This window comes from Cnephaeus nilssonii, assembly GCF_951640355.1.
Source record: "Cnephaeus nilssonii genome assembly, chromosome: 5".
In the NCBI taxonomy this organism is placed as follows: domain Eukaryota; kingdom Metazoa; phylum Chordata; class Mammalia; order Chiroptera; family Vespertilionidae; genus Cnephaeus; species Cnephaeus nilssonii.
Window position 1 is genome coordinate 36,326,948 of NC_137076.1, and position 64,008 is coordinate 36,390,955.

General features: G+C 39.3%; 2 protein-coding genes and 1 pseudogene across 3 annotated transcripts; all 3 read right to left on the bottom strand.

Moving 5' to 3' along the window:
* Positions 1 to 20,768: 20,768 nt before the first annotated feature.
* LOC307099020 (poly(rC)-binding protein 2-like) lies at positions 20,769 to 27,685 on the bottom strand (annotated as a pseudogene). The gene is made up of 3 exons: positions 27,675 to 27,685; positions 23,303 to 23,713; positions 20,769 to 20,988 (listed from the first exon to the last, which is right to left on the bottom strand). The product of its transcript is annotated as a poly(rC)-binding protein 2-like (transcript).
* A 5,351-nt stretch (positions 27,686 to 33,036) lies between these two features.
* LOC307100107 (disintegrin and metalloproteinase domain-containing protein 25-like) lies at positions 33,037 to 35,187 on the bottom strand (the record flags this gene model as incomplete). Its single annotated transcript, XM_079772425.1, has 1 exon — positions 33,037 to 35,187. The coding sequence occupies one exon, from the start codon at positions 35,185 to 35,187 to the stop codon at positions 33,037 to 33,039; it is 2,151 nt and encodes a 716-aa protein (XP_079628551.1).
* A 17,659-nt stretch (positions 35,188 to 52,846) lies between these two features.
* LOC307099135 (disintegrin and metalloproteinase domain-containing protein 25-like) lies at positions 52,847 to 54,964 on the bottom strand (the record flags this gene model as incomplete). The annotated part of the gene is made up of 1 exon (XM_079770325.1): positions 52,847 to 54,964. One exon carries the CDS (start codon positions 54,962 to 54,964, stop codon positions 52,847 to 52,849), a length of 2,118 nt encoding a protein of 705 aa, XP_079626451.1.
* Positions 54,965 to 64,008: the final 9,044 nt, after the last annotated feature.

Sequence of the window (64,008 nt, forward strand, 5' to 3'; positions counted from 1 at the left end):
GCTAAAACCATTAAAAAGGCCCAACTTCTTATTATTGATGAATGCACCATGGCATCCAGTCATGCTATAAATGCCATAGACAGATTACTAAGAGAAATTATGAATTTGAATGTTGCATTTGGTGGGAAAGTTCTCCTTCTTGGGGGAGATTTTCGACAATGTCTCAGTATTGTGCCGCATGCTATGCGATCAGCCATAGTACAAACAAGTTTAAAGTACTGTGATGTTTGGGGATGTTTCAGAAAGTTGTCTCTTACAACAAATATGAGATCAGAGGATTCTGCTTATAGTGAATGGTTAGTAAAACTTGGAGATGGCAAACTTGATAGCAGTTTTCATTTAGGAATGGATATTATTGAAATTCCCCATGAAATGATTTGTAATGGATCTATTATTGAAGCCACCTTTGGAAATAGTATATCTATAGATAATAAAAATATATCTAAACGTGTGATTCTTTGTCCAAAAAATGAGCACGTTCAAAAATTAAATGAAGAAATTTTGGATATACTTGATGGAGATTTTCACACATATTTGAGTGATGATTCCATTGACTCAACAGATGATGCTGAAAAGGAAAATTTTCCCATTGAATTTCCTAATAGTATTACTCCTTCAGGAATGCCGTGCCATAAATTAAAATTGAAAGTGGGTGCAATCATCATGCTATTGAGAAATCTTAATAGTAAATGGGGTCTTTGTAATGGTACCAGATTTATTATCAAAAGATTATGACCTAACATTATTGAAGCTGAAGTATTAACAGGATCTGCAGAGGGAGAGGTTGTTCTGATTCCAAGAATTGATTTGTCCCCATCTGACACTGGCCTCCCATTTAAATTGATTCGACGACAGTTTCCTGTGATGCCAGCATTTGCGATGACTATTAATAAATCACAAGGACAAACTCTAGACAGAGTAGGAATATTGCTACCTGAACCCGTTTTCGCACATGGTCAGTTATATGTTGCTTTCTCTCGAGTTCGAAGAGCATGTGACGTTAAAGTTGTAAATACTTTATCTCAAGGGAAATTAGTCAAGCACTCTGAAAGTGTTTTCACTCTTAATGTGGTATACAGGGAGATATTAGAATAAGTTTAATCACTTTATCAGTCATTATTTGCATCAATGTTGTTTTTATATTATGAGTTTGTTATTGTTATATCATTTTGTTATTATTTATTAATAAAATTATGTATTATTTTTATATACACTGTACTCATTTCCTTTTATCTCTCACACTTTTATTATAGAGAGAGGGCAAATAGCAATATTAAAATATTTCCTCTAATTAATTCCCTTTTAATGTGCACGAATTTCGTGCACCGGGCCACTAGTAAATATATAAAAAAAATGACTTATTGAAAAGGTGAACATATGTCATGTTTGGGAAGGAGTCCCTATTTATAATGAATAACTTGATATAAATATTAATATACTAGAGGCCCAGAGCACATGACATTGTGTGCAGTTAGGGTCCCTAGGCCTAGCCTGGCCTCCATTGCATTGTCTCTGCCGCCCTGCGATGCTACCTGAAGATCCCCACCCCAGGATGCTCCGCGATGCTCACAGCCCCTCGACTGCTCTGAGAGGCTTCCCCAACCCCTTGACTGCTCTGTGAAGCTTGCTGCTGCCCCGTGAAGCTTGCCGCTGTATGATCTGCAAAACTCCCCCCACCCCGCCACTGTTCCATGAGGCTCCTGACCCCGCAACTGCTCTGTTTAACTCCCCTGCCCCAGGACTCCTTCGCGAAATTTGCTGCTATCTGGATGACTGCTCTGCTAAGTTCATGGCCACCCTGTGAAGCAGCCCGCCACTGCCGCTCACCATGAGGGGGTGCTGGCGGAGAGAGGGTACTGAGAGGTGCTCCATGCACTTCATGGTGACTGGTCACCCATTCAGTCGTGACACCACCAAGCTCTTTTTATATATTAGGGTAGATTTTCTTTTCAATTTTTTATTTTTAAAAATATGTATTTTTAATTTTTCAATTACAGTTGACATACAATATTATATATTGTTGTTAGGAATACTCCTAGTGAGTAGACCTTATATAACTTACAAGTAATTATCCCAATGAATCTCAGACCTATCTAATAAAATACATGCATAGTTGTTAGAATATTATTAACTGTAATCCCTCTGCTGTACTTCACATTCCCATAAATATTCTGTTACTACCAATTGTACTTATTAATCCCTTCAACATTTTTTACCAAGCCCCTCAATCCTCTTCACACCTGGAAATCATCAAAATATTCTCTGTATCTATGAGTTTTTTTCTTCTCTTCTTATTCCTTAATTTTCTTTTTTTAAAAAAAATTCAATTGTTGATACATATGTATTTATTGCCATTTTAAATTTTATTTTAGTTTTTCAGCTTTATTAAGCTGTAATTGACAAATAAAATGATAAGATCTTTGAAGTGCATGAAACATTCCTTTATTTATTTATTTTAAAATTTTTCTTCATTTTTGAAAGTATTACAGATGTTCCCTTCATTTCCATTGACCTCTCCTCTTCCCCACTTCTGTCCCCTCTCCAGGCCTTCAGTCCACTATTGTCTGTGTCCATGGGTTTTGCATGTATTGCCTGTAAGTTCTTTGGTTGATCTCTTCCCTCATCCCTCTCCCTTCCCTCTGAGGATTCTCAGTCTGTTCCATGCTTCCATGTCTCTGGATATATTTTATTTGTCATTTTATGTTGTTCGTTAGATTTCATATATAAGTGAGGTCATGTGATACTTGTCTTTCTCTGAGTGACTTATTTCACTTAGCATAAGACTCATTAGGTTCCTCCATGTTGTCTTAAAGGATAAGAGATTCTTCTTTTTTATACAGCTGCATAGTATTCGATGGTGTAAATTAGGGGTGTGAAATGTCTGATCTGCAGACTGTCCAAGGCCCACTAAATCATTTGGTCTGGTGCTGCCAAGGCATTAGGGGTGAGTTAATTAAATGCTTGTCCAAATATTGCAGGCTGAGTTTTAATTTTGTATGGTCTTCCCATATGTTATAAATATCCAAATGGCCTCTGGTAGAAAAAAGGTTCCCCAGTCCTGGACATGCACTGCCAGGGTTCTTGTTTCGGCATTAAGAAGAGTTCAGCAATCTGGAGAAAGGCTGTGTGTAACTTAAGTAAGAGTCCAGAGACAAAAGATAATTTTGAAAGGCATTGGGGGTCAGAGGAGCCTAGCTAAAGAAATGAAGTTCTCTTTGTCTCAGGACCCCTTGCTTTTTATTAACACAAATTGTCTAAGGCTAGGTGGAGATATACAGTTCAAAGGGTAGGGTTTTGTACAGAAGCATTGTCAGATTGGGGAATTGCCTGAGGCTGTTCAGGTGTTTGGCCAGTAAGAGGCAATAACATGTAGATTAAGATGCCCTGAGCTATCTGGCAGCAATCAATCAATTCAATGCATCATCTTCAGGTTTGGGGAAATGCCATTAGCCATTTTCAACAGGCAATAACATATGTGACTCAGCCCTTGTTGAGTCCCCAAGTTCCATCAACCTTTTGATGAAACTCTTGCAATTATGACATGCTGGAATTGGCTTCCGGCAATGCACCACAGTTTTTGTTTTTGTTTTTAAATCCATTCATCTACTGATGGGCATTTGGGCTGTTTTCAGATCTTACCTATTGTAAATTGTAAGTAACACTGCTATGAACATAGGAGTGCATATATTCTTTCTGATTGGTGTTTCAGAGTTCTTAGGATATATTCCTATCAGAGACATCACTGGGTCAAGTGGCAGTTCCATTTTTAACTTTTTGAGGCAACTCCACACTGTTTTCCATAGTGTCTGTACTAATCTGCATTCTTACCAGCAGTGTACTAGGGATCCTTTTTTCTCCACATCCTCATCAGCATTTGTTGTTTGTTGATTTATTGTTGGTAGCCATTCAGGCAGGTGTGAGGTGGTATTTCATTGTTGTTTTAATTTGTATCTCTCTGATGATTATAGTGATTAAGCATTTTTTTTTTGTATGCCTCTTTGCCATTTGTATATCCTCTTTGGAGAAGTGCCTATATAGAATCTCTGCCCATATTTTAACTGGATTGTCTGTCTTTCTTTTTTTTTTAATTTCTTTATTGATTAAGGTGTCACATATTTGTCCACATCCCCCCATTCCCATCCCCCACCCCTCCCCACGGATGCTCCCACCCCCCTGTTGTTCTTAACCATTGGTTAGGCTCGTATGCATGCACACAAGTCCCTTGGTTGATCTCTTCCTCCTACCCCCACCCTCTCCTACCCTCCCTCTGAGGCCCGACAGTCCGATCGATGCCTCCTTGTTTCTGGGTCTGTTCTTGTTCATCATTCTATGTTGTTCATCATTTCCCCTAGATGAGTGAGATCATGTGTTACTAGAAATATACTTATAAGAACCGAATGTGAGACGAGCAATAATAATTATGCTGACAGGCAAATGAATCAGTCTGTAGTAAGTTTATTTCTGGACCAACAGTTCTTTTGAGACCCAATTTCAATGTCCACCAGTTCCTTATGTGTACATGTTGGCACTGACTTTTCAGCTCTGGATGGTGGACAAATGGTGGTAATGCAGGTCTGACTCCCTCTGGTTTGGTCTCGCCCGGACGCAGGGGCGTGGCTTCACCCGGACTCAGTGGTGCGCAGCCTCACCTGGACCTGGGACCCAGCATCACCCAGGCCCTGGGGCACATGGCCTCACCCGGACCCAGGTGTGTGTGGCCTCACCCGGTCCCGGGATCCAGCCTCACCCGGACCCAGGGGCGCGTGGCCTCACCCGGACCCAGGGGTGCGTGGCCTCTCCCGGACCCAGGGGCGCAGCCTCACCCGGACTCGGGATCCAGCTTCACCCAGACCCGGGACCCAGCCTCACCCGGATCCAGGGGCGCACGGCCTCACCCGGACCCGGGATCCATCTTCACCCGGATCCAGGTGTGCACGGCCTCACCCGGACCTGGGATCCATCTTCACCCAGACCCAGGGGCGTGTGGCCTCACCCGGACCCAGGTGTGTGTGGCCTCACCTGGTCCCGGGATCCAGCCTCACCCGGACCCAGGGGCGCGTGGCCTCTCCCGGACCCAGGGGTGCGGCCTCACCCAGACCCGGGTGTCTTTCTTTTGTTGAGCTGAATGAGTACTTTATATATTTTGGAAATTAACCCCTTATCAAATGTATCATTGGCAAATATGTTCTCCCTTTTCACTTTGATGCTAGTTTCTTTTGCTGTGCAGAGCTTTTATTTTGATGTAGTCTCACTTGTTTATTTTTTCCTTTGTTTCTCTTGCCCTAAGCCAGGTTTGGGAGCCTTTTTTTCTGCCAAGGGCTACTTGGATATATATAACCTCATTCGCTTAATATAATTCACTTATAATAAATTTATATTCCTACGAAAAAGCTCCTAGATTTATTGAATTTTGAATCCTGCCAGTGGTTGCCTTGGTAGGGCCAGACCAAATGATTTCACAAGAATATACTAATTGAAATGAAGGATAATTTACAGGGAATCAACAGTAGAATAGAGGATTCTGACAATCAGATCAGTGATTTGGAATATGAGGAAGCAAAAAGCATCCAATCAGAAGAGCAAAAAGAAAAAAAAATTCAGAAAATATGAAGATAGTGTAAGGAGCCTTTGGGACAACTTCAGGCATACCAACATTCTCACCATGGAGCATCAAAATGAGAAGAAATTGAAAACCTATTTAAAGAAATACGAAATGAGAATATTTCCCCCACCAGTGAAAGAAATAGACATACAAGTCCAGGAAGCCCAGAGAGTCCAAAATAAGATGAACCCAAAGAAGCCCACTATATGACATATCATAATTAAAGTGCAAAAGTTTAAAGACAAAGAGAGAATCCTAAAAGCAGCAGCAGAAAAGCAGTTTGTTACCTATAAGGGAGTTCCCATGTGACTGTCAGCTGATTTCTCCAAAGAAACTTTGCAGGTCAAAAAGGAATGGCAAAAAATATTCAAAATGATGAAAAGCAAGGACCCACAACCAAAATTACTCTACCCAGAAAAGCTATCATTTAGAATTTAAGGTCAGATAAAGACCTTCACAGACAAGAAAATGCTAAAGGAGTAATAACCACCAAACCAGTATTACAAGAAATGTTAAGGGATATTTTTAAAGAAGTATAAAGATAAAAAATATGAACTATAAATGGCAATAAGTACATATCTATCAATCATTAAATCTAAAAACCAAAATAAACAAATGTGGAATCTAATGAACAAAATAAACTGATGAATAAAATGGAACCAGAGGCAAAGAAACATGGAACAGACTGATGAATCCTAGAGGAGAGTGTGGAGGGTGAGCAGGAAGAGATTAAGCAAATATAAGTTATTTGTAATATAACTTATATGCATTACTCAGGGACACAGACAATAGGATGGTGAAGGCCTGGGGCAGGATGGGATCCAGGTGGAGGAGGGAAACTGGGCGGGGGGGATATCTGTAATGCTGTCAACAATAAAGATATGAAAAAAAGATTCTTTGTTTTTAACATTTGCCATTTTAATTATTATGTGTCTTGCTGTGGGTCTTTTGGGTGCATCTTTATTGTGACTTTATGTGTTTCCTTGACTTGTGTGACTTTTTTCTTTACCAGGTCAGGGAAGTTTCCTGTCATTATTTTTTCAAAAAGGTTCTCTATTCCTTGCTCAGATTCTCCTCCTTCTGGCACCACCGTTAAGCGGATGTTCTTTTGTTTCATGTCCCAAAGCTCCCTTAAACTCTCCTCCAGCTTCTTAACTTTTTCCCCCCAATATTGCCCTGAATGAGTGTTTTTCCCCCACCTTGTCCTCTAATTCATTGATTTGCTTCTCAGCTTCTTCAGTCTGCTATTGAATCCCTTCAGGTTATTCTTTATTTCAGTTATACCATTCTTAATCTCCACTTGATTCTTATTTATTGTTACAATCTCTTTTTTCATGTTGGTGTACTTCTTATTAAGTTTCTTATAATTTTCATTAAGTTGCTTGTAGTTATCATTAAGTTGTTTGAGCACCCTTATACCCATTACTTTGAATTCTTTATCTGATATATTGCTTGTCCCCATTTTATTTAATTCTTTTTCTGGTGATTCCTCCTTTTCTTTCATTTGGTGGTTGTTTCTTTGTCTCCCTATTTTAATAGTTTGGTAGTCTGGGGCACTGTGTGAGGCAGGCAGGGTCACAGGGGCAGGTTCATGTGTCCAGAAGTGACTGGTTGCACCAAGTCCAGCTGTGGGTCTGATCTTGTGGCACCAGGTTATGTGGGTCAAGTTATGGCAGGTCCAATTACTCTGGGTCAGGCATAGTGTGTCACAGTGACAAGTCTGTGTGTTTGGTGGCATTGGGTCACAGTGATAAGGCCAGGCACACCACTTCAAGGAGATGGGGCCAGTTGTTTAGAGGCACCGGGTTGGGTGTATTGAATTGGGGCAGTAGGTCCCTGTGTTCTGGCAAGCTACGTGTTAAAGTGATGGAGTGGGCCTGGTGCTCTACTTGTGTAGGGAATGTGGTGGTCTAGGAACTTCTGCACTGCTGGGAGGGTAATGGGACAGGCCAAGCGTTACTCCACTGGTGAGGGTGGCAGGCCAGACCAGCTGCTGCCCCACTGGTCAGGGTTGCAGGCCAGGCTGGGTGCTGCTCCACGTGTATAGGCAGCAGGCCAGGATGGGTGCTGTTCTGCTGGTAGAGTGGGGGCAATATGGGGCGGGCACTGCTCACTTGGTCTTTATTGCCATTTTATTGTTCATATTTTTTTTCTTCTTTAACATTTCATGTAATACTGGTTTGGTGGTAATGAACTCTTTTAACTTTTTCTTTTCCTGGAAGCTTTTATATATCCTTCAAATCTAAATGATAGCTCGCTGGGTAGTACTCTTTGATGTATGTCCTTGCTTTTTATAACTCTAAATATTTCTTGCCAATCCATTTGTCACACAAAGTTTTTGTTGATAAATCTTCTGAAATTCTTATGGGAGCTCCCTTGTAGGTAACTAACTGCTTTTCTTTTGCTTCTTTTAAGATTTTCTGTCTTTAACCTCTTGCTATTTAATTATGTAGTGGGCTTCTTTGGATTCATCTTGTTTGGGACTCTCTGCACTTCCTGGATATGTATTCTATTCCCTTCAAGAGGTTAGGGAAGTTTTATCTGCCACATGTGCATGTGGGACCAGCCTGTTTGACCAGCCTGCCTCTCCTACCAGTCTCAGTGGCTTCTTCTTCATATCTTTAGTTAAAGGACTTCTGTTAAGCTAGATTTTATGTGGTTTGGAATGATTGTTGTTCTTTTGTTTAGTTGTATTTATGATGTGGATGTGGGAAAATGAGAGTACAGTTAAACCTTGATATACCTACATGAGAATAAACTCTGTGTTTTGCACTTACAACTGTAAACCTATTTTTGACCACCCCTGTATATTAAAGACAATAAGAAAAAAATAATATAATGGAAGTATTTAAAAATTTTTTTCTTGAGGAATGTGACCAAATGATTTATTATCTATATATATAAAAGCCTAAGCATCTGTTGCAACCAAAACAACTGAACAGACGACCAAATAGGCTGTGTGGGGTGACCAGGACAGCAGGGGGATTAGTGAGGGACTACTACACAACTGAGGAGCAGGTTGCTGGGGCGACCAGGCCGGTAGAGGGGTTAGTGAGGGATGACCAAATAACTGAGCAGCAGGCTGCATGGGGCAACCAGACTAGCAGGGTGGTCAGTGAGGGACGACCACACAAATGAGCAGCAGGCTGTGTGGGTTGACCAGGCTGGCAGGGTAGTTAGTGAGGGATGACCAAACTCCTGAACAGCAGGTTGTGTGGGGTGACCAGGCCGGCAGGGGGGGCAGTGAGGGGCGACCAAATGACTGAACAGCAGGCTGTGTGGGGTGACCAGGCCGGCAGAGAGGGCAGTGAGGGGCAACCAAGCTGGCAGAGGTGGGGCAGTTAGGGATGACCAGGCCAGCAGGGGGGGCAGTTAGGGGCTATCAGGCCAGAAGCAGAGGTGGTTAGGGATGATCAGGCTGGCAGGGAGGGCAGTTAGGGGCAATCAGGCAGGCAGGCAGGTGAGTGGTTAGGAGCCAGCAGTCCAGGATTTTGAGAGGGCTGTCCGAGTGCTGGTTTAGGCCCAATCCCCAGGATCTGGCCTAAACCGGCAGTTGGACATCTTCTGAGGGGTTCCGGATTGGAGAGGGTGCAGGCTGGGCTGAGGGGACCCCTCCTCCCCCCGTGCATGAATTTCATGCACGGGGCCTCTAGTTTAAAATAGAAAGGAAAGCCAATTGTATAAGTAAACAATTAAAACCAAGGCTTCCCATCAAGATGGCAGAGTAGATAAATGTGGTACAGAAACCCCCGATTTTGCAGATCTTGATTTAATAGATTTCAGATTTAATAGACAAAGATTTCTGGTCCATACGTCATATGTGAACATTAATACCCTGTTAATTTTAAATGCTTTAAACTAAAATTTGCTTATAATTAACAGGTTAAGGTTTGTTACTAATTCACTGTTATTTTTAACAATTTTAGTGAATAGGCCATATATTGGGAAAAAAACACTATAATAGTTTTGCCAAAAGAAATGAATATTACATATCTGCAACTATAGTCTACATGTCTAAATCCAGGAGTCACTGTTAGTAAACAGTGGTTGGTGAATAATTAGCACATGATTACACTATATTACATGGGGTAATTGGTTCTATTGGCATGTGGCTGACTTTCTGCAGGAGTTTTAATACATGCCAGCTGATGTTGCAACATGCACTAAGCCATATCCCAGCTGTGTGCATTTGTTAACTTATGGTGACTGATGAATGCATGCATTTATTAGACCTATTCAGTATAAATTTTCAATTAAAATAATACATAAAGAAAACTTTTCTGTGAAATTAAACTTTTCATACATAATTTTAATTACACAAATGTGTCTGTATAAGTAAAAAGAAGTAAACTAATAAAATTGTCTAATTTTTAACATACACATTCAGAATATCTACTTTATTATGTAGTAGAATTTTGGCCTTAGCAGATACCTCCTCAGCCAAATTAGTCATTTATATAGAGGTTTTACTGTATATTCGTTATTATCATTGCTTTATTTATTATTAGTATTAATGTACTTTTGCCTACTTCGGTCTATGTCCATAACTCCTTCTTGTCCTAACTCCTTCCTGTGCTCTGTTGTACATCTAGTTGTGACAAATTGCAAGGGTCAAAGTATCAATTGGCCTTCAAATTTCTAACATGTAGGTTCAGTAGAATTAAGTTGTAAAAAAGAGTTTTCCATGAAAAAGTGTGAACATAGAAAAGAAGACATCCTACCTAATAAAAGAGTAATATGCAAATTAACCATCACTCCACTACACCCACAAGGCAGGCCCACCAACTTCGCCCACCATCGAATCAGAGCAAGTATGCAAATAAACCCAACCAAGATGGCTACAGCCACAGAGAGCAGGAGGGAGGCTTGAGTTTCCCAGGCAACGGAGGAGGCCAAGCTTTCCACTTGCCCTTGCCGGCCTAAGCCTCCACTCAGGGCTACAAAGTTTCAATTATAGAAGGTAAATCCAAACAGAAATGGCGGCAGCCACGGAGCTAGCAGGAGGCTTGGCTCCGCTCCAGGCTACAAAGTTTCAATTGTAGAAGGTAAATAAATTCCATATACCAGGGCCTCCGTTTGGGTTGCCAGGGGTCGTGGCTGGCCTGCAAACCACCACAGGCCCCTTGCTCAGGCCGCCCCATGCCCCAAGGGAACCCCCACCCTGATCTGGGACACCCTTCAGGGCAAACCAGCTGGCCCCCACCCATGCACCAGGCCTCTATCCTATCTAATAAAAGAGTAATATGTGGATTGACCATCACTCCAACACACAATATGGCTGCCCCCATGTGGTCAAAGATCCTGCCCCCATGTGGACACAGATGGCTGGCACAAGATGGCCAGCAGTGGAGGGCAGTTGGGAGGCACCAGGCCTGCACGGGAGGGCAGTTGAGAGGGACCAGGCCTGCAATGGAGGACAGTTGGAGGCGATCAACTCTGCAGGGGAGGGCAGTTAGGGGTGACCAGGCCGGCAGAGGAGGGAAGTTGGGGGCAAACAGGCTGGCAGGGGAGCAGTTAGGCATCAATCAGGCTGGCATGGGAGTGGTTAGGGGGTGATCAGGCTGGCAGGCAGAAGTGGTTAGGGGCGATCAGGAAGGCAGGCAGGCGAGCAGTTGGGAGCAAGCAGTCATGGATTGTTAGAGGGCAGTCGGAGGGGTCCCAGATTGGAGAGGGTGCAGGCTGGGCTGAGGGTCACCCCCCCTCCGTGCACAAATTTCGTGCACCGGGCCTCTAGTTATAAATAACAGGAAAAGTGATTTCAGAGTAAAGATGTCAAGGTACGTTAAATGACAATATAATAAATGAGTACATAAACCAGGAGATGAAAGTTCCTTAATTAGACATTTTTCATTTTTATATTACCTACTATGCAAAGTAGATTTGATCAGTGTGTTTTAGATCTCTCAGTAGAGTTCGCTTTCATGTGCTTTTTCAATTTGTACAGGTGTTCTTGATGTTCTTACTTTTAGTGCTCTCAGTACTTATTGATCTGATGATGATTGTATACATTCATGCTATAAATAAAAACTGGCATGGATATGTAATTATTGAATGCAATTTGACAAATTACTAATATATACCTTTGCCCCAACCACTTTGTCCAAATTTGTGCTCAAGACCATTAATTTATTTTGGCCTGCATTATTCGATTATGTTTCCCAAATGTGTAGTGCAGTGTCTTCACATTATTTGCTTTTTGTTTTGTTTTGTTTTATTTTATTCATGGAAGAAAGTAATAAATCAGTATTGTCAGAAAGGCTTGTACCAGATTTCTCATTTTCACAAGTATTTGCATTTTTGAGGCAAATAGTTTGTATTTTTCATATAAGATATGTATATGTATTTTTGCTTATGATATAAATAAACTTATATGAAGGTTGAAGTTGAGAATTATCTTACAATTCTAAAACTGTGGGGATTCAGATGTTAGTGTCCCATAAGAAAATATTACCCCCCACAAAGCTTTTCTCCATCCTTTTGATTTCATTGGCATTTCTGAAGATATTTTATTTTGTCTTCAGTGCACTCCTATCTCCAATTGCTACCCTTCTAGATTGATTTTGTTACATTTTATGTCATGCTAAAAATGTTCTTCTTAAGAGTATAATCTATACTAATAAAGGGTAATATGCCAATTAGACTGGGTGTCTTCCTGATGACTTTCTGGATGTCCTTCTTGACAAAGTCGGGCCCACGGTGAAGCCACCCAGTGTCCTGGGCCCCTGTGGCCAGCGTGGGCGAAGCCGGCCTGGGTCCCAGGTGCCTGCGGCCAGCCAGAGGGAGGGAAGCTTGGGTTCTGGGTGCCTGTGGCTGGCTGGAGGAGGGAAGCCTGGGTCCCAGGTGTGGGGGCCAAGGCAGAGGCAGTTAGGGGTGATCAGGCTAGCAGGGGAGCAGTTAGTGGCGATCAGGCTGGCAGGGGAGCAGTTAGGGGTGATCAGGCCAGCAGGGGAGCATTTAGGGGCAATAAGGCAGGCAAGCAGAGGGGTTAGGGGTGATCAGGCAGACAGGCGAGCAGTTAGGAGTTAGTGGTCTCGGATTGTGAGAGGGATGTCTGATTGCTGGTTTGTAGGATTGGGCCTAAACCAGCAGTTGGACATCCCCCAAGGTATCCTGGATTGGAGAGGGTGCAGCCTTGCCTGAGAGACCTCCCCACCCCATGCACAATTTTGTGCACTGGGCCTCTAGGAAGATATAAACACATATAAGTAATATCCATATAACCCATGCTACTATTCAAGTACCACCATTGTCTATTGTTGACGGAACATTATGATACATACTACAATATATAAAAGACATTGATAAATTCTTTTTTATATCCCCACAGTTTTGTCAAATTGACCAATCTCTGTACCTTAACTACCACCTCCCTTCTCACTCTTATTGATAGCTTAACACATTGCGGGCAGATTCTCGGTTTTTCATATTACACAGTGTTTTACATAAATGTTAAAGGCATGCCTTAAAATTAAATACCCATTGCAGTTTGAAGTTTTTTATTACATGTTTTTACAAGCTAATATCTTTTTAAAGTATGATACTTTGTAAAATGTTTTCTGTACTCGTTCAATAGAAACTTATCTGGCCACTGGGTAAAGCTAGCAATGAAACTACTGGTATACAATGTGTTAAGTCACATTTTTCCAAAATATGAGTAATTATCAATTAAAGCACAATTTTGTACCTTTCAACCAAGTAAAAGATACTGGAATAGGAAATAATAACTGTCATAGATACCCCTAAAGATGTGAATACTTGTAAAGATTCTTGTCTCTCTCTCTCTCTCTCTCTCTCTCTCTCTCTCTCTCTCTCTCTGTGTGTGTGTGTGTGTGTGTGTGTGTGTGTGTGTGTGTGTTTATATTCATGCATACACAAATCCAACTGCTTCTTTCCTTTACATGAAATTCTTGAGTTACTTACCAGCAGAAAAATTAATGGTTCCATGGTCCTTTCTAGCTATAGCCATATTCATTGATAGTTTGTATTTTCATTTGAGATCACCCCCTTTTTGTCTCTGGATTGATTACATTCTAGTTGTAGTTTCCTAGCAGCAAGACTTTCCCAGTTCTACAGACCATGGCAACTGCTTAAAGTTCCTCCTCATTGTGACTCTACAATCTCCATTAAATTTTACTTCTAACTACTTTTCATAGGAATAAATGTGACATGTCCCCATCCTATATGCGTCCTACAGTATAAACATTTTAGCTTCAATAATGTTGATTACACTGTTGCCTTGGTCTCAGATTATTTTCTCAACAATGAACCATACTGTTGTTCAAGTATGTCAAGTTCCTGAAAAAGGTTTAACCCTATTTAGAATATTTTACAAGGAACCCAGACATCAATAATCATCAGTAACTTTTTCTATAAGGTCAATGAAATAACAGAGACATTTCATATCTGCACATAAATATGTCTCATTTGTGAAGAAAACCACTGTCAGTAGGAAAAGAATATTTAGAAGAAGAGAGAGGTGAGTAAAAAGTAGAGTGGGAATAATTTAATAGGTAAATTGACTAGCTGGCAGTTTAAAATTGCCAATATGGGCAGACATATTCAGTATCCTACTCGTGGGAGAGGGTTGTTGGTAATGTGTGACCACTGGATAACTGTCAGTGTCTTTCTATTTTCCCTCCAGTTTAGTAATTCCATTACAAATTTTCATTTATTGCCTCATGGAATTTTTCACTTTCTCTCTAGCTTTAATCACAACTATTTATAAAGCATCTACTTAAAACTATGACTGTGTTAAATTCTCTGTTGTGTTTTTCTAAGGCTACTATAACAAAACACCACAAGATGAGTGATTTCACAGAGATGATTGCCTGAAAATTCTAGAGAATAGAGTTCCAAAATCAGTGTCCAAATGTCATAATCTCTGAAGATACTAGGGAAGGATTTATTCTAGGCTTATCTTTTGACTCCCAGTTGTTCCTAGCCCTGTGCAGCATGATTCAGTTTGGACATGATTCTTTTCCCCTGCCTTAATTTGCCACTTTAAAAATTGAATTAGCCTTCCCTCCCCAAATTCCAGTTACCTGATCTTAACTAATTATGTCTTTTTGTCTGCTATGGCTTTATTCCCAAATTAGATCACGTTTTGTGGTACTTGGAGTTTACCAAACATTCAAAGAAGAAATAACATCTATCCTTCTCAAACTATTCCAAAAAATTCAAGAGGAAGGAACACTTCTGAGCTCTTGCTATAGGCTAGTACACCCCTAATTCCAAAACCAGATAAAGACACTTCAAAGAAAGAGAATTATAGGCCAACATGCCTATAATGGGCATGCTAAAATCTTTAACAAAATGTTAGCAAATCAGATCCAGCAATACATTAAAAAGATCATACATCATGATCAAGTGGGATGTATTCTGAGAATGTAAGGCTGGCACAAAATTTGCAAATCAATAATTGTGATACAACACATAAACTGATTGCAAGACAAAAATTACATGATTATATCAGTAGATCCAGAAAAAGAATTCAACAAAACCTAACACCGATTTTTGATGAAAAACTCTCAACAAAGTAGGAATAGAGGGATCATACCTCAACATAATAAAAGCCATATATATTACAAACCTACAGGCAACATCATAGTCAATGCGCAGAAACTAAAACCATCTCACCTAAGAACAGGAACAAGATAGAGATGCCCCTTTTCACCACTCTTGTTCAACATAGTACTGGATGATTTGCTATAGCTATCAGACAAGAAGAAGAAATAAAAGGCATCCAAATTGGAAAGGAGGAAGTAAAACTGTCATTTTTTGCAGATGACATGATATTTTACATAGAAATGCCTAAAGAATCTATCAAAAACTTCTAGATTTAATAAATGAATTCAGCAAATTGCAATATACAAAATTAACACTCAGAAATATATGGAATTTTTATGCATCAATAATGAACTCTCAGAAAGAGAAACTGAAAAACAATGCCATTTACCATTGCAATAAAATTTTAAGATACTTAGGAATAAATTTAAGCAAGGAAGTAAAAGACCTGTATTCTGAAAATGACAGGATGTTGAAAATAGACATAGAGGAAGATATAAGCAAGTGAAAGAATATACCATGTTCATAGATTGGTAGAGTCAACATCATTAAAATGTCCATACTACTCAAAGCAATCTATATATCCAATGCATTCTGTAGTATAATACCACCACACAGACCTAGAACAAACTCTTCAAAAATTTATATGGAACCAAAAAAGACCCTGAATAGCCTCAGCACTCGTGAGAAAGAAGAACAAGGTTGGAAGAATCACAATACCAGATATCAAGTTATACTATAAAGCCATTATACTTAAAAAACCTGGTATTGGCACAAGAACAGGCATATAGATAAAGAGAACAGAACAGAGAACCCAGAAATTGACCCAAGCCATTATGCTCAATTAATATTTGACAAAGGAGGCAATAGAATCAAGACAGTCTCTTCAATAAATGGAGTTGGGAAAATTGGACAGGTACATATAAAAAAATGAAACTAGACCACCCACTTACACCATAAATAAGATTAAACTCAAAATGTATAAAAAACTTAAATGTAAGTTATAAAACCATAAAAATCTTAGAAGAAACCATAGGCAGTAATATCTCAGTCATCTCTGGGAGCAATATGTTTGTGGATACATCTCCTAGGGCAAAGGAAACTAAGGAGAAAATAAACAAATGGGACTACATCAAAATAAAATGCTTTTGCCCAGCAAAAGAAACCATCAACAAAATGAAGAGATCCCACTGAATGGCAGAACATATTTGCCAATGATACATCTGATAAGGGGTTAATATGGAAGTCATACAACATAACAAAAGGAAGACACATAATCCAATTAAAAATGGGCAAAGAACCTAAATAGACACTTCTCCAAAGTGGACATACAGATGGCCAAGAGACATATGAAAAAATGCTTAAAGTCACTAATAATCCAAGAGATTCAACTTAAAACAACAATGAGGTATCATCTCACCCTTGTCAGAATGGCTATCATCAACAAATCAACATAGGGCAATTTTGGCATGGATGTGGAGAACAGGGAACCCTACCTAGTACACTGCTGGTCAGAATGGATCCTGGTACAGCCACTGTGAAAAACAGTATGAAGTTTCCTCGAAAAAATAAAATATGGAACTCACATTTGACCCAGTGATCCCACTTCTAGGAATATATCCTAAAAAATCAGAAACACCAGTCAGAAGTGATATATGAACCTGATGTTCATAACTAAGATTTGGAAACAGCCTAAGTGCCCATCAGCAGGTGAGTGGATTAAAAAAAAAACAAAACACCTGTGATATATCTACACAATGGAATACTATGCAGTTGAAAAAAAGAAAGAACTCTTATCATTTGAAACAGTGTGGATGACCCGAAGAGTATTAAGCTAAGGGAAATAAGCCAGTCAGAGAAAGACAAGTATCACATAATCTTACTAATATGTGGAATCTAATGAACAAAATAAACTGATGAACAAAATAGATGCAGAGACAAAGAAGCATGGAACAGACTGACACATTTCAGAGTGAAGGCAGGGGTAGGAAGCAGGTAATGATTAACTGGAGAATTTATATGCATATATGCATAGCTCATGGACACAGACAGTAGTGTGGTGAAGGTTTGGGGTGGAGCAGGAACAGGATGGAGGGGGGCATTGGGAAAAGTGGGGGACATCTATAATACCCTCAACAATAAAAATACATAAATTGAAAAATAAGAAAAAATTGAAAGGGATCCAAAAATGATGGGAATGAAATAAAAGAAAATAAGCTAGAGAAGAAAATATATATTAAGTCCTACTCAAGTGGATGCCCATTTTCAAGATCATGTATCTTTACTCAAAGATCCTGAGAGCAAGCAATCTATATCATGCATCATTTTTTTTTTTTTTGATTTGTAGAGTTTTTGGAGGAAGCTCTTTACTTCCCAAAGTCATCTAGTTATGGAAATATTGTAGTGTATCTCTCATCAAATCTCTAGTAGGATTGGATGTCCAGTTTTATAATCAGAAGCACAATCTTATGAGGAACAGTGACTTGGGGTCCCTTGGCCTGGCTGGCATTCGGGGTTGTTCAGGGCCAATGGGGGCCGGCTGGTGGGGGAGGGACCCAAAGAGGTTGGCTGGCCGAGGAGGGACCATGGTAGGGCTCCAGAGCATGTCTGGTCTGTCTTGCCCAGTCCCAATCTACTGGACCCCAGCAGCAGGCTAACCTATGGGTCCAAGCATCTTCCCCCTGGTGGTCAGTGTGCATCATAGCGACTGGTGGAATGGTTGAATGAATGGTTGGACACTTAGCATATTATGCTTTTATTATATAGGATGTCCTGGAGTTGAAAACATTATTCATTATTAAGAACATCTGAAATAGTAATTTTAGGCTGAGTTCTTCTGAGCTTGACATTTTTCTGGTTTCTCTTTCAATGTATTTATTCGCTGTCATAGTTACATATAATATAGAGTTATATCCATCTTTGTCCCTTTTTTATCCTTATCTGCGGATATTTTTAGGGAGAATACAAGAGAGAGAGTGAAAAACAGAGAGGAACATCGATGTGAGAGAAACACATCGATTGGTTGCCTCCTGCACGAGCCCCAACCTGGTTGTCGGAACTATGTCAGGTCCCCGGATAGTCAAGGCTGGTGGGAGCACAGAGGCCTTGTTAGCAATACACCAGAATGGCCAAAGGCTGCTCTGGGCATGAGCCTAAATGGAATGTTCAAGGACTCTGAGCCTGGGAATCCTAATCAGGCCAAGATACCATGAGCGGGTGCAAGGACACATGGTACACTGTGTCCTTTGTAGTCAATATGATTGATGTGACTATTGCCAAGAAGCCTTCTTTGTCTAAATGGTATAAAAGTAGGTTACTGACCAGTCTAGTCAGCTGAGGATGGAGTGAGAAGAAGTCTTCTAGAGTATGGAGAGAGAGCACCTAGGATGGAGTGTGTGAAGAAGTCTGCTAGAGAGAGCAGCTGGGCAGGAGAGACAGGAGAAGCTGCTGAGCCGGAGAGCTCAGATACCACTACCATGTGAGGCGGTGAGTCTAGGAGGCAGCATGAGGCTGCTCAGTTAATAGCTGTGGGTACAGAGACTGATGCTGTTTATGGGAAAGATATAAGTTCACCAGCCTGTGTCTGGCTGCCTGCCTGTATGGACTTTGCTGTGAGGATTGTTCTGCAATAAAGACTCATTCTTCTATACCCACAACCTCTCATTGCTTCTCCGTCCAAGACCCGGCGTCCCAGGATGTCCAGCCCCAGGCAGAGGGACTCAGACCCCACACCTGTTACTAGAGAGCAGAGGATAAAGGAGGAACTTGGACTAAGTTCCCAACAGTTAGTACAGTGGGCAGGGTTCAAGCAGGAACCAGCCTTGGCTTAGCCGGATTGGAGAATTTAGAAGAATACATGGACTCACAGCCACCCAGAACCAGTCAGAGCACCAGAGCTCGTTCAGGGCTCTGCTAGTGCTCTGACACAGGGCCATGCCTAAGAGGAGCCTGCAATCCAGGTACAAACCGGGACCCTTTGATCTGCAGCCCGACGCTCTATCCACTGAGCCAAACTGGCTAGGGCAGTATGTCCCGTTTAGAAATGAAACCTTATCCCCTGAGTATATAACTATGAACAATACTCTAATTTTCTGAGAGTATATGACAAGATAAGAATGTATCAAAGTGGGATATGTCATGGGAGAAATAAAACCAAGAACTTGAGTCTTTTGTAATAATTTCATTTAGCAAGCATTTATGGCAATTTTTCAAGTGTTGGTTGTGTGTGTTTTTTCCATTACAGATAATAATAGAACTTTAGATCAAGAGGGACTTAGCTGTTTTGAAACTTGGATAGGTTTGAATTTAAAATGTTACCAGCTCTTTTTAAAAATTCAGATCTCTGAAGAATGAGGTAGACCTTGATGTTTCTATTTGATATGATTATTTTGCATACACCTGAAGTATTTTGCCCATAAAATGAGCTGTTTTTTTCTCTTTTGAGAATAGCAAAAATATTCTCCAGGTAGAAAAAATTAAAACGTTAATTATTGTAGCTATAGTTATTTTTATACTTTGGTCTTTTAACTTTTATAATAGTTAAAACTGATTCATAGTTTACCATTGCAGTATTAAAATATTCTGAATTTCACTACATATTTACCATTGCTGGTGAATATTATACTTTCAAATGTTTTCTGTTTTACTTAGCATTCTTTTGTTTCAACTTTAGCATTATTTGTAAGACAGTTCTTATAATAAACTCTCAGCTTTTTTTTTTTTTTAGGATTATTGTTATCTCTCCTTCATTTCTGGGCAGTTTTGCCAGGTAGAGTATTCTTCTTTAGCATTTTTTTCTTTCAGCACTTTTCACATATCATCCCACTCCCTCCTGGCCTGCAAGATTTCTGCTGAGAAATCTGCAAATGACTATGGGAGTTCCCTGGTATGTGATGAATCCCTTATTTTTTGCTTCTTTCAAAATTCTCCCCTTGTTTCTGATTTTTGACAATTCGATTATAATGAGTCTCAAGGTAATCTTTGGGTTGATCTTGTTTTCGGTTGTTCAAAGCTCCTTGAAACTGAATGGTCATATCCCTCCCTAGATTTGGGAAGTTTCAGCCATTATTTCTCTAAATAAACTTTCTACTCTCTTCTCTCTTCTCCTTTTAAGTCTCACATAATATGTACATTTTATTACAAAGGTCCTATATGCTTTCATTTTCTTTCTCTTTTGTTCCACTAACTGCCTAATATTTAATAGCTTGTATATGAAAAGTTCACGGATTCTTTCTTTTTCCAGGTGCATAGACAGGTATGCCTCTCAGTTGTTCCCTGGGGAGCAAGACCCAGGTTATAGGGTTTCTTCCAGATTCACAGTTAAGCTGAGGTCTGCAGCCCATCCTCTGAGAACATGGACAGGCACAATTCCTAAAAGGTCTCTGGAAAGGCAGGACTGCTACTAGACCATGACTAGGATGGTTTGGAGGCAAGTTACAGGGCTGTTTCAAGATCTACAGTCAGAATGAGTTCTATGGCCTAACTTCCAGGGGAACACACAGGTTGATCCCTCTCTGGTCCCTTGGATAATCTTGCTGGTGTCAGGAGCAAGGCCAAGCTGAGCTTTAGCCCTGTCCACAAGGGGGTAGGGCTATTTTTTGGTTTATATCTTGGCCTGACCACCTGCAAAAATGACCAGAGAACTGGATGGCTGGGGGCAGTACAGGATGGCCATGTCCTTCAGGGGGGTGGGGGAACTCCAATAGGATCACGCATATCTGTTTCACAAACTCAGTGATGGATGCGGATTGCTAGCAGTAGTGATGGTCTGTTCAGTTGAGTTGGAGAGCATATCCCCTGCTACCTGGACTTGAGCCCCTGTTCTCTCTGGTATTTTATTTATTTATTTTATATATTTATTTTTAAAAAAATAAATCTTTATTTTCAGATTATTACAATTGTTCTCCCTCCCCCCCCCATAGCTCCCCTCCACCTGGTTCCCACCCCACCCTCTGCCCTTACACCCCCCCACTGTCCTCATCAATAGGTGTACGATTTTTGTTCAGTCTCTTCCTGCACCCCCACACCACTTTCCCCCCAAGAATTGTCATTCCAGTCCCTTTCTATGCCCCTGATTCTATTATATTCACCAGTTTATTCTGTTCATCAGATTTTTTATTCACTTGATTTTTAGATTCACTTGTTGATAGATATGTATTTGTTGTTCATAATTTTTATCTTTACCTTTTTCTTCTTCTTCCTCTTCTTAAAGAATACCTTTCAGCATTTCATATAATACTGGTTTGGTGGTGATGAACTCCTTTAGCTTTTTCTTATCTGTGAAGTTCTTTATCTGCCCTTCAATTCTGAATGATAGCTTTGCTGGGTAGAGTAATCTTGGTTTTAGGTTCTTGCTATCATCACTTGGAATATTTCTTGCCACTCCCATCTGTCCTGCATAGTTTCTGTTGAGAAATCAGCTGACAATCGTATGGGTGCTCCCTTGTAGGTAACTAACTGTTTTTCTCTTGCTGTTTTTAATATTCTCTTTTTGTCTTTTGCTCTTGGCATTTTAATTATGATGTGTCTTGGATTCTTTTTGTTTGGGGTTCTGTGTGCTTCCTGGACTTGTAATTCTATTTCTTTCACCAGGTGGGGGAAGTTTTCTGTCATTATTTCTTTAAATATGTTTTCAGTATCTTGCTCTGTCTCTTCGTCTGGCAACCCCCATAATTCTGATGTTGGTATGCTTGAAGTTGCCCCAGAGGCTCTTTACACTATCTTCATATTTTTGGGTTCATTTTTCTTTTTGCTTTTCCGGTTGGGTGTTTTTTGCTTCTTTGTATTTTAAATCTTTGACTTGATTCTTGCAATCCTCTAGTTTGCTGTTGGACCTCTATATATTATTCTTTATTTCAGTCAGTGTATGCTTATTTCTAGTTGGTCCTTTTTCATATCCTTGAGGGTCTCACTAAATTTATTGTCCTTTTTTCTAGAAAATTCTTGAAAAACCTTATAACTGTGGTTTTGAACTCTATATCCAGTAGTTTGCTTTCCTCCATTTCTTTCATTTGTGACCTGTTTCTTTGTCTCCACATTTTGGCTGCTTCCCTGAGTTGATAGAGTGGCTTTGTGTGCTAGGTGTCCTATAGGGCCCAGTGGCTCAACCTCCCCAGTTACCTGAGGTGGACACTCTTGGTGCACCCCTTCGTGGGCTGTGTGCACAGTATTGTTTTAGTTAAGCCTTGATTGTTGTTGGTATTACTGGGAGGAATTGACCTCCAGACCTATTGGCTGTGAGGATCAGCTGTGTCTATGTTGGGAGAACTTCTGTGTTAGAGACACCCTTATGAGGCAAAACTTGCTTCAGTGGGTCTTTGGTGCTCACTGAGTCTGCCCCCTGAGTGTGTCCCTTATGGAGCTGAGGAGTTGTAATCTGGATGGTCCTACTCTGACCCTTGGGTACATTGGCTCTTGGATCTCCAAGGAGGTGCTAATTTAGCCTCTGCCTGAGGCCACCCAGCAGGAGCTATGGAGAGATCTGCAGATTCCTCTTCCTGTTTGGGTTTTGGAGGTGCCCAGATGAGGCCCATCTGTGAAGCAATGCAAGCTGCTGTGGGACCTTGGGCCTTCTTTTGGATGTTCTGGATCTCACTGACACAGCTGCAGTTTGTTAGGTAAGTTTAGAATTCAAAGGACCAGGCCATTCATATGCAAAAGCCTCTGCACTCAGCTTGGATGGGGCAGAGTCTCAGGGCAGAGCAAACAGTAATGGCTTCCTGTCTGCCCTGCCCTAAGAGGCCCCCTGGGTCTCAGTGTCCCATGGTAATCGCTGCAAGCACCTCTGAGAGAAAGCCCTCCTCAAGTTTCACCCGTTGCCAGACAGTCCAGTTTCTCCCCTTATAAGTCTGGGTCCCCAGAGTCTCGCCTGGAACTGGAGTTCAGAACAATCAGGAGCTTTTGTCTCCCTCCTGCTTGAAAAAGACAGCCACGTACTCAGTTGCCAGCCCTCTCCACATGTGCACCTCCTTACCTCTGCACTTATACAGCTCCTCTGAGTCTCAGTGTGCTTTTCTCTTTCCTTCTAGTTGTAGAATTTCCACTCAGCCAGCCTTCCTGTGGTTCTGGATGATGTCAGTTTTGACTTTTAGTTGTAGTTTTGGAGTGGTTGTGCGAGGTAGCAGTTCAGGTGTTTACCTATGCTGCCATCTTGGTTTCTCTCTCTCTGGTATTTTCTTGATCTCACAACCACCTTTCCCAATGAGAGAGCCACACTGACTAGCAGGGACCACCAGCCTCAGGGTGACTGGGGGTCTACTGGCAGCTGTGCTCTTAGTCATAGAGCTGCTGATGTCCTCTTCCAGTTTGTCAATGATTATAGCAAAGGTTTTGAAGATGGCAGTACTGAATCCAGCCAAAGTGATAATTCTCTCAGGACAATTCCCTTCTGAGATGTTGATAAGTGCATCACTCTTCTTGCACATTTTAACTGATTCTCCTTTCTTTCCCATGATACTGCTAACTTTCTTTCCAAGCGTAAGTAGCCGGATGGTGATAGTAATGTTTAATCCACTTTCAATCACACCGGTGTCTATGTTGTGCAGTATTCTGGGGAACTGGACTTTGGATGGTCAAGTCTTTGGTCACTGGTGGGGGGTGGGGTGGGGGAGATTGAAAGCCCAAAACTGCAGGTGCCAGGCGACTGAGGGAAAAAGGGGAAGGGCAGAATGGGAAAGGCGGGATGCCAAAGGTCAGAACAATAGGGGTGGGCAGGCAGGAGAAGGCACAGGCTGTGGCTGGCTGCTCCAGCTGCTGCCTCTGCTGGTCTGGACCCTTCCTCATATTTTTAGTTCATTTCCACATTGCATACTCAGCTCTTTGATGTCCTTAAAAACATAGCGATTTTTGAAATATAATTTAAATATTTAAAAAATATATTTTGAAATATAATTTGGATTTTCTAGTTTTTATTTTCTTTTTCTACCAGAGAAAACATGCTTGTGAAGATTTATGTGTCCTACAGAGTATTGTATTTTTTTTGAAACAATAGCAACAACAAAAATTTATTAAAAAAAGTACAAAGGAGTTGAGTGGCAAGTGTTATTTTCTGTATTTCCACATTTTGAAGTAATTCTGTCCAAAAGTAAATGATGTCCAGAAGATGTTACAGGGCAGCAATGTAAAAAAAAAAAAATTAAAAGCTTCTGATGTCAGACTCCTTTCTGTGTTCTCCATTATACTAGGCTAATGGTGTACCAATTGAGATCTGCTATAAATGAAATCATACCACTGAGAGAACCATGAGGTATTAGCAAGAAGATGTAGCTATTGCTCCTAGGACTGCAGATCAAAGGGAAGAGATGGGATTGTTGGAACCTGAGCCTTTGGAATAAGACCACTGGATCTAAGACTTTAAGCTGAGAAGGTTAGCCAACCTGGTACTGAAACCTATGGGAGTTGGTGAAGGATTCAAAGATCTGACACTCTAAATCCTTAAAGTAGCATGCGTGGCATTGGAGACAGTATCTCTGAGCTTGACAGTGCTTTTTCATATATGTACATATACGAAATTATAATTATAACATTATCTATAGAGATGGGGCAAAAGTAGGTTTACAGTCATTGGAATGGCAAATAATACAATAATTAATAATAAAAATAAATTCCATTACTAACAACTGTAAACCTACTTTTGCCCACCCCTGTAGTATATCCTACCTAATAAAAGACTAATATGCAAATTGACCCTAACTCCACTACACCCTCCAGCCATGCCCACCAGCCAATCAGAGTGAGTATTCAAATTAACCCAACCAAGATGGCTACAGCCACGGAGAAAATAGGAGGGAGGCTTGGGTTTCCCTGGTAACAAAGGAAGCCAAGCTTTCCGCGAGCCATTGTAGGCCTAAACATCCACTCAAGGCTACAAAGTTTCAATTATAGAAGGTAAACAAATCCAAAAAGAAATGGCGGCAGCCATGGAGCTGGAGAGAGCAGTCCACAATTGCCTACGGCAATGGAAGAAGCCAAGCTTCTGCAGCTCTGGCTGGCCTAGGCCTCAACTCCAGGCTACAAAGTTTCAATTATAGAAGATACATCAATCCCAAGAGAAATGGCTGCCAGCCCCGGAGGGAGCCCCAGGCTTGGCTCCGCTCCAGGATACAAAGTTTCAATTGTAGAAGGTAAATAAATTCCAGATACCAGGGCCTTTGCTTGGGTCACCAGGGGGCGTGGCTGGCCTGCAAACCACCACAGGCCCCTTGCTCAGGCCGCCCCATGCCACAAGGGAACCCCCACCCTGATCCAGGACACCCTTCAGGGCAAACCAGCTGGCCACACCCGTGCACCAGGCCTCTATCCTATCTAATAAAAGAATAATATGCAGATTGACCATCACTCCAACACACAATATGGCTGCTCCCATGTGGTCAAAATCCTGCCCCCATGTGGACACAAGATGGCTAGCAGGGAAGGGCAGTTGGGAGGCATCAGGCCTGAAAAGGAGGGCAGTTGGAGGCAATCAACCCTGCAGGGGAGGACAGTTAGGGGTGACCAGGCTGGCAGAGGAAGGAAGTTGGGGGCAAACAGGCTGGCAGGAGAGCAGTTAGACATCAATCAGGCTGGCATGGGAGTCATTAGGGGGTGATCAGCCTGGGAGGCAGGCGAGCGGTTGGGAGCCAGCAGTCCTCGATTGTGAAAGGGATGTCAGACTGCCCGTTTAGGCCCGATCCCAGTGGGCATGGGATGGGGCCCAAACAGGCAGTCGGACATCCCTTGAGGGGTTCCAGATTGGAGAGGGTTCAGGCTGGGCTGAGGGACACCCCCCGCCCCCGTGCACGAATTTTGTGCACCGGGTCTCTAGTACAGTAATAATGTGCAGACTGAAAGCTACTATCTTTGTAAAGACTAGAGCTGTTAATAAGGCATGACTGAACAAGAATAGATCCAGAGACAAATGGTAGGCTGGGAGGTTAGAGAACAACCAAAGGACTTGTATGCATGCATATTAAGATAACCAATGGACACAGACATTGGGGTGGTAGGGGCTTGCCCAGGGTGGGAATGGCTCTGGGGGTGGAGGGTGAGAGTCAATTGGGGAAAAAGGAGACATATGTAAAACTTTAGACAATAAAAAAAAGGGAAATTAGAAATTACAAGTTTTTAAATGATATTATTAGTATAATGAACTAATGAAAAAATTTAGATTAATATATTGGTTAGGCAGCTGTGATTTGAGGTAAGCATATTTATAAGTCAAATAGTGAGAAAATTTTGAATTTTCATTTTACATTTTGCTTAGTGGTGACATGCTTGATGATAGTTATGTACTAAACCTTTTGTTTCCTTCTAATTTTGCTGATGAAATTTCCATTATATAAGTACATTACTAAGTCACCTGTCTGGTAATCATACTGATTTATGGTAAAATAATGTCTTCTGTTAATATTTTTGAATTTAGTGCAAATAGGATTTATTAATTGCTGGAGTACTATATAATGGTTACTTTCCTCTATTTAAATAAGACAAAGATGATCTTAAAATCACAAGAAAAATTACATTTTATAAAGAACTACTTTCTCAAGTCAATCTTTATTGTACTTCAAAGCATCAGTGCTATTAATTAGGTTCAAATCCTAATAACTGAAAGAGACATTTGCTTTTAATATCCACAAGTTCTCCCCTCTGCACTCTCTACCATAGTTCTAATTATATGTCTAAATTTAGATTTACTTTCACTCTCTAAAAGGACTTTTCTTATTGTTTTTCTATTTTTCCTTAGTTCTTCCATTTATTTTTTAATACCTTTCATTTTAATATTGAAAATGATGTATACATGATGGCATAAAACAAACAAAAATCTCTGCCTACCCTAATGAAACATATTTTTGTATTAAATCACAAATGAAGTTTTTGTTTTATTTGTAACTTACCCAAAATAAGGCAAGAGGTTGGAGCAGTAAAACTTGCCCATGAAACACACAAGGAAGAGGTTTCAGGAGATTTTGTTTTAAAACACTTTCTTTTTCCACAATGTCCAAGACTTTGGGTACAATGTGTTATTTTTTAAAGTTTTCATTAAAGTGCAATGCATACCAAGATTGACATATCACAAAGGTTTACAGATCAAAGGATTTTTATAGCACAATATGCCTAGTTAAGCAATATTGAGATTAAGCAGGAACCCTGGGCATTGTTGATGAGACTGTAAATTGGTGCAGACTCTGTGGAAAAGAGTATGGAGACTGCTAAAAAAATTAAGAGTAGAACTATCGTGGATGCTTTATCTGTGTCTGCTTACTTCTTCTTCTACTTTCATTTAGTGTCCCTGGACTTCTCTCTCTCTCATAATTTTCCTCTCACTTCTTTTCATAAAAAGCAACAACTGCCTCTCTATTTACACTTTTTCATGGAGACCTCCTTATTCCTACTTATTTCTCCTAAAACCTATATGTCCACAATATGAAACCCAGCAGAGGAAGATTTCCAGTCTTAAATTCCCCTGTGACCTACTGACTAGATGTCTGGTCCTAATTTGTTTGATTGCCAAGGACACTTCTGAACCACTAACCTGGTGGTCATCTCATTAAACCACTATGTACTTGTCTTTCTTACTCTGACAGCAACTCCCAAATCAAATCTGCACAAATCTTAAAGAATTTGAAGTCTCATTTATAAATTTCTTCTCTACCATTTTATTTACATTCTGACTGTATTTAGCAAGTATGTGGACAACCTATACAACATTCAGTTTATTTTACCTTTACAACTCATCTTCAATGACAAGCCATCAAGCTAAGGCTATGGGCTGCAGCATTCTCACTTTCAACTATTACAGCTCATACATCTTAAATAGTTTAGATGTAATTCTTAAGTAGTTTAGATGTATTTTCCTCTAGAGACCATTAATTCAAATACTCCTCCACCCAAACTAAACTGATTCTTAAACTGCTAAAACAAAAAGCTTTCCCTACTGAGAAAAATACTAGACTGTGTTTAGGAGGATGCTTAAAAAGAAGAAAAAATCAGAATTGAAATAGGATACCTGAAACCAAAGCCTGAAGGTTGTAGTTATGAACATACATTTGTATCAAACACTGTTATACTTCAATAGTTTGTCCCTTTTCATCCACAAGTTTTGTAATTTTCTGAGTTTCTATGTCTTCATTAATGCACAGAGAAGGGGGCTGAAATTCTATGTTGTTTTTGTTTTCACAAGTTGTTACTGCTGACTTTCAATTATGATAGCTTAAATGGTTAAACCAAGAATTCCCCATTGACCTTGTTTAATACAGGATTTGATATTTGCATTAAACTTTGCTATCACGTTGCAGATAGGAGAAAAGGTCTTGTTTTGAGCTAAACATTATCATCATTATGGTGACAAGAGCACCAGGTTTACTTGGATGCTTTCTGAGTCCTAAAGTGTAGGCACTGTATTTCACAAAATGCCAAGAACACAAAAATATCTCATGCTAACCAGATGAAACCTTAGATAATAAACATCTCCAAATTGTGAATAAATCCCAATATCCTAATTTGGTTTCTATGACTCTATTTACATATGCTTGCTCTATACTTGCTATAAAGTGTTGAATAATGTTGTGATGGAAAGGGAAAGTTAATGAGTACTATTGCACTGTTGAGAATTAACTTAGCCCATATAAATCCTTGACATAATTTATTTCTTGGACATCAATTTGGGATCAGTCAATAAGAGAAAAATAGATGCCAAAAAATGCTGAGCTACATGTTGTCCTCATTACTTTATTGTATTTGATGAATTCAGTGGCAGAAGCCCCTGAAAGAATATGACATTCTTAGTGTAATAACGCCAGTAACAGTAGCTTCAAGTTACAGTCAGACTTTCTATGCACCCTGTATAAATACTTTCATCTTCTCCTTCTCTAAGTGTTTTCAAAATCATCGATATCTGTGTCCTAATTACCACATTTCCTTCAATTTCAGTAATGGCTTAAATAAATTTTTCATCAACTTAACAGCCTATTAAAAATACATAGTAGTGGATCCCAATGAAATAAAATAGAATGCGATATATTAAAGAAAGTGGATCTTCATCAAGATATGAACATTTGGCAGGAAAAGATCTTGGTGTGGTGAGTGTGTGTGTGTGTGTGTGTGTGTGTGTGTGTGTGTGTTCATGCATGCACAAATACAGGGTACTTCTCTGCTCCATAGCTCACCTTCTTGAATGACTTATTATTAGAAGAAAGTTAGTAGATTTCATGATCCTTTCTAACTATGGATCAACCTGCTTATAGTTTCTACCACCTGTCATTATGAACAAGGTTTTGAGACTTCATATGGCAAAGAAAATATAAGTCCCTTCCCCCTTGTCTCTCATTTAATGAGGTTTTAGATTTAGCTAGTTAGCAAAAATACTTTCTGAGTTATACACACCATGCAACTGTCTAAAGTTCCTCAACACTGGGGCTTCACCACCTCCATCTGAGCTTATTTCCAGTTTCTCTTTAATATGTGAATAAATCCAACCAGCTTCCTTACCCTCATCTTATGTGATCCCTACACACAGTTGAAACACTTCAGTTTCAGTACTTTCACTCATATCATCCTCCTGTTTCCAGATTATTTTCTTAACATTGAATCATGTTTTTGAACACTTGAAGATTCAGGTGGAAAATTGCCTCCACTATAAAGCCTTCTCAAAAGAAACTACATATCACTAATCATTTAGAAATCTCTTTTGAATCTATACTAATAAAAGGATAATATGCTAATTAGACCAGATAGACCAGATGTCTTCCAGACATCATTCTGGATGTCCTTCCTGACAAAGTGAGGGCCTGGGCAGCACCTGGGTGCCTGTAGCTGGCCCAGGTATCACCACCCGGGGTCCCGGGTGCTTGTGGCCAGGCAGAGGGAGGGAAGCCTGGGTCCCAGTTGCCTGTGGCCAGCTGGAGGAGGGAAGCCTGGGTCCTGGGTGTGGGGCTGAGGCAGAGGCGGTTAGGGGCGATCAGGCAGGCATGTGAGTGGTTAGGGGCGATCAGGCAGGCAGGCAGAGGGGTTAGGGATGATCAGGCAGGCAGGCAGAGATGGTTAGGGGAAATCAGGCAGGCAGGCGAGTGGTTAGGGATGATCAGGCAGGCAGGCAGGAGAGCGGTTAGGAGGCAGTGGTCCCAGATTGCAAGAGGGATGTCCAGCAGTCAGACATCTGTCAAGGGGTCCCAGATTTTGAGAGGGTGCAGGCCGGTCTGAGGGACCCCAACACCCCTCTGTGCATGAATTTTGTGCACGGGGCCTCTAGTATCAAATAATATCTCAGAGACATTAAATATCTGCATACAAAGCTACTTCATCTGAAAGGGAGAACAGTATTAAATTGTCAGCAAGAAAAGACAAATATAAAATTTAGAGGAAGAGAGAGGTTCATAAAACAGAGTGTGGGAATCAAATTAATTATTAATATGACTAGCTAGCAGATGAAATGCTAATCTGGACATTTAGCAGATTAGCTGGGATAAACCATAGAAATAAATTTAGTTATTTATTGTCCTCCTTGAGAGTTTAGCTGTGGAACATAGGAGATTTTGTCTGGCATTGTCTTCCAGTAACTTGCCAATACACTTCCATTTTAGTAAATACAGGCCCGTACTTTGTCCCTTAAATGGACTTTCTCATTTCCCCTCATTAGATTTTCTCATTTTTCTACTGCTTTGGTTACAAATAGATCATACAGAACAAAATTTGACCATGAGGTTTTGAATTTCTTTGGCTTAATTTAATGGTTCTGGAGTAACATTCATTTATCTACATATTAGATGAGTTGGAGGCATAAATATATGAGACTATCATATGCATTATGAGAAAAATTTGGTCCTACCAAATTTTCTATTCTTTTATTTTCTACTCTTAATTAGAAGAATATACTAAGGATTAATTTAGCTAACTTAATTTTACTATGTGGTTTTCTTTTCATAATTGATTCTTCATTTCATCTTGCTTACAAGTCTTTACCCAGGTATAAAAGATGTATTATTGTTTGGATTTTGTTTCGATGATCAATAAATACTTGAAAACTATTTATTTATTTAAGACTATGTTAGTCATTGATTTGTTGAGTTTCTAAAGTTTGTTGTTTCATGTATTCGGGACAATCAAGAAATTATATATCACATATTTTAGTTTATTAACTTTGGGAAGGAGTAAAACTCTAATACATAGAGGTGAAATCTGGTTTCTTAGATTGTTGCTGATAAATAACTGCATTTGGCTATGAATAAAATGTGAGCAACTGGGGAAGGGGACTACCTAAGTATTTAAAAAGACCACCTTACTGTATTTAAAACACATTTTGATATGATAAACTCAGGAAGTCTATTTGATTAGTTAAGGTGTGTATTGATGGTTTACATAAGGAGTTAAAAATCTTTGGTAATGTTTACAGTAAGAATCAATTATCTATATTCAATTAGTCCAATATATAGGAAAAAAGTAATCTGAAAGAAGTTGAAAAATCATGCAATGTTTATATGGTTTCTTGAGAAAATAATTGAGCTCTGATGTATAGCCTATATTTTCCGATATTTTGGGGGGGGGATTGAGAAAATATTAACCATTAGGTAATTTTTCAGGTTGTACTCAAAGTATGTAGAGACTTCCAGATTAATAATATTTTAGAAGGTATGGGGGCCAGATGGAATAAAATGGCAAGCATTGCAATTCTTAGAGAAAGGCAAAATAGGAAATTGAAAGAGTTAATAAAAAAGAAAAAGAGGAACACTTGTACACTGCTGGTGGGAATGCAGACTGGTGCAGCCCCTAGAGAAAACAGTATGAAATTCCCTGAAAAAATTTTAAAAAAATTGAACTGCCATTTGACCCAAGTATTCCATTTCTAAGAATATATTCTAAGAATCCCAAATTATCAATCAGAAAGATTTACAACAGCTAAGATCTGGAAACAGCCCAAGTGCCCATCAGTAGATGAGTGGATACAAAAGCTGTGGTACATTTACACAATGGAATACTCGGCAGTTTAGGAAAGAATGATCTCTTACTCTTTGAGACAGCCTGGAGGGACCTAGAGAGTATTATGCTAAGTGAAATAAGCCAGTCAGAATAAGTTGTAAGTTCTTATCAAAAGAGGGGCTAAAGTAGGTTTATAGCTATTTGTATGGAAAATAGGACAATAATTAATAAATAAAAAATTAAACTCTGTTTTGTGTACTCAAAACTGTAAGCCTACTTTTGCTCATCCCTGTAATATATATAGTAATGATGTGCAGACTGAAAGTTACTACCCTTGTAAATGCTAGAGCTGTTAATGAGGCATGACTGGAATGAATAGTAATAAAAAGATTTCCCAGGTTTCCAGTCTTCCCCTAGTGGCCAACTATTGAAGAAACTAGCAATGAAGACTGGCAAAGAAGAAATTTAATTTCTATGTTTGCATTCCCTGTGTGACAAAGCAGTGTACAAATGGGAAGGATGCTTAGAATTGAGACAGCAAATTAAAAACACACAAACACACAGTATCCATTAGCTGTACCTTTGCTGAGGAAACACAAAGAAACTAGTTTCCTGGAAAATTAAACAATATTTAAAATAAAGAAAAGTAGTAATATTCTAGGAATTAGGATATTTTGGTAATTTTTTAATGGCCAATATTTTAGGATCCCAAATAATAAAAATTCTTGAGCATTATGTCAATGGCCTGTGACACATTCAGTAACATTTCTACAGCCAGGAGACTAACATTTAGTGCACAAGAAATCGGGTCAGACTGAACTTCTTCTTTGAAATAGTCAATTGTTCCTTTTCTTTCAATAAGCAGTAGGACATTTTGCTGTTTTCCCTTAGATGAAATTGCATCAACTTGCTCTTTTGTAGCTAAAATCTTGGCAATTTGCTCTTTTTATTCATGTGAAGTTGGCACATTCTGCTTTTCACTCTTACATGTTCTGCTGAAAGTCAAAAACCCAAAAAATTAGCAAGCATAATAAAAGAATAAAACGAATCAATGAGAGTAGTAGCAGGTAATGTTTCTTTTGCATAATTTTGATCCTTTTTTTCTGAGGGGGTGGCCCACTATCTATACTACCTCCCCAGCCTTCTTTCAGGCAGAAGGGAGGGTCCCACTCCGGGTTGCAATGGCAGTGCTGTCTGTTGTTGCAGACTCCTTTCAGATTGCACGTCTTAGGTTCACAATCAGTTATCAGATGTGACATATTGACACACTTCCTTTGGATGCAGACATGTTCTGCCCCACACTCTGTCCCATCTTTCACATCACCAATGTCAGGTATGGTCATTCCAAAATGGTAGTCGGTACCCCAGCAGGTGACGTCATTGAAATGAGTCCAATGCACAGTAGAATGATCTCCCAGACGGGGAAGTTCTATTACGTTATCACACTGAATTCTCCCACATAAGGTATCTGAGATATTACATTTTACATATCTAGCCTTCATTAGACCACAGTTCCCAAAACGGTCACCTCGGGTGTTCATTTCTGTGTAGCAACTCTGATTTGCACTCTTGGCCTCTTTGCCAAAAATGTTCCTACACTGCTTTTTACGGTTATTGCATCTCTTTTCATAGCAGTAGCCACCGCCCTTGCATGTCACCCCATTCTGCACATACACATCCTCTGGACAATGGTAGGATGTTCCATTGCACCACTCTGGGAGATCACAGTTACTTTCCTTTTTTCTACAAACTTTTCCTGTTCGAATGATCTGGCAGTCTTTGCAACAAAGTCCAAAAGCACAAGTAGCTCCAACGCTGAGAGTGCAATTGAACTCACAGCAGGAATCTTTCATACACAAATGTAAAGCGCCACAGTCACACTCTTCTCCTTCTTCAACCACACTGTTCCCACACTGTGCAAGTGTGAAGATGTTCTCTGTATTTGATGAAATGTACATACAATTTCGCCTTGCAATGGTGTTCATGAAGCTAGCATAACTGCAGTTGCTGAATGTAGTTGCACTTGATTTTACTGGAAACATTATGCAGTTTGGACGTCCACATGTACAAGGTGGTGCATCATGATACATACCAAAATTATGACCAATATCATGTGCCACAGTATATGCAAAGGAATACAAAGTTTTGCCCATTAAAGTTTCTACTCCACAATTAAATTTATAGTTACATACTGTTCCCACATAGGCCAGGCCAGCAAGAATACCATAATCACGCATTACAAAAAGATGTGCAATATCATGAGGAATGCGCTTATTTAAGCTAGTTTGCTTCCAATTGCAAAATCCGCTTAGACCACCACGTATGGTATCTAATGATGTCGGGTTTTTTTCAGTCCAGACCTCAATTCCCATGAAAACCACATCAACATCCAGTGAACTCAAAAAGTTATCTACGTCATTGCCAATAAGGAATGCTTCATACTGCACAGCTGAAATGTTACTTTTGTGATGAAGATAGAGATTGTGTTCCACCACCACTGCCAGTTCAAGAAGTCGCCTGTGGGTCCACCAGCCTTCATACCCACTCTGCATCAAAGTGAAATTAACATTGTGTTGAAACTTCAGTTGCCGTGCAATTTCTTCATCTGTTACTCCACATCTCATGGGTGGCAACTGTGTCTCCTCTCTGTCCACTTTATATATGAAATGTTCAAATGTGGTAGAAAGTCTCTTGGGCTCTATTTCATAAACAATGTTATTTGTCTGTAATATTCCTTGCAACCCCCCCAAGCAGGTACTGAGGACAACCAGGGATTGTGGGTCTCCCTCCACATAACCATGATAGTAGCAGTCATTCTGGATAAAAGGCTGGTCCTCAAGGAGAGCGCCCTGGTCTGAGTAGGTAAACACTCGGAAGTGTCTAGATAGAAAATGCCTGTTGACCTTCATGTGTATGACCTGATTCTGACCTCCAAAATGCATTCTGTAAGATAGCCAATCTTTAGTCTTCATGCCAAATGCAGTGCCTGTTACCCTCAAGGGAATCACTACTTCTGGGGAACCATGGCGTTGGGCATGCACAACCAAGAACCATCCATATGAGAACAGAATCACCCCCAGCCAGAGTGTCAACAGAATGTTCCTCACATACACCAGGGCCTCACTCAGAGCCATTATGGAGCCACCATACACAGCCATTGGCAAAATAGGACGGGCAGAAAGCATCACTGTTCCCTCTGAGCTGGGTGTTCAGCATGGACTTTGAATCTGTTCTCTGGCAGGCTCATACCATCATAGGTGCACACTGGAAGAGAAAATAAAAAGAACAGTAGAGATAGGGTTGGCGGTTATGAGCAGGCCAACGTGGAAAAGGAAAAGACAAGAGCTAAAATGGATTAGTGTTTGGCTCAAGACTTGACTCAGAATAACTGCATTCATTTGCCCTTAAGAAATTTTAAGGCACCCTGGCCCATGTGGAAGAGTTGATTGACTGTTGTCCCATTCACCAAGAGGTCACTGGTTCGAATCCTGGTCAGGGAACATGCCCAGGTTGTGGATTCGATCTCCAGTACGAGGCATACAGGAGGTAGCTGATCAATGTTTCTCTCTCATAATTGTTTCTATCTCCCTCTCCCTCTTCCTTTTTCTCTCTCTAAAAATCAATAAAAACATATTAAAAAAAGAAATTGTAAGGCAGTGTGAGACTGTCTGTGTACAAAAAAAATGGTGATTAGTCATAGACTGACACCTTTTGAAACTAGATGAATGACACATAGTGATTAATTATACCACTAACTACATGAAAATGTGAGAATATTTTCACAATAAATATATAAAACGAAGGGCCTTAATATAAAGTTGAACAGATGTTCAATCAGAAATGAAAGAGGAGAAATAACAACAGACCCCACCAAAATACAAAGGATTATTAAAAAATAGTATGAACAACTCTATTCTAACAAACTAGACAACCTGGACGAAATGAACACATTCCTAGAAAAATACAACCTTCCAAAACTTACTCAGGAAGATTCCAAAAATCTCAATAGGCTGATAACTATGGAAGAAATTGAAGCAGTCATCAAAAAGCTTCCAGCAAACAAAAGCCCAGGGCCAGATGGCTTCACAGGGGAGTTTTACCAAACATTCAAGGAAGAACTAAAACCTATCATCCTCAGACTATTCCAAAAAATTCAAGAGGAAGTAACACTTCCAAGCTCATTCTATGAAGTCAGCATCTCCCTAATACCAAAACCAGATAAAAGACAACACAATGAAAGAGAATTACAGACCAATATCCCTCATGAACATAGATGCCAAAATCCTCAACTAAATTCTAGCAAATAGGATCCAACAGTACATCAGAAAGATCATACACCATGACCAAGTAGGAATTATCTCGGGGATGCAAGGATGGTACAATATTTGCAAATCAATAAATGTGATACATCACATAAACAAATTGAGAGGTAAAAATCACATAGTCATATCAATTGATGCAGAAAAAGCATTTGACAAAATCCAACACCCTTTCTTGACAAAAACTCTCAGCAAGGTAGGAATAGAAGGATCATACCTAAGAACAGGACCAAGACAGGGATGCCCACTCTCACCACTCCTGTACAACATAGTGCTAGAAGTACTAGCCATTGTGATCAGACAAGAAGAAGAAATAAAAGGCATCCAAATTGAAAAAGGAGTAAAACTATCCTTATTTGCAGATGACATGATACTGTACATAGAAAACCCTAAAGACTCCATAAAAAATTATTAGACTTAATAAATGAATTTGGCATTGTAGCAAGATACAAAATTAACACCAAGAAATCTATGGCATTTCTATACACCAATAATGAACTTACAGAAAGAACGACTAGAAAAAGCAATCTCATTTACCATCGCACCAAAAAAAAAAATAAATAAATACTTAGAAATAAACTTAACTAAGGAGGTAAAAGATCTATATGCAGAAAACTACACAACACTGAAAAAAGCAATAGAGGAAGACACAAACAGATGGAAGAACATACCATGTTCATGGATTGGTAGAATCAACATCATTATAATGTCCATACTACCCAAAGCAATTTATAAATTCAATGCACTTTCCATTAAAATGCCAATGGCATATTTCACAGACCTAGAAAGAACTTTCCAAAAATTCATCTGGAATAACAAAAGACCCCGAATAGCTACAGCAATCCTGGGAAAGAAGAACAAAGTAGATGGGATCTCAATATCAGATATCAAGCTGTATTACAAAGCCACTGTTCTCAAAACTGCCTGGTACTGGCACAAGAACAGACATATAGATCAATGGAATAGAATAGAGAACCCAGAAATCAACCAAAAAAGACAAGAGCTAAATTATGCTCAATTAATATTTGACAAAGGAGGCATGAACATACAATGGAGTCAAGACAGTCTCCTCAATAAATGGTGTTGGGAAAATTGGACAAATAGATGCAAAAAAATGAAACTAGACCACCAACTTACAGCATACACAAAAAAATAAACTCAAAATGGATAAAGGACTTAAATATAAGATGGAAAACCATAAAAATACTAGAGGAATCCACAAGCAGAAAAATCTCTGACATATGCAGAAGCAATTTCTTCACTGATACTGCTCCTAGGGCAATGGAAACTAAAGAGAAAATAAACACATGGGACTACATCAAAATAAAAAGCTTTTGCACAGCAAAGGAGACCATCAATAAAACAACAAGAAAGCCCACTGCATAGGAGAACATATTTGCCAATGATATCAACGATAAGGGTTTAATCTCCAACATTTACAGGGAACTCATGCAGCTTAACAAAAAGAAGATAAACAACCCAATCAAAAAATGGGCAACTGATCTAAATAGACACTTTTCGAAAGAAGATAGAAGGAAGGCCAAGAGATAAATGAAAACCTGCTCAAAGTCACTAATCATCCAAGAGATGCAAATCAAAACAACAATGCGGTACCATCTCACACCTGTCAGAATGGCTATTATCAATAAATCAACAAACGACAAGTACTGGTGCAGATGCGGAGAAAAAGGAACCCTCGTGTACTGCTGGTGTTAATGCAGACTGGTGCAACCACTGTGGAGAACAGCATGGAGTTTCCTCAAAAAACTAAAAATTGAACTCTCGTTTGACCCAGTGATTCCACTTTTAGAAATATATTCCAAGAAACTAGAAACACGAATCAGAAAGGATATATGCACCCCTATGTTCATAGCAGCACAATTTACCATAGCTAAGATTTGGAAACAGCCTTATTGCCCATCAGCAGATGAGTGGATTAAAAAACTGTGGTACATCTAAACAATGGAATACTACGCTGCAGTAAAAAAGAAGGCGTTCTTACCATTTACAACAACATGGATGGAGCTGGAGAGCATTATGCTTAGTGAAATAAGCCAGGCAGAGAAAGATAAATATCACATTATCTCACTCATTTGTGGAATATAATGAACAACATAAACTGATGAACAAAAATAGATCCAGAGACAGAGAAACATTAATCAGAACGTCAAACCTCAGGGAAGGTAGGGGACGGTAGAGGTAAGGGGGAGAGATAAACCAAAAGACTTATATGCATGTATATAAGCCTAATCAATGGACACAGACAAAAGGGGGATGGGGGCATGAATTGGAGGTGGGGGGAGGGTAATGGCAGAATAAGGACACATATGTAATACCTTAGTCAATAAAGAAATTAAAAAAAAAAACCTCTAAAAAAAACTAGACTGATGGTGTGGTAGTAGAATAGAATGAGACACATCAGTACAAACTCATTTGTAGAATAATATAGATTAAGATAGTATATCAATATAGATACAGATATATACATATACAGAAGCACCATGCCTTGGTTTCTAATCCTCCTCTCCACTAAAAGAAATCAGGGTTTCTTGAAGAAATAACTAATTCTAGAGCTGAGACAAGCAATATAGAATGAACCTGGAACATCTTATAATGCCAGATAGTAAGAAAGTGCAAAAACGACAACAAAAATAGGTGATCCTATGTCAAAGAGACACAGCAATTAACTGAAAGAAATTTAAATGGCTAAAGCCAGAAAATTTAAGTGCCAAAGTATAAAATAAATGTCCTTGAGTCCATATTCAGATGAAAAAAATCACTGAAGAAATAAATAAATGGGGAGTAGAGAGCAATCTTTTATGCAGAATAATTCTAAATAATTTATGTAGATATTCTTCCCTCAAAGAGTTAGAGCATATCTCCTCACCCCATAACTGTGTACTTCTCATAGTGACAAAGAATGCACTTAAAGAGGTAGAGTGAAGGGAAGTAGAAACCAGACAAAGACTAACTCAGCCAGGCGATCAAGGTTAAGTCATCACTGATAAGTCATGCTCATAGCATGGGCCCTTGATAATGTTGTGAGGAAAATGACAGTTTAGCATCACCATAACCATGTGGTGGGCCTATGATGCCCCAGGTTTTTTATGTGAATCTGTGTGGAAATCTGAAATAATATCCATCACATCTTTATAGGTCAGTGGTGCCGCCTGATGAAATAAGAGTTAAGTACAGACATGACCTTACCTAGATAACACTTCCTTTGCCATCCACATAAGAGCACTGTCAATTTCCATCCAAACCAATGTCATCAATAGTTGGTTTATTTCTCCAGGACCTCCAAAATGAAGGTAAAGGTGTCACAACTGCAGCCATCTTCATGGTGGATGGCAGTGAGATTGCAGCTTCAACATTGATGGGTATTTTGCTCATGAATAATTTTAAACTTGTTGTAATAAATATGTTATTTACATTATCCCAAGAGAGGAAAACTGAGTTGTGAGCACATTACTGAGATAGAAAACATGAAATTCTCGGTTCATAAACTATTTACAGCTTTGTATTTAGAAGAGTTTTCAAAAAAAGACACAACTGCATTTATTGGAGAAAACTGACCACATGAAGGCAGGCAGAGGCAGTTGGGGGATCAATCAGGCTGGCAGGGGAGAGCAGTTGGGAGCTTGATCAGGCTGGCAGGGGAGGGCAGTTAGGGGCTATTAGGCAGGCAGGCAGGCAGGCAGGCAGAGAGGTTAGGGGCAATCAGGCAGGCAGGCAGGCAGAAAAGTTAGGGGCGATCAGGCAGGCATTCAGGCAGGCAGAGGGGTTAGGGGCAATCAGGCAGGCATGCAGAAAAGTTAGGGGTGATCAGGCAGGCAGGCAGGCAGGCAGAGGGGTTAGGAGCAATCAGGCAGGCAGTCAGGTGAGTGGTTAGGAGCCAGCAGTCCCAGATTGTGAGAAGGGTGTCTGACCGCCAGTTTAGGCTCAATCCCACAGGAATTGGGCCTAACTGGCGGTTGGACATCCCCTGAGGGTCCCTGATTGGAGTGGGTGCAGGCTGGGCTGAGGGACCCTCCCCTCCATGCATGAATTTCGTGCACCGGGCCTCTAGTGTTAATTTAAAACTCACAGATTTTTAGTTGCAAACAAAAATGTCTAAATAAAATATAATTCTCAGTAAAAAAATACTTTAGATAATAATACTATATGAGTATTTTTTAAATTAGTTTTAACAAATGTACCATAATAATGTAAACTGAGATTTTATTTCTAGAAACTCTGTTATCTTTTTCATATTTAGATTATATATAAAAGGTGTCCCCAAAACATGTATACATACTTTAACAACTGATAAGTCACTTAATTTTCACTGCTTTTCAGGTTAACAGATTTGAAATAATGGGTGAAGCCAGACTAAGCTTTGTACAAATAAAATTTATCCACTAAACTTCTTTATGCAAATACATAAAAGATAAAGATTTTGATACAAAACCAGCAATAGTCAGCGAATTGAGGGTCCACAAATACCAAATGAAAGAATTCTTGATGTTTATGATTCTATTGCTTCACTTCATCAGCAGGGCCTGGACCAGAACAGGCATCAATTTGAAAACAGGTGTTGCTAATAAGCATTCATTTCTGTAGATTCTTTTAAATTTTGGAAATGAACTGCATGTTAATAAACACTGACTTTATAACCATTCACGGTGTGTATATATTTGGGGGACACCCTGTTTTATATTTATTGATTTTAGAGAGAGGAATGGAAAGAGGGAGGTAGAGATAGAGGGAAAGGGAAATATTGATGTGATAGAGTAACGTCAATGGGTTGCCTCTCACATGTGCCCCACCTGTGAACCTACTACCTTTTGGTGTACAGGAGGATGCTCCAACCAACTGAGCCACATCAGTCAGGGTATAATAATTCTTTAAATTTTTAAGTTAAAGTTTATTTAAATAAACAAACAAACAGATAAATAAAAATAATTACTTGATTGCTCTAGCATAGAAGTAGGTAGTCAGACTACAATTTTCATTTATACTTTTTGCTCTCATGACAAGTTTAGTTACTGCTCAGAACTGTATAGGTTCAGAAATGACCTTGGATGTTATACTCTCTTTGTATGATTCTTTGTAGTTTTTTTACTCTCCTTATATGATTAAAGTAGTTACAATAATTTTACAATAGTTTTATTTATGCATCTCTGAAAACACAGCTATTATAGTTGGTATAGAGTTTTAGGATTAAAGAGAAATAATGAAAGTTATAAGATTAATGCTGTGAAAACAATACAGATTTATTAATGATGTTATTAAATCATACAGCAATATTACATTATTAAAGGAAATGCATGCATCCCTTTCAGACACTGCTAAAAAGGAAAATAAGAAATCACAATTTTTAAAGTAATATTATTAGTATAATGAAAAGCTTAGATTAATATATTGAGCTGTGCTTTGAAGTAAGCATAATCATAAGTCAAATAGTGAGAAAATTATTGAATTTTCATTTCACATTTTGCTTAGTGGTCACATGTTTGATGATAGTTATTCAAGTACTAAACTTTGTTTCCTTCTAATTTTCCTGATGAAATTCCAATTACATAAGTATGTTATTAAGTCACCTGTGTGGTAATCATACTGATTGATGGTACAAAGAATGTCTTCTATTAATATTATTGAATTTAGAGCAAATAGGATTGCTGGAGTACTATATAATGGTTACTTCCCTCTATTTAAATAAACAAAGATGATCTTAAAATCACGAGAAAAATTACATTTTATAAAGAACTACTTTCTCAAGTCAATCTTTATTTTACTTCAAAACATCAGTGCTATTAGTTAGGTTCAAATCCTAATAACTGAAAGAGGCATTTGCTTTTAACATTGAAAAGTATTCCCCTCTGCATTCTTTACCAGAGTTCCAATTATATGTCTAAATTTAGATTCACTTTCACTCTCTAAAAGGACTTATTGTTTTACTACTTTCTTTTTCAAAAACATATCTTTATTGATTTCAGCAAGGAAGGGAGAGGGAAAGAGATAGAAACATCAATGATGAGAGAGAATCATTGATTGGCTGCCTCCTGCATGTCCCCTACTGGGGATCAAGTCTGCAACTCACACATGTGCCCTTGACTGGAATTGTACCTGGGACCCTTCAGTCCACAGACTGATGCTCTATCATCTGAGCCAAACCATCTAGGGTTGTTTTACTATTTTCTTAGTTCTTCCATTTGTTTCTTAATACCTTTCATTTTCATATTTAAAATTTAAATATGTGTTTTATTTGTAACTAACCAAAAAAAGGCAATAGGTTGAAGCAGTCAAACTTGGCCATAAAACACACAGGGAAGAGGTTTGAGCAGATTCTGTTGTAAAACTCTTTTTATTTTTCCACAATGTCAGTTTTGGGTACATTATGTTATTTTTAAAAAAATTCAATGAAAGTATAAAAATGAAAACATCACAAAGGTTTATAGATCAAAGAATTTTCGTAGCAGAATATGCCTAGTTAAGCAATATTGAGATTAAGCAGGAACTCTCGTGCACTATTGATGAGAATGCAAATTGGTGCAGATTCTGTGGAAAGCAGTATGGAGGCTCCTTAAAATTTTAAGAATAGAGCTACCATGTCTTGGATGCTTTATCTGTTTCTGCTTACTTCTTCTACTTTCACTCATTGTGCCTGGACTTCTATCTCTCTCTCTCTAGAATAATTTTCCTCTCACTTCCTTTCATGAAAAGTAACAACTGCCTCTCTATTTACACTTTTTCATGGAGACCTCCTTATTCCTACTTATTTCTCCTAAAACCTACATGTCAACAATGTGAAATCCAGCAGAAGAAGATTTCCAGTCTTAAATTCCCCTGGTGACATACAGACCTGATGGCTGGCCCCAATTTGCTTTGATTGCCAGGGACACTTCTGAACCACTAGCCTGGTGGCCATCTCATTAAATCCTTGTGTACCTTTCTTTCTTACTCTTGCACCAAACTCCCAAGTCAATCCTACACAGACCTCAAAGAATTTGAAGTCTCATTTATAAATTTCTTCTTTACCATTTTATCTACATTCTGACTGTATTTAGCAAGGATGTGAACAACCCATACAACATTCAGTTTATTTTATCTTTACAACTCATCTTCAATGACAAGCCATAAAACTATGACTATGGCCTGCATTGTATTATCACACTCTTACATCTTAAGTAATTTAGCATGGCTTTTGTTCTTTTTTTAAATATATATATTATTGATTTTTTACAGAGAGGAAGGGAGAGGGATAGAGTGCTAGAAACATCAATCAGCTGCCTCCTGCACACCCCCTACTGGGGACGTGTCCGCAACCAAGGTACATGCCCTTGACGGGAATCGAACCTGGGACCTTTCAGTCCGCAGGCCGACGCTCTATCCACTGAGCCAAACCGGTTTTGGCAACATGGCTTTTGTTCTTAATCTAAAGTTATCCATCGAATTCACAGAGGACTCAAATAACTGTTTTTACCATTTACCAGTACTCCACATTTCTTTCAGTAACACATTAGTTTCCCTTCCATTCTTATGTGCCTTTCTTCTAGAATCTGTTAATTCAAATTTGTCCAACTCCTCAACCCAAACTGAATTGATCCCTTCACTGTAACAACAAACTGCTTACACTACCCTGAAAAATATCAGACTATGTTTATGAGGATGCTTTAAAAGAAGAAATAATCAGAATTAAAATGCGACATGCTCACACCTTGGCCTGAAGGTTGAAATTATGAACAGATATTTATTTCAAACACTGTTATACTTCAATATATTCGATTATCCTTTTTCATCCACAAGTTTTGTAATTTTCTGAGTTTCTAACGTCTTCATTAATGCACAGAGAAGGGGGCTGAAATTCTATGTTGTTTTTGTTTTCACAAGTTGTTACTGCTGACTTTCAATCATGATAGCTTAAATGGTTAAACCAAGAATTCCTCATTGACCTTGTTTAATACAGGATTTTATATTTTCATTAAACTTTGCTATCACATTGCGGATAGGAGAAAAGGTCTTGTTTTGAGCTAAACATTATCATCATCATTAAGGTGACAAGAGCACCAGGTTTAATTGGGTGCTTTCTGAGTCCTAAAGTGTAGGCACTGTATTTCACAAAATTCCAAGAACACAAAAATATCTCATGCTAACCAGATGAAACCTTAGACCCGTGGTCGGCAAACTGCGGTTCACAAACCACAAGTGGCTCTTTGGCCCCTTGAGTGCGGCTCTTCCACAAAATATCACGTGCGGGTGCGCACGTACAGTGCAATTGAAACTTCGTGGCCCATGCACAGAAGTCGGTTTTTGGCTCTCAAAAGAAATTCCAATCATTGTACTGTTGATATTTGACTCTGTTGACTAATGAGTTTGCAGACCACTGCCTTAGACCATAAACTTCTCTAAATTGTGAGTAAAATCCCAATATCTTAATTTGGTCTCTATTTACATATGTTTGCTCTATACTTGCTATAGAGTGCTGTGTAATGTTGTGACGGAAAGGGATTGTTAATGAGTACAAGTTCACTGCTGAGAATTAATTTTGCCCATATAAATCCTTGATATAATCTATTTCTTGGACATCAATTTGGGATCAGGCAATAAGAGAAAAATAGATGCCAAAAAATGTTGAGCTAGAATTTGTATTTGTCCTCATTACATTATTGTATTTGATGACTCTAGTGGCAGAAGCCCCTGAAAGAATACGACATTCTTTTTTTTTATTTAATATATTTTATTGATTTTTTACAGAGAGGAAGAGAGAGGGATAGAGAGTCAGAAACATCGATCAGCTGCCTCTTGCACACCCCCTACTGGGGATGTGCCCGCAACCAAGGTACATGCCCTTGACCAGAATTGAACCTGGGACCCTTGAGTCCGCAGGCCGCCGCTCTATCCACTGAGCCAAACCGGTTTTGGCAAGAATACGACATTCTTATGTAATAACGCCAGTAACAGTAGAGTAGCTTCAAGTTACAGTCAGACTTTCTATGCACCCTGTATAAATACTTTCATCTTTTTCTTCCCACAATGTCTTCAAATTCATGAATATCTGTATCCTAATTATCAAAGCTCCCTCCATCTCAGTCATGGCCTAATCAGTGTTTTCTCAACTGTAACAACCTATTAAAAACACATTTTAGTGGATCTAAAAGAAATAAAATATAAAGGGATACAGTAAAGGAAGGGGGTCCTCAACAAGGTATGAACACATAGGAGGAAAATATCCTGATGTGGTGTGTGTGTGTGTGTGTGTGTGTGTGTGTGTGTGTGCGCGTGTTCATGCATGTACAAACACAGGGTGCTTCTTTGCTTTCTAGCTCACTTTCTTGAATGACTTATTAGAAGAAAATTAGTGGTTATGATAATCCTTTCTAACTAGATACCTACCTGTTTGTAATTTGTAACATCCATCTTTATGAACAAAGATTTTTGAGACTTCATATGTTATAGGGAAATATAAATCCCTTCCCCCTTGTCATTTACCAGTAATGATGTTTTAGATTTAGCTAGTTAGCAAAAAGACTTTCTCCATTATACATACCATACAATTGTCTAAAGTTCCTCAACACTGGGGCTTCATCAACTCCATCCTAGATTATTTCCAATTTCTCTTTAATATGTGAGTAAACCAACTAGCTTCCTTACCTTCATCTTATGTTTTCTCTATACACAATTGAAACACTTCAGTTCTAGTATTTTCACTCATATCATCCTCCTGTTTCCAGATTATTTCCTTAACACTGAGTCATATTATTGAACAGTTGAATATCCAGGGGAAAATTGCCTCCACTATAAAACCTTCTCAAAAGAAACCACATATCACTAATCATCTAGAAATCTCTTTTGAACATAAAATAATACCACAGGCATTAAAAACCTGCATACAAAGATACTTAATCTGAAAGGGAGAATAGTATTAAATTGTCAGCAAGAAAAGAGAAATATAAAATTTAGAAGAAGAGAAAGGTTCGTAAAACAAAGTATGTGGCTATACATTTAATTATTAAATTAACTAGTTAGCAGACAAAAATGCTAATTTGGGCACTCTACATTTAGCAGGTTGGCTGGATAAAACATAGACACAAATTTAGTTATTTAGTGTCCTTGAGAGACACAGGAGATTTTGTCTGGCATTGTCTTCCAGTAACTTGCCATTACCCTTCTATTTTAGTACATACAGGCCTGTACTTTGTCCTTCATTGGACTTTCTTATTTCCCCTCATTGGATTTTCTTATTTTTCCATAGCTTTGGTTATAAACTGATCCTACAAAACAAAATTTGACCATGAGGTTTTGAATTTCTTGGCTTAATTTAATAGTTCTTCAGTAACATTAATTTACCTCATATTAAATGAATATGAGGAATAAAATATGATGCTTTCATATGCATTATGAGAACAATTTGGACCTATCCAATTTTCTATATGCTCTACTCTTAATTAGAAGAATATACTAAGGATTAATTTTGCTAACTTTATTTCACTACATGTTTTTCTTTTCATAGTTGGTTGTTTATTTCATCTTGTTTACAAGTCTTTATTAGTTATTGTATGGATTTTGTCTTGGTGACCAATAAATACTTGAAATCTATTTCTTCCTTTAAGACTTTGTTAGTCATTGATTTTTTGAGTTTCTAAAGTTTGTTATTTCATTTATTTGGGACAATCACAGAAATTGTGTATCACATATATTAGTTTATTAACTTTGGGCCAGATTTAAACCCTAATACACAGAGGTAAAATCTGTTTGTCTAAGACTGTTGCTGATAAATAACTGTATTTGGCTATGAATAAAATGTGAGCTACTGGGGAGGGGGACTACCTAAGTATTTACAAAGACCACCTGACTGTATTCAAAACAAATTTTCATATGATAAACACTGGAAGTCTATTTGATTGGTTATGGAGTGTATTGATGAAGGCTTAAATAAGGAGTTACAAATTTTTGTTAATGCTTAAAGAAAGAATCAATTATCTATGTTCAATTAGTCAAATATGTAGGAAAATGGTAACCTGGGAGAAGTAAAAAAATCATGCAATGGGTTGTATGATTTCCTGGGAAAATAATTGAGCTCTGATTTTTAGAATTAGTTTCTTGTCCCTTTATTTTCTGATATTTTAAGGGGTTTACCTGGGGATCAGGAAATATTAACCATTAGGTGATTTTTCAGGGAGTATTCAAAGCATGTAGTGGCTTCCAGATTAATAATATTTTAGAATATATGAGGGCCAGATAAATCTAAGAGCTGAAATAAAATAGCAAGCATTTTAATTATTAGAGAAAGGCAAATTAGGAAATTGAAAGAGTTAACAAAAAAGAAAAAAGGGAAAGCTAGTACATTGCTGGTGGGAATGCAGACTGGCACAGCCTGTTTGGAAAACAATATGGAATTCCTTCAAAAAGTTTTAAAAAATTTCACTGTCATTTGACCCAGGGATTACACTTCAAGGAATATATATGAAGAATTCAGAAACATCAATCGGAATGAATATATTCTTATGTTCATAGCAAATCTATTTACAACAGCTAAGATTTAGAAACAGCCCAAAGTGAAGTGCCCAGGGAGAGACCAAGATGGCAGCATAAGGTAAACACCTATATGTGCTGCCTCTAACAAACACACCAAAACTATAACTAAAAGACAAAACGAGTACCACCCAGAACCACGGGAAAGCTGGCTGAGTAGAAGTTCTCTAAAACTAGAAGGAAAGAAAAAAGTGCATTGAGACCGGGTAGGAGGTTAAGAGGCATGGAAAGCAGAGGTACGGAGGTGAGCAAATTGGGCTGGTGACTGGGTGCGTTTTTGTTTTTTTTTCCGGTTGGAAGGGAGATACAAGCTTCTAACTGCTCTGAACTCCAGTTCTGGAGAGACTCTGGGGACCCAGAGTCCTATGGGGAGAATATGGATTGTTTGGCATCGGGTCAGAAAGTGAGGGTGGCTTTCTCGCAGAGGTGCTCGCAGGAATAATTGTTTACTGCGCTGGGGCGAGGGACGCAGGGATGCAGAGACACAGAGGCACAGAGACGCAGAGACAGCTGACTGGCAGCCATCGCTGTTTGCCACGCCCTGGTGATTCCCTGAGACCCCGCTCCATCCAATTTATAAACCCACACAAACTGTGCTCAGCGGCTTTTGCATATGAATGGCTTGCCCTTTCACAGCTTAACCTAACAAATTGCAGCTGGGTAAAGGAGCTCCAAAACTTTCAAACCCCAAGCAAAGAGGAGAAATCTACAGATCTTGCTGGAGCTTCTGCTGAGTGGCCTCAGACAGTAGCTGGTTTGCACCCCATTGGAGATCCAGGAGCCAGTGTACCTAGTGGTCAATGTGAGACACCAGATTTCAACTCCTCACATACATAAATGACACACTCAAGAGGCAGACTCAGTGAGCACCAAAGCCCTACTGAAGCAAGTTCTGCCCTATAAAGGTGTCTTCAGCACAGCAGTTCTTCCATTATAAATATATTTTATTGATTTTTTACAGAGAGGAAGAGAGAGGGATAGAGAGCCAGAAACATCAATGAGAGAGAAACATCGATCAGCTGCCTCCTGCACACCTCCCACTGGGGATGCACCCACAACCAAGGTACATGCCCTTGACCAGAATCGAACCCGGGACCCTTGAGTCTACAGGCCAATGCTCTATCCACTGAGCTAAACCGGTTTCGGCAGTTCTTCCATTATAGACACAGCAGATCCTCACAGCCAAGTGGCCTGGAAGTCAATTCCTCCCAGTGTACCGACAGCAATCAAGGCTTAACTACCACAAGACTGTGTACCCAACCTGAAAAGGCGTGCACCAAGAGTGTCCACCTCAGGTGATTGGGGAGGCTGAGCCACTGGGCCCTATAGGTCACCTACCACACAAATCCACTCCATCAACACAGGGAAGCAGCCAAAATGCAGAGACAAAGAAACATGTCATGAATGAAAGAAATGGAGGAAAGCAAACTACTGGAAATAGAGTTCAAAACATCAGTTATAAGGTTACTCAAGAATCTTCTAGAAACCTCTGAGAACCTTAGTGAGACCTCCGAGGAACTTAGTGAGACCTTCAAGGATCTTAATGAGAATGCCAAAAAAATAAATAAAAAAAAAATATGGAAAAGGATCAGTCAGAAATTAAGCATAGACTGTCTGAAATAAAGAATAATATACAGAAATCCAACAGTAGACTAGAGGACCCCAAGAATCAAACCAAAGATTTGAAATATGAGGAAGCAAAAAACACCCAACCAGAAAAACAAAAAGAAACCAAAAATATGAAGATAGTGTAAGGAGCCTCTGGGACTTCAAGTGTACCAATATCCGAATTATGGGGCTACCAGAAGAAGAGAGAGAGCAAACTATTGAAAACCTATTAGAAGAAATAATGACAGAAAACTTTCCATACCTGATGAAAGAAATAGACTTACAAGTCCAGGAAGCACAGAGAACCCCAAACAAAAGAAATCCAAAGAGGACCACACCAAGACACATCATAATTGAAATGCCAAGGGCAAAAGACAAAGAGAGAATCTTGAAAGCAGCAAGAGAAAAACAGTTAGTTACCTACAAGGGAGTACCCATACGACTGTCAGCTGATTTCTCAACAGAAACTATGCAGGCCAGAAGGGAGTGGCAAGAAATATTCAAAGTGATGAATAGCAAGAACCTATAACCAAGATTACTCTACCCAGCAAAGCTATCATTCAGAATTGAAGGTCAGATCAAGAGCTTCACAAACAAGAAAAAGCTAAAGGAGTTCATCACCACCAAACCAGGATTATATGAAATGCTGAAGGGTATTCTTTAAGAAGAGGAGGAAGAAGAAAAAGGTAAAGATAAAAGTTATGAACAACAAAGTGACAACAAATACATATCTATCAACAAGTGAATCTAAAAATTAAGTCAATAAAAAAATCTCATGAACAGAATAAACTGGTGAATATAATAGAATCAAGGGCATAGAAAGGGAGTGGACTGACAATTCTCAGGGGGAAGGGGGAGTGAGGGGTGCGGGAAGAGATTGGACAAAAATCTTACACCTATGGATGAGGACAGTGGCAGGGGCTAAGGTGATGGGGTGAGGGGGAGCAGGTGGAGGTGAGCTATGGGGGGAAAAAAGAGGAACATCTTTAATAATCTGAACAATAAAGATTTATTTAAAGAGAAAAAACAAGAACAAAACACAAAGTGAAGTTCCCATAAGTTGATGAGTGGATAAAAATTCTGTGGTACATTTACACAATGGAACACTATGTAGTTTAAGAAAGAAGGGTATCTTACCCTTTGAGACAGCCTGGAGGGTCCTGGCGAGTATTATGCTAAGAGAAATAAGCCAGTCAGAGTTGCAAGTTCTTATCAGTGGTGGGCAAAAGTAGGTTTATATTCATTGGTATGGAAAATAATAAAATCATTAAAAAATTATTAAAAAATTAAACTGTTTTGTGTACTCACAATGTAAACCTACCTTTTCCCAGCTGTGTACTATTTCTATCTATCTATCATCTATCTATCTATCTATCTATCTATCTATCTATCTATCTATCTATCTATCATCTATCAATCTAAAAAGAGGTAATATGCAAATTAGCCAGGACACTGTGACGAGTCACAACTGGTCAGGAGGAGGCTGCACACACAGGTGAGGCCCAGAGCAGAGACAGGGGGCCTGCCCAAGCTGCCACGGCCAAGGGCAGGCCCAGAGTGGAGAGGGTGGGCCCGCCCGCCCCACCTGTCCCGCCCCTGCCCCACCCTCACCCATAGCCTTCACTGCTGAGTGCAGGTCAGGAGGGGTAAGGGGAGAGGGGAGAGGACCTGCTTGCAGCCACTGTGGCCAAGGGCAGGCCCTCGCCGGCAGTCCCGCCTCTGCATGTGAGCTGCAGAGGAAACACCTTTTCTGACTGCTCATTGGCTAAGCTCCCTGTTCGTTACTTGCAGTGTTCTTGGAAACTTGCCTAATAAGAATCCAAGAAGGTGATCTAGGGTTTTTCCACCTCACTCCTGGAGGAAAAAATGAAGGTCCGCTGCTGGAGGGTCTAAGAAATGACATATCCTTCTCTAGCTGGCTCGGCTCAGTGGATAGAGCCTCGGCCTGCTGACTGCAGAGTCCAGGTTTGATTCTGGTCAAGAGTATGTACCTAGGTTGCAGGCTCCTCCTGGACTGGGGCCCAGGTCAGGGCTCATGCAGGAGGCAAGCAATCAAAGTGTCCCTCTCACATAATTGTTTCTCTCTGTCTTTCCCTCTCTCTTCCACGCTCTATAAAAATCAATGGAAAAATATCCTCTGGTGAGGAAAGAAAGGAAGGAAGGAAGGAAGGAAGGAAGGAAGGAAGGAAGGAAGGAAGGAAGGAAGAAAGAAAGAAAGAAAGAAAGAAAGAAAGAAAGAAAGAAAGAAAGAAAGAAAGAAAGAAAGAAAGGTCATATCCTATGAGAGAGACATCTTGAAAATGCCTAAAGTTGTCATTTTTTCGTGATGAAGAGACTGGAGTTCATGTTGATGAAAACACCTTAGCGGCTGTATCGGTCAGCAGTGGCAGCTGCAGTGGGGTGATGGGGGCAGCACCTTCCCCTGATCAGCCAGGTTGCCTCCTGAAGAGGGAGGCCACCCTGTGGCTTAGGCCCGCTCTTCGAGGGTAGTGGGCCTAAGCCGTCAGTAGGACATCCTCTGAGTGCTCCCAGACTGTGAGAGGGGGCAGGCTGGGCTGAGGGACACCCCCCCACCCAGTGCATGAATTTTGTCCACCAGGCCTCTAGTGTAGTAATAATTTGCAGACTGAAAGTTACTATCTTTGTAAAGACTAGAGCTTTTAATGAGGCATGACTGGCATGAGTAGTAATCAGAAAATTCCCCAGGTTTCCAGTCTCCCTCTAGTTGTCAACTATTGCAGAAACTAATAATGGCAAAGAAGAAATTTAATTTCCATATTTGCATTCACTCTGTGACAAAGCAGAGAACAAATGGGAAGGATAGATAGAACTGAGACAACAAATTAAAAACACACAGTATCCATTAGCTGTACCTTTGCTCAGGAAACACAGAGACTAGTTCTAAAGACAATTAAACACTAAAATTATAAAAATAAGGAAAAGTGGTAATATTCTAGGAATTAAGATATTTTGCCAATTGTTTAATGACCAATGTTTTATGATCCCAAATAATAAAAATTCTCAGGCATTATGTCAATGGTCTGTGACACATGCTGTAACATTTCTACAGCCAGGAGACTAAACTTTACTACATGGGAAATTTGGCTTCTTTTTAAAAATTGTAAATTGTTTCTTGTCTTTCTAAAATGCAGTATGATATTTCTCTGTTCTTCCTTAGATGATATTGGAGCATCATGCTCTTCTTCCTTAGGTAAAGTCTTAACATTTTGTTCTTCTTACTCATGTGAAGGTGCCACATTCTGTTCTTCACTCTTATCTGTTCTTCTGCGTGTCAGAAAACCCAAAATTAACAAGCATAATAAAAGAATAAAACGAATCAACCAAAGTAGTCTCAGGTAATTGGTCTTTGCCTCACTGTTCTCCCAGGGGGTGGCCCACTATCAATACTACCTCCATGGCCTCTTTTCAGGCAGTTGGGAGGGTCCCACTCTGGGTTGCAATGGCAGTGCTGTCTGTTGTTGCAGACTCCTCTCATATTGCAGGTCTTAGGCACACAATCATTTACCAGAAGTGACCTGTGGACACACTTCCTTTGGATGCAGACATGTTCTGCCCCACACTCTGTCCCATCTTTCACATCACCAATGTCAGGTATGCTCATCCCGAAGTGGTAGTCGGTACCCCAGCAGGTGACGCCATTGAAGTGAGTCCAATGCACAGTAGAATGATCTCTCAGACGGGGAAGTTCTGTCACATTTTCACACTGAATCCTCCCGCACAAGGTATCTGAGATGTCACATTGCACGTATGTAGCCTTCATTAGACCACAGTTCCCAAAACGGTCACCTCGAGTGTTCATTTCTGTGTAGCAACTCTGATTTGCACTCTTGGCCTCTTTGCCAAAAATGTTCCTACACTGCTCTTCACGGTTATTGCATCGCTTTTCATAGCAGTAGCCTCCACCCTTGCATGACACCCCATTCTGCACATACACATCCTCTGGACAATGGTAGGATGTCCCATTGCACCACTCTGGGAGATCACAGTCATTTTCCTCTTGTCTACAAACTTCGCCTGTTGGCAGGATCTGGCAGTCTTTGCAACAACCCCCCAGAGCACAAGCAGCCCCAGGGCTGAGAGTGCAGTCTGACTCACAGCACTGATCTTTCATACACAAATGTAAAGCGCCACAGTCACACTCTTCTCCTTCTTCAACCACACTGTTCCCACACTGTGCAAGTGTGAAGATGTTCCCTGTATTAGATGAAATGTACATACAGTTTTGACTTGCAGTGGTGTTGATGAAGCTAGCATAGCTGCAGTTGCTGAATCTAGTTGTACCTGATATACCTGGAAACATTACGCAGGTTTTATGTCCACATGTACAAGTTGGTCCATCATGTACCATACCAAAATTATGACCAATCTCATGGATCATAGTGTATGCAACAGTATACAAATTATTGTACATTAAACTTTCCACTCCACAATTATAACTAAAGTTACATACTGTTCCAATAAAGGCTACGCCAATAGTAATACCATAGCTATGTTTTACAAAAAGATGTGCAATATCATGGGGAATGCGGCTGTTTAAGCTAGTTTGCTTCCATATGCAAAATTCTTCCAGGAGATCTACTATGTTATCTATTTTAACTGGATTTTTTTCAGTCCAGACCTCAATTCCCATTAAAACCACATCAATATCCAGTGAACTCAAAAAGTTATCTACTTCATTGACAACAAGTAATACTTCATACTGCACAGCTGTGGTGTTACTTTGGTGATGAAGATAGCGATTGTGGTCCACCACCACTGCCAGTTCAAGAAGCCGCCTGTGGGTCCACCAGCCTTCATACCCACTCTGCATCAAAGTGAAATTAACATTCTCTTGAAACTTCAATTGTCGTGCTATTTCTTCATCTGTTAATCCACATCTCATGGGTGGCATCTGTGTCTCCTCACTGTCCAATTTATATAAGAGATGTTCAAATGTGGTAGAAAGTATCTTGGGCTCTATTTCATAAACAGTGTCATTTGTCTGTAATATTCCTTGAAAACCCCCCAAACAGGTACTGAGGGCAACTAGAGATTCTGGGTCCCCCTCCACATAACCATGATAGTTACAGTCATTCTTTACAAAAGACTGGTCCTTAAAGAGAGCGCCTTGGTCTGAGTAGGTAAACACTTGGAAGTGTCTGGATAAAAAATGCTTTTTGACCTTCATGTGTATGACCTGATTTTGGCCCCCAAAATGCATTCTGTAAGAGAGCCAATCTTTATTCTTTATGCCAAGGCCAGTGCCTGTTACCCTCAAGGGAATCACCACTTCTGGGGGACCATGGTATTGGGAGTGCACAACCAAGAACCATCCATATGGGAACAAAATTATCCCCAGCCAGAGTTGTAGGATAGTGTTCTTCACAGACACCAGGGCCTCACTCACAGCCATTACGGTGCCACCATACATAGCCATTGGTGAGAGTACAATAGCATGGGCAGGAAGCATCACTGTTACCTCTGAGCTGAGTATTCAGCATTGACTTTGAATCTGTTCTCTGGCAGGCTCATACCATCAGAGTACACACTAAAAGAAAATAAAAAGAAGAGTAGAGACTGTGTTGGCAGTTATGAGCAGGCCAAGGTGGAGGAGTAAGAAAAAGACAGGAGTTAAGATGGATTAGTGTTTGGCTCAAGAAATAATTCAGACTACTGCACCCATTCACACTTTCGAAACTTTAAGACAGCATAGCCCATGTGGCTGAGTTGGCTGACTATTGTCCCATGCACCAAGAGGTCATGGGTTTGATTCTCAGTCAGGGAATATATCCAGGTTGTGGTTGCGTTCCCAGTAGAGGGTATGCTGGAGGCAGCCAATAAATGTTTCACTTTCATTGATGTTTCTATCTCTCCCTCTTCCTATCTCTCTTAAAGTAAATAAAAACGTATTAAAAAAAAAGAAATTGTAAGGCAGTGTGAGGTTGTGTGTGTACAAAAAAATGGTGATTAGTCATAGACAGACACCTTTTGAACCTGGTTGAATTACACTTAGTGATTAATGATACTGCTGTTTAACTACATAAACATTTGTGAAAATTTTCACAATCTTACATAATAATAGACAAACATGTAAATTGACCATATCTCCACTATGCCCACAGCCAATCAGGAGTGAGTATGCAAATTAACCTGACAAAGATGGCAGGTTAATTTGCATGTGCAGGCGTAGAGTTGCTAGGAGGAGCTGGATGCTGCTATGAGGAGGAAGGGGGTGGCGGAGAGAGCTACAGGAGTGGTGCTCCACCCGGGAGCGAGGACTTGCAGGCTCCTGGGCAGCCGGGAGCGAAGCTAGGGGAAGGAAGGCCCATTCTTGCATGAATATCATGCAACAGGCCTCTAGTAAATATATAAAAGAAAAAGTCTTAATGGAAAGGTGAACATATATCCTGTTTGAGATGGAGTCTCTATTTGTATCTATTGACTTGATATAAATATTAATATATATTTTTTCTTTTCAATTTTCTTTTATTTTTATTCTTTTTAGAAATCATTTCTCATTTTTCAATTAGATTTGTCATACAATATTACATATTAGTTTCTGGATTGCCCCCAATGCTAAGACCTTATATAAATTATTGAGTGATTATCCTGATAAGTCTTATACCCATCTAAAAGATACATACATAATTAGATTATTATTGATTGTACTCCCTATGCTATACTTTACATCTCCATGACTATTGTTACTACCAATTTGTACTTCTTAATCTCTCCAACCTTTTTACCAAACTCCCCAATCCTCCTCTTATTTGATAATCATCAAAATGTTCTCTGTATCTATGAGTTTTTTTCTGTTCTACATGTTCCTTTATTTTGAATTTTTTTAGAGGAGGTGGATTCAAAGTTGATAGGTGTGTATGTATAGATATTTTATTGTTCATATTTTTAATCTCTTCTTCTCCTCCTCCTCCTCTTCCTCCTCCTCCTCCTCTTCCTCCTCCTCCTCCTCCTTTCTCCACTTCTCTTCTTCTGCTTCTTCTTCAAGACCCTTTAACATTTCAGTAATACTGCTTTGGTGATCATTGAAGTCTTTTAACTTTTTCTTTTCCTGGAAGCTGTTTATATGTGCTTGAATTCTCATAATATCTTTACTCAGCAGAGCAATCTTGCTTGCATGTTTTTGTTTTTCATCATTCTAAATATTGCTTGCCAATCCTTTTGGTATGCAAAAATTTCTGTTGAGAAATCAGCTGACAGTCTATGGGAGTTCCCTTGTTGGTAGGTAACTGCTTTTCTCTTGCTGCTTTTAAGATTCAATATGTCTTTAACCTTTTGAATTTTAATTATGAAATATCTTGGTGTGGATTTCTTTGGGTTCATCTTGTTTGAAACTCTCTGCACTACCTAGATTTGTATTCTATTACCTTCATCCAATTAGGGAGGTTTTATCTGCCACACATTGGTGTGGGACTTCTCTGCAGTGTCTCTGCCCCTCCACCCAGTGTCAGTGGCTTTCTTATATCCTTAGTTGTAGGACTTCTGTTAAGCTAGATTTCATGTGGTTGAGAATGATTGTTGTTCTTTCTCGGTTTTTATTTTTTTAAATTTTTCTTTATTGATTAAGGTATTACATATGTGTCCTTATGCCACCATTGCCCTCCCATCACCCCCCACTCATGCCCTCACCCCCCTGGTGTCTGTGTCCATTGGTTAGGCTTATATGCATGCATACAAGTCCCTTGATTGATCTCTTCCCCTTCCCCCTTCTCTCCCCTATCTTCCCTCTGAGGTTTGATGGTCTGATCGATGCTTCTCTGACTCTGGATCTGTTTTTGTTCATCAGTTTATGTTCATTATATTCCATAAATGAGTGAGATCATGTGATATTTATCTTTCTTTGACTAGCTTATTTCGTTTAGCATAATGCTCTCCAGTTCCATCCATGCTGTTGCAAATGGTAAGAATTCCTTCTTTTTTACTGCAGTGTAGTATTCCATTGTGTAGATGTACCACAGTTTTTAAATCCACTCATCTGCTGATGGGCACTTAGGCTGGTTCCAAATCTGTTTTTTATCTATTTTTATTTTCTAAAATTTTACATATGTCTCCTTTTTCCCCAATTGACACCCCCACAAGCCATTCCCACCCTTGGCAAGCCCCAATGCCCTAGTGTCTGTGTCCATTGGTTATGCTAATATGCATGCACACAAGTCCTTTGATTGCTGTCTATGCTCCTCCCCCCCTCCCCACTCTGGTACCTTACCATTTGTCTTTGGATCTATTCTTTTTTTAAAAAAATATTTATTTATTTATTTATTTATTTATTTATTTATTTATTTATTTTATTTATATATATATATATATATTTTTACTTTTTACAGAGAGGAAGGGAGAGGGATAGAGAGTTAGAAACATTGATGAGAGAGAAACATCGATCAGCTGCCTTCTGCACACCTCCTACTGGGGATGTGCCCACAATCAAGGTAAATGCCATTGATTGGAATTAAACCTGGGACCTTTCAGTCTGATGCTCTATCAACTGAGCTAAACCAGTAGGCTGTATCTATTCTTATTCATCAAATTATGTTAATCATTATATCCCACATATGAGTGAGATCATGTGATAGTTATCTTTATCCGACTGGCTTATTTCACTTGGCATAACACTCTCCAGTTCCATCCGTGCTATTGCAAATGGTAAAAGTTCCTTCTTTTTTATAGTGGCACTAGAGTCCCGGTGCACAAAATTCATGCACGCGGGTGTGTGTGTGTGCCTCAGCCCAGCCCGATTTTGGATCGGGCCTAAACGGGCAGTCGAACATCCCTCTCACAATCCAGGACTGGTGGCTCCCAACTGCTTGCCTGCTTGCCTTCCTGATTTCCCCTAACCGCTTCTGCCTGCCAGCCTGGTCACCCCCTAACCACTCCCCTGCCAGCCTAATTGATGCCTAACTGCTCCCCTGCCAGCCTGATTGCCTCTAACTGCCCTCCTCTGCAGGCCTGGTCACCCCTAACTGCCTCCACTGAAGGCCTGGTCACCTCTATGTGCCCTCCCCTGCAGGCCTGGTCCCCCCCAACTGCCCTTCCCTGCAGGCCCAGTTGCTCCTAACTTCCCTCCTTTGCCGGCCTGGTCACCCCTAACTGCCCTCCCCTGCAGGCTTGATCACCCCCAACTGCCCTCTGTTGCAGGCTTGGTCTCTCCCAACTGCCCTCCCCTGCTGGCCATCTTGTGGTAGCCATCTTATATCCACATGGGGGCAGTCATCTTTGACCACATGGGGGCAGCCATCTTGTGTATTGGAGTGATGGTCAATTTGCATATTACCCTTTTATTAGATAGGATAGTATTCCATTGTGTAGATGTACCACAGCTTTTTAATCCATTCATCTGCTGATGGGCACTTAGGCTGTTTCCAAATCTTAACTATGGTGAATTGTGCCACTATGAACATAGGGGTGCATATATCCTTCTGATTCGTGTTTCTAGTTTCTTGGGATATATTCCTAGAAATGTGATCACTGGGTCAAATGGGAGTTCCATTTTCAGTTTTTTGAGGAATCTCCATACTGTTCTCCACAGTGGCTGCACCAGTCTGCATTCCCACCAACATTGCACGAGGGTTCCTTTTTCTCTGCATCCTCCCAGCACTTGTTGTTTGTTGATTTGTTGATGATAGCCATTCTGACAGGTGTGAGATGGTACCTCATTGTCGTTTTGATTTGCATCTCTCAGATGATTAGTGACTTTGAGCATGTTTTCATATTTCTCTTGGCCTTCCTTATGTCCTCTTTCAAAAAGTATCTATTTAGGTCCATTGACCACTTTTTGATTGGGTTGTTTATCTTCCTTTTGTTAAGTTGTATGAGTTCCCTGTAAATGTTGGAGATTATCGGTGATAACATAGGCATAAATGTTCGCCCATGCAGTGGGCTTGCTTGTTGTTTTGTTGATGGTTTCTTTTGCTGTGAAAAAGCTTTTTATTTTGATGTAGTCCCATCTGTTTATTTTCTCTTTAGTTTCCATTGTCCTATCAGCTGTATTGGCAAAGATATTGCTTTGGCATATGTCTGAGATTTTGCTGCCTATCGATTCCTCTAATATTTTTATGGTTTCTCATCTTTTGCTTAGTTATATTTCTTATGTGGTTGTGGAGAATGAGAGTACAGTAAAATCTCGATATAACTGTGTAAGATTAAACTCTTAGTTTTGCACTCACATCTGTAAACCTACTTTTACCCACCTCAGTATATTAAAGACAATAAGAAAAATAATATATGGAAGTATTCTTAATTTTCTTTTCTTGAGGAATGTGACCAAAATAATTTATATTTTAAGATTGAAAGGAAGTCCAATTCTACAAATAAGGAACTGAAGCCAAAGATTCCTATCAGGAAGGCAGCATTGGTAAATGCAGTTTGGTAAACCCTTGATTGGCTGACCTCGATTTATTGGACTTTGAATTTAACAGACAGAATTTCTCATCCATATGTTGTATGTGAAAATTAACACCCTGTTAATTTTAAACTGCTTCAATCCAAGATTTGCTTATAATTAAATCAACAGGTTAAGGCTTTGTTATTAATTCAGTTATTTTTAACAAATTTTAGTGAATAGGCCATATGTTGGGAAAAAAAACTGTGGTAATTCCACCAAAGAAATGAATATTACATGTCTACTACTATAGTCTACATATTTATATCCAAGTCTCACTGGTAGTAAACAGTTTTTGGCGTAGGATTAGCATATGATCACACTGTATTGCATGCGTTAATTGGTTCTATTGGCATGTGACTGACTTTCTTCAGTAGTTTCACACATGCCAGCCCTTATTTCAACATCCCACCTGTGTGTATTTGTTAACTCATGGTGACTGGTGAATGCACACATTTATTAGACTTATTCAGTATAAATTTACAATTACATGATACATATAGAAAACTGTTCTGTGAAATTAGACTTTTCATGCATACTTAATTTTAATTACACAAATGTGTCTACATAAGTAAAAAGAGATAAACTAACAAAATTGTCAAATTTTTAACCTAATAAGAATACCTACTTTATTGTATAATGGGATTTTGGCTTTAACAGACATCGTCTCAGCTGAATTAGTCAGTTATATCAAGGCTTTACTATATCATTAGTTATTAATCATAGCTTTTTTATTATTAGTATTAATGTACCTTTGCCCACCCCTGTCTATGTTCATGCAACAAATAATTACTTATCCTAACTCCTTCCTGTGTCCTTTGTACATCTAATTCTGCCAAACTGCAAGGGTCAAAGTATCCATTGGGTTTCGTGATCTGATGACGACTGTGGATATTCATGCTATAAATAAAAGCTAGCATGGATATATAAATTACTGAATGCAATTTGACAAATTCCTAATGTGTACCTTTGCCCCAACCACTCTGTCCAAATTTGTGTTTAAGACCATTAATTTATTTAGGTCTGCATTATTCATTTATGTTTACCAAATGTTTAGGGCTGTGTCTGCACATTATGTGGTTTTATTAATATTTTGTTCATGAAAAAAAGTAACAAATCAGTATTGTCAAAAGGCATCGTGCTTGTACCAGATTTCTCATTTTCTCAAATATTTGCTAATATTATTGAGGCAAATATTTTTATACACTGAGTGGCCATATTATTATGATCTCTGAATGCATAATAATCTGGCCACTCAGTGTATAACCTATATAATAAAAGGCTAATATGCAAATTGTCCCCTAGACCAGGAGTTTGACCAGCAGGCAGGATGGCTAACTGCCCATGTCCCCTCCCCCTGGCCAGGCTGGCCGGACCCCACCCATGCACAAATTCATGCACCGGGCCTCTAATATATATACTGAGTGGCCAGATTATTATGCATTCAGAGATCATAATAATCTGGCCACTCAGTGTATACACACACACACACACACACACACACACACACACACATAAAAAAATATATATATATCTTTTCATATAAGATATATATATATATATATACATATATATATATATATATATATATGTATGTATTTTGCTTATGACATAAATACACCGATATGAAGATTGAATTTGAGATTTGAGAATTACCTTGCAATCCTAAAATTGTAGGGATTCAGATGTTTGTGTATCATAAAAGAAATATTACCCAACACCCCCAAAGCTTTCCTCTATCCTTTTGGGATTATTGATTTCCTTTGCATTTCTGAAGATATTTTATTTTGTCTTCATACACTCCCATCTCCAATTACTACCCTTCTAATTTGATTTTATTCCATTTTACATGGTGCTAAAAATGTTCTTCTTAAGAATATAACAAAATATAAACACATTTAAGTCACATCCATCTAACCTATGGTACTTCTCCCTTACAGTACCACCATTGCCTTTTGTTGACTGAGCATTATGGTACATATTAATATATGTGTAAGACAATTGATAAATACTTTTTATAATCCCACAGTTTTGTCAAATTGACCAATTTCTGTACCTTAATTACCACCTCCCTTCTCATTCTTATTGATAGCTTAAGTCACATTTACAAAATGTGAGTAATAATCTACAGTATTTAAGCACAATTTTGTACTTGTTAACCAAATAAAAGATACTAGAATAGGAAATAATAAGTCTCATAGATCCCTCTCAAGATGTGAATACTTGGTAAACACTCTTGTCTGTGTGTGTGTGTGTGTGTGTGTGTGTGTGTGTGTGTGTGTGTTCAAGTGTACATACTAGTAAATCCTACTGCTTCTTTCCTTTACACGAAAATCTTGTGTAACTTACCAGCAGAAGAATTCATGGTTCCCGTGGTCCTTTCTAGCTATAGCCATACTCTTTGATGGTGTGTATTTTCCTCTGAAACCTCACATTTCAAGGAGAAATATAAAGACCACCCTCTTATCTCTGGATTGATTACATTCTAGATGTAGTTACCTAGCAGCAAGACTCTCCCAGTGCTACAGACCATGGCAACTGGTTAAAGTTCCTCTTCATTGTGACTCTACCATCTCCATCAAACTTTACTTCTACCTACTCTTCAATAGGAATAAATGTGACTAATCTTCATCCTATGTGCTTCCTACAGTATAAACACTTTAGCTTTAGTTGATTAAACTGTTGCCTTGATCCCATATTATTTCCTCAACAGTGAACCATACTGTTGTTCAAGCATTTCAAGCTCCAGAGAAGGTTTAACCCAATTTAGAATATTTTACAAGGAATTGAGACATCAGTAATCATCAGTAACTTTTCTCTTTAAGGTCAATGAAATAACACAGACACATTTCATATCTGCACAGAAATATATTTCATTTGTTAAGAAAACCACTGTCAGTAGGAAAAGGAAATTTAGAAGAAGAGAGAGGTGAGTTAAAAGTAGAGTGGGAATAAATTTAATAGGTAAATTGACTGGCTGGCAGTTTAAAATTGCCAATAGGGGCAGACACATATTCAGAGAGTTGTCTGAGGTAAACCAAGGAAGCAAGTTTAGTTCTTCATTATTCTTGAGAGTTTACCTGTGACACGCAGAGAGGTTGGTAATGTCTGCGCACTAGATACCTGCCAGTGTCTTTCTATTTTCCCTCCAATTTAGTAAATCCATAGCAGATTTGCATTTTTCCTTTATGGAATTTTTCACTCTCTCTGGCTCTCATCACTTCTGGTTAAAAAGTCTACTTTGAACTATGACTGTGTTAATCTCTCAAAAAAAATTTTTTTTTTAGGGCTGCTATAATAAGTCACCACAAAATGAGTGATTTTACCAAGCTTTATTGCCTGACAATTCTAGAGGATAGCATTCCTAAAATCAGTGTCCATAATGCCTTACTCTCACTGAAGATAATAGGGAAGGATTTATTCTAGACTTCTCTTCTGGATCCTAGTAATTCATTGCCCTATGCAGCATGATTCAATTTTGACATGATTCTCTTCCCCTGCCTAAATTTTGCACTTTAAATAAGATACCTGTCATATTGAATTCAAGCTCACCCAATTCTATGTCTGAAATGACTTTGTTCCCAAATAAGAACATTTTCTGAGGTATTTGGTATTTGACTTCAACATATTAATTTTAGGGAACACAGTTCAAACATGACAATCTTTTTGGCTTAATTTAATGGCTGGATAATATTCTACTGTGTATATGCACAACACATTTTCTTTAAAACAAATAAATGTTGCCATTCAAGACAACATAGGTGAAATATGAGGATATTATGCTAAGTGCAACAAAAGACATTCCATTTATCACTCATATGATCTTCCCTAAAGGAAAAAAATTTTAAAAAGCTTATCTATTAACCCTTTGCACTCGCTTGCTTTTTTCTCGATTCCTTTATTCTACTCTGGATTTAATTTTTTAAATACCCCAGATTTTACAAAGTGTGGCAGTAGAATAAAAAACTGGAGTTCCTTTTCATACAAACTTATCTATTTGGATTTTTTTAATATTTCAAATTATTTATACATTCAAAGAGTAATTTTAATCTCTAGCTACCGATGCTAACCGTGTCGAGTCACACTCGACATCCGAGTGCAAAAGGTTAAGAGAACTGAGA